The sequence below is a fragment of the Hordeum vulgare genome, chromosome 6H (genome assembly GCF_904849725.1).
Source record: "Hordeum vulgare subsp. vulgare chromosome 6H, MorexV3_pseudomolecules_assembly, whole genome shotgun sequence".
NCBI classification, from domain to species: Eukaryota; Viridiplantae; Streptophyta; class Magnoliopsida; order Poales; family Poaceae; genus Hordeum; species Hordeum vulgare.
Window position 1 is genome coordinate 555,690,565 of NC_058523.1, and position 66,758 is coordinate 555,757,322.

Sequence of the window (66,758 nt, forward strand, 5' to 3'; positions counted from 1 at the left end):
GCCTTCCTTTGCTACTTGGGGCCTCCCAATCTGCACGCGAGTACATGAGTTGGTCACTACCTCCTCCTTTGCCTTTCCGACAACCACGAGCATTCTCTTCCCATGTCCGCAATCGTCCGATCACCTCCGTTATGGTCATGTCGTCGATGTCGTAAAGCTGCTCGAGCGTGCCGATGATGTACGTGAATTTATCAGTAACTGAACTGAAAAACTTCTCCACGATCTCGGTCTTATCGAGCTTTGCACCAAGCGCGCGGATCTCTCCCACCAAAGTAGTAAGACGCATGGCGTAGTCATTCACCGATTCAGTTTCCTCCATCTGCAACTTGTGAAATTGGCGCTTCAGCACTTGTGCCCTTGCCTTGGTGACGCGATCTTCTCCGATCCTCATCTCCTTGAGTGCGTTCCACGCCTCTCTTGCCGTCTCGAACTCCGCCAATGTCATCAGCACGGAATCCGGCACAGACTGGGCTATGGCGGCCATGGCACCTTCGTCGGACTCGTCATCGACATCGTCGTCCGTGATTGCCTGCCACACTCGAAGGGTTCGGAGAATAATCTTCATCTTCACCGCCCACATGCCGTAGTTGGCGTCGGTGAGCATCGGGTACTGGATGGGGATGTTGTGATGCGCCTGGACGTTGGCGCCGCTCGTTCCTCCACCACTCGTTGCTGACTTGCCGCCCTTCTTCACCTTGTCGCCGTTCTTGTTCGCCTTCGGACCGCCTTTGCCGGACTTGACCGACTCAGCGTCGCTGTCCGTCATCATAGATCGTAGATCGTCGAGGCTCTAGATAACTAGCGACACGAATAAAACTGATCGATGGATTTGATGGCTAAAGGCCCGTGTCGAGCCTTTGCTTTGTATTGCTTTTCGTTTTTCTGGTGTTACAATCAACACCCCTAGGATGTCTTTTATACACGTCCACAAGGGACTATGAAAATAGACTAGGACTAGGAATCCTAATACTACTAGGACTCGATTTGGCTTTCTTTCCTAATCCTACATGAGCAACATGATTAACATTTACAGGGAACGTCCCAACCCCGATAATTACACATGGCCAAAAACCAAAACAAAATAAGAACGACATGTTTGCTCTTGACGTCCTGGTGAGCATAAAATAGATCGACAGTATGGGTGGCATGAAACCAAATATTAGAATAAATACTTTATATGATCAGGTTCTTTTCTCCGATAGATAGTAGGACATGAGAGCAGCTGATCCTGGGTTACTCCAAAGAAGTCCCCACCCCACTGGTTGCCTCCAAGTGAGGGGGTACTGTTATTACTGACAAATAATACTCCGTTTCATGGAACTCCACCTTGCAGACTATTATCAGACAGATCGAGATGGGTGAGATTTTTTTAGCCACCCAACTTTATTGGGATAAAACCCGACAAATTGTTTGCCTGAAGGTTTAGGTGTCGTAGCCATCCAAGATTACCAAAAGAACTTGGAACTTGACCAACTAAATTGTTGGATGTTTTTTTGGAAAAGGAGGAATTGAGCCTTCGGCCTCTGCATCAATCGATGCATGCAGCCATCTCATCAAAATAGGCTCAAAACATAGTCTACAAAGCTCTGAAGCTCATAATCAAAACATAGATGAAGTTCATGAAAAGAAAATTGTCATATCCGACGTAGCTAAAAGCAGACTACGATTCATATACACCTCGCCTATTATTAGCACGCCATCCAAACCGGCTAAAGATAGCCCGTGCGACCATCTTCCATCGGTTGCACTCAATATCCATAAGCTCCTTGGAGTCTGCATAGCTGAGTATCGATCACATACGGATGCAAGACGTCGCTCTGAAGATAACCTGCAAAAAGTTGTTGAAGTTCTTGCCATTAAAAATCATGTCATTCCTGGTATTTCATATAGCCCAAAATAACACAAAGATCCCAATTCTGATAAGTTTCAATATTTTAACGTCCACTCCATCGAGCCACGTTGTAAATAACGAGCTAATATATGTAGGTGGGGTAATATTAAAAGCTATATGAACGGTGCGCCATAGAAGTTTTACAAGAGGGCAGTCTAGAAAGAGGTGTCTTATTGTTTCATTCTGCTCACAATAACAACAATTCAACCTGCCTCTCCATCTTCGTTTTATTAAGTTATCTTTGGTTAATACCACACCTTTGTGTATAAACCACATAAAATTTTCAATCCTGAGAGGCACTTTGATATTTCAAATATGTAATGATCTGGGGCATGGTCCAGTGTTTACCAGATCCGTGTACATGGACTTTACTCAGAATACACCATTCGCAGCTAAAGTCCACCGAACACTATCTGTCTGGTCAGATAATTGTACCTGCATAAGTCTTCTGACCAGATGTAATCATGCATTCCAGCGTGCTCCCACTAAAGCTCGCCTGAACTGCATATTAAGAGGTACCGATTGTAGTACCGTGGACACATAGTCCTCTTTACATTGTGCAATATTATAAAACATAGGACATTGAAGTGCTAAAGGAGTGTCCACAAGCCAAGTATCTTCACAAAATCTTGTTGAGGCAACATCACCAACCACACATCTGACTCTAAAAAAAGTCACCTTTATCTTCATTAACCCTTTCCATAAAGGTGAGTCACTTGATCTAGATGTAACCTATGCTAAAGTCTTGGAATGTAAGTATTTATTCCTCAATATTTGAATCCACACCCCCTCGGTCTCTGTGGATAGCCTGTAAAGCCATTTGCTAAGCAGGCATCGGTTCTTTACTTCCAAATTTTCAATGCCCAAACCCTCCTGGTCTTTTGGTCTACATATAATATCCCAATGTGTCAACCTGTATTTCTTCTTAGCATCATCACTTTGTCAGAAGAAACGCGATCTGTAAAAATCTAGTCTTTTTCGTACCCCTACTGGTACTTCAAAGAAAGACAAGAGGAACATGGACAGGCTTGTTAACACTGAGTTTATTAGTACTAGCCTCCCTTCATATGACATAAGATTGCCCTTTTAGCAACTTAGTTTTTTCTCAAATCTATCTTCAATACATTTCCATTCCTTATTCGTCAGTCGTCTATGATGAATAGGAATCCCTAGATAGCTAAATAGTAGTGATCCCATTTCACATCCAAATAGCTACCTGTAAGCATTTTGCTCCTCTTTTGCCTTCCCAAAGCAGAGAAGTTCGCTTTTGTTGAAATTAATTTTCAGCCCCGAAAGCTCTTCAAATAAGCACAAAAGTAGTTTCATATTCCTCGCTTTAGCCATATCGTGTTCCATGGAAATTATCGTATCATCCGCATATTGCAGTATAGATACGCCCCCTCTACCAGATGTGCAATAAGGCCTCGCACTTGGCCCTTTTCTTTGACCCGAGCAATGAGTATTGTCAACATGTCTGCTACAATGTTGAACAACACTAGGGACATGGAATCATCCTGCCTTAATCCCTTGTGTGTTTGAAAAAAATGACCAATGTCATCATTAACTTTAACCCCCACACTGCCTTTCTGAATGAAAGTATCAACCTGATCTCTCCATCTTTCATTGAATCCTTTCATACGTAAGGCCTGTTGAAGAAATGACCATTTGACTTTATCATATGCTTTCTCAAAATCCATTTTAAAGATAACCCCATCTAGTTTCTTTGTATGAATTTCGTGCAGCGTTTCATGCAAGACAATAACACCCTCTAAGATGTGTCTCCCAGACATAAACGCCGTCTGTGTTGGTTGGACTACGGAATGAGCTATCTTCGTCAACCTATTCGTGCCAACCTTTCTAAAAAATTTGAAGCTGACATTGAGGAAACGTATTAGTCTGAACTGCTCGATGCGTACAGCCTCCGCCTTCTTTGGCAACAACGTGATTGTTCCAAAGTTAAGGTGAAATAGCTGTAACTGGCCATTAAATAAATCCTGGAACATAAGCAACAAATCCCCTTTAATGACATGCCAACATTTTTTATAAAATTCCGCTGGAAAACCCGTCCGACCCCGGAGCCTTATTTTGTTTCATTTGTGCTATTGAGTGGTACACCTCCTTCTCGGTAAATGGGGCTTATACCACCTCATTCTCATCTGAATTGAGTTGAGGTATATCATGATTTGTGCTTTCATCCAAAGAGACCCAAGTCTCCTCTAGTGCACCAAATAATTCCTTGTGATATTCAGAGATATATAGTTTTAAATTCTCGTGACCTACTATTGTTCCTTCATCTTGCGCAAGTTGGGTTATTTTTTTTTCTTTCGATGTTTGCCATTTGCAATCATGTGAAAGAATTGTGTTATCGTCCCCATGAACCAACTTTGTCACCTTAGCTCAAAGTGCCCATTTCATCTCCTCTTCTCTCAATAATTTTTACAAATTCTTCTCCACTTCAATCTTGTTATTCCTATCAGTCAGATTGAGCTGAGCAGACTCAGCTTTCACATCTAATTCATCAATCAGACAAAAAATTTGGATGACAAGTCTTGTTAGACACTCTTGTAGCATCATGTGTAGCATAAGAATAGAATCTAGGGTAGACCCACGTCGGCCACTTCAGCCACATGTATAGGACGTGGGGTTCCCTCCTATATATAGCTTGTACATGTAATCTCGATCATCAAGGAAGTTTCACATTCCAACTTGGTATCAGTTTTCCCAGGACCCCATTGCCGATCCCGACGCCGCATCCTCCTCCTCTTCCCCTGCTCCCAGCTCCCGCTCTATGATACGTCTCCAACGTATCTATAATTTTTGATGGTTTCATGCTATTATCATGTCAACTTTGGATGTTTTGTATGCATGAATATGCTATTATCATATCGGCATGCATCTCTTTCTTGCGTGGTTCTTGGATGGTTTCATGGACGTCTGCTTGGATCATTCCACTCGGAAGGAGGAATACCTCGTAGTGCAGCGACACGGCTGGGTCGAAGACGAGGAACATGCCCTCGTAAAACGGCTCAAGCTTCTTCGACAGTGGTGGCAGGCGAGGTAGGAAATATTATCAATTGGATGGCTGTTTACAATTACTTTCTTATCACCTCCTGCCTGCCATAACTGTTATAAGGTTTACTGACATGGTGAGTGGAGTCTCGAAGCAATAGATATTCATAAATCTTTCCTTCTCCTGCTCATCCCTTGCTTGTGGGAAGTGCCATATGAATTTGCATGCAACCTATCGTCGCCGGGTTGCAGACATAATACTCATATTTTGAATCATCCTCAAGTAGAAGGAGGCCGTTGCAATAGTGGAGCAGGGAGGCCCTGTCGTGCCGGAAGAGCGGACGCCGAAAGATGGGGCTGTCCCGAGCCGTCCATGGCGGCTCCGAGCGCGGCGCCGGCGCCGCATAGAAGGAGGACTCATCGTGAATCCCAAGGATGCTGGTGAATATGCCAGGGAAGTGCCGCGAGGGAAAGAAGTACGGGAGGAGTAACTTATGGGCGTCGACAAGGACACGCCAGGAACGGTAGACGCCCCGGAACCTGGTAAGTGCACGACAGGGGAGGCGGCGGAGAATGTCTAGGAGCACGTCGTAGGGGAAACAGATGCCATTGCCATTGCCATCGCCATGGCCATCCATCATGCTGGCCGGCAAGGGTGTAGATCGACCATCGGACAAGGCGCCGAACGAGGGGTAGACGGAGGGCAAGGAAGAGTACATCATAGGTGGTGATCGACCGATCGGATCTGTATTCTGTATAAACAGTGCTGCCAGCTAGGTAGATTGTCTGTCCATCCGTGGTGGAGTCTATCTATATAGAATCTTTCCTTAGTACCGTACGTCATTAAAATTGTCCCGAAGTCGTCATAAATTTCATAAATTACCCACCAATTCCATTTGTAAGTCAAAAAAGATTCAGTTTTTGGATTTCAAAAATCATCGCTTCGTTTTATGTTCTCAACAGATTGATATATTGAATGACCATCAACATGGGACTAGCGCGTTGGCCAAAGCCTCAACCCTCACACTAGAGGACAGGGCACCCCTGTTTAGTATTTTTTTCACTTTCTTATTCCTGTTTTGCTTTTTTCCTTCTCTAAATTAATTCCAGATTTCAAAAGAACAAAAAAGTTAAAAGTTGCCAGTTTCAAAAAAGTAGGAAAATGGTAAACAGTTTGTGTATTTAAAAAAGATTCGAAAAGTCATAAAATGTTCTATGAGTTCAAAAATTACTCACATATTATAAAACAAATCATGATTTCAAATAAATTGTCATGAAATAAAAAATGTTCATGATTTTTTAAAATGATCCGATATTCAAAGTATATTCAGGAATTTGAAAAACATGTTATCAACGTTTAGAAAATGTTCGTAAAAATTAAAACACATCTGTAAATAATGAACAAAACTAACTGTCGCTTACATAAAGGTTTTATTAAAAAATCACTAGAGGTCGTTTTATGATTTTATTTAGTCCCTCGGCGTCAGGTACAAAAAGGTGTCCGTGTTTTGCAGTTTGCTCAGCCACAACTTTTTTTATTGTGACGCCTTGACAAATCAAGTCTAGATGAGCATTGTATTTTCAGTTTTTGAAATTACATTTTAAAAATGCCTTATCTCATCATGCAATCACTCAGATATACTTTGTGAAATAACATTTCAAAAGTCCTTATGTCATATTTGCATTGGATTCATATTTCTTTATATCTATCACACCTGCATAACCTGATAGGTTTTCTTCCGTTGCAGCGCATTGACATTTTTGCTAGTTGTAATGAATTAACTCTGAGCCGGAGCCGTACGTACGTGTCAAGTCAAAATAATCTTCTAGGCTCGTTTTCAGGCTGTACGTACGTACATGCATGGAAGGTATAATATCCTAGTGCATGTGACCATGGCACTTGACTTGAGCAGTTCAGTTACGTTCTACAACACCTTGAGAATTATGAGTTTCTTCCTCTGGGTTGAACCATTTGCTCATTGCTCCTACAAAGTGTTTAGGCAGTACTGCAGTTTGTACAATATATAATGTTTCCATTAGGTTTACGAGACTGCTCTACACCGACGCGTCGGTCAAAACTTTCGGCCGGCCGCACACGGGCTGTCCGATCCACCAGATTAGATCTGGTTTGACTGTCAGATCTGTACCAAATGATGGATGTCACACACACCGCCATGGTCTGGCCGTCGTAAGCAACTAGTTGGCGGGCGCTTCTTTGGGAGCCTCCCAACGACCACTCCCATGTGTTGTCACTTGGCGCGTTCTCATCCGTCGCCACGTGTTATGCTCTTCTTTGATTTTCTTTATTTTTCCGCATGCGTTTTCAACTTTTTAGATCAGTTTTGTTCCGACTCTTTTCGGTGTTCCGATTTTCCACCTATCTTTCTTAGCTTTTAGATGATTTTTTTCTAAAAAAGAATTTGCATGAAAAAACACATTTTTACTTTCTGGAAAAGCATGATTGTTCTTTCATGAGAGACACGTATTTGCTTCCACGAGAGGCACAGTTGTGTCTCCCGGAAATAAAAAAAATGCATTTTTTATAAGAGACACGGTTTTGCTTCTGCGAGAAGCACATGTTTGCTTCCGCAAAAGACATGACCGTGCCGTTTGAAAATGAAAAGAAAAAACGTGTTCTTTTTTCCTTCAGCGAGAGGCATTGGTTTTTCCGTCCTTTTTTTAGAAAGAAAGTTCGTCAAACCTATTAATATTGATAAGATCTTGTTTTGAAGATCTCATCGCGAGGGATCCAACGACGAAAATGGTTGAGGATTTGGACGTAAGGTTCAAGAGATAAAACATTTTGAATATATGTACCAACTAAAAAAAAAAGAAAAAACTCCCAGTTTACGACAAGTGACACACATGCAGTGTCTCACGTGTCGCAACCTCGGGAGTGGGAGCGATCTTTAAAATGTGTACTTCTCAATTAATGATTTCGTTGGCCGCCTCTTTCTTTCGCGTTTCCTATTCAGCGTGTAGGCCGCGCGTGTACCCCGGTTTATGGTTGGCGTACATGTGGGCTAACCCAACTCAGGCATGTCCGGTTTTGGAAAGGTTCTACTTTATTTTTCTTTTTCTTTCCAAATATTGAGAACATTTTCTGAAATCCGGATTTTTGTTCAAATCAGTAAACAATTTTAGAAATTTGCGTTTTGTTTTTTCAAATTGGGTTGAACTTTCTTTAATTCAAATTTGTTCATTAAATTCAATAAATATTCATATTTTGTATAATTGCAAGCAAATTTAAATTTTATGAACTGTTTGAAGAATTGTGTATATTTACGTATTTATGAACATTTTAAAAAATCGTGAGCATTTTTTGAACCCTTGTAAATATTTTCAAATCTTGAACATTTTTTCAAATTATGTACTTTGAAAAATATGTAATATTCTTTAGAAATTTGTGAACATTGTTTCAAACCGTGCACATTTTACCGAATTTCATGAATATTTGTTTAATATTCTGAATTTGTTTTTGACCGGCTACTGTAGGGAATCATCCCATAGCCTTTTCTTTTATTTCCATAAAAAGAGGTTGTATGTACAAGAGAGGAAAAGAATGTACGAAAGAATACATATGTTCATGAACATTTTTTTGAAAAATTGTGAACATTATTTTTGAATCTGTGATCATTTATCATTTCTAGAACACTTTTTCAGATCATGATTTTTTTTTTAATAATTATTAACTTTTTTGAAATCCTGAATTGTTGACATGAGGGCTCGTGCGGGAGCCCGGGGTACGCGCTGGGACGATACCCAGCGGCAGCGCTCTGGTCGCCATCTCTTCCCCCACGTACTCCCAGTCCCACCTCTCCGCCGCCGTCAAACTCCACGCCTCCCTGCCTCGCCGCCGCGAACCGGGAGGGAGGTCGCGGGTGGTGGGGCGCACGCGCACCTCGACGACGACCCGGACCGAAGAGTACTCCTCCGTTGACTCCTGCTTCGACGCTGGCCAGGTCCCCTCTGATCGTATTATGAATTATGATTGACTGGTTCAAGAGAGAAATTACGGAGCAGTTTTTGCATGCCCGTGTGCATCATTTTTCCAAGAAAATGATGCTGGTGCGAGTGCTGAAGAACTGCCAATTCTATTTATCTTCACCCTTTAAGGAATAATGGAAATTTCCGATTTTTCTTTTAATATTTTGTTGACATGACACATGATGGTGTCTGATTGCTTTCGCCCGAGTGTCCAAACTAGCCCACTCCTTGTCTTCAAAGCAGAATTGAAAAGTCTCTGGTCCAAGCTAATAATGGCCGAATCTTGGATAGAAATTCCAACCCCAGCCTGTCATTGTTGACTGTTCCAATCAACAAATTGTAGCTACAACTTGAGTACAGGAAAATCATGCATGGCAAGACGATACTCTCCTATATTGCAGTTGGGGAGTGCGCTTGTAGTGGAACTGGAATAAAAGACAAGTTGCTCTGTTTCAGTTCCATCTACCATTTCCGGCCAACATGATTAAGCTTGCATTCCTCGTCCGAGAAGCTGCACTACTGCTTTGTCTATTGATCTCCCAAGCAACATCCACTTCCCATGGCCAAGCGAGTGTGTCAGGAGCCTGCATCAGCAGCGAGCGAGACGCACTTCTGTCCTTCAAGGCAAGCCTCCTGGACCCTGCTGGCATTCTCTCGTCATGGCAGGGTGAGGATTGTTGCCAATGGAAGGGAGTCCGCTGCAGCAGCAGAACGGGCCATCTCATCAAGCTCAACCTCCGCAACGTCGACATGGTCCACTACATGGACTACTACATGTACGACTACAGCTACCCGAACATGAGCAGATCATTGAGCTTGTCGGCGGGGGAGATGAGCTCTTCTTTGGCCACTTTACAACACCTGAGGTATCTTGATCTGAGCTGGAATGACTTCAACGGCACAAGCATCCCTGTCTTCCTGGCTTCTCTAAAGAACCTAAGGTATCTCGACCTCTCCTCGGCAGGATTCGGTGGCAGAATACCTTCCCAACTTGGCAATCTCTCAAAGTTGCAATATCTTGATCTCTACTACTACAGGAAACGGTGTTGCGAGGAAGGCGGGGATGTCTAGCGGGGCGACTCGCCGGGCTCCCTCCCCGGCGCCTAGAGGGGTGATCGGACTACCGGCGCCTCGCCTCCAGGGATCTGAGTCCGACGTTGAGATCCAGGAGATCTCCCCTCGGGCGCTTACTGCAGGGGGTGGGGTGGACCTCTGCTCTGCCGGCGGCGAGTATGGCCAGTTCTGTGGTGGGTCTCGGAAAGCGGATCCCCATCGCCGGTGGGAGGTCCTCTTCCGGGATTCGGCCGCGAATTCGCAGGAAGACAGGCCAGGGTTTATGTTTCTTCACTTACAATCTATGTGGGCTACCATTAGAGATGAAGAAGGTGACATTCTGGTGGGGAGATATCTCCAAAAGGATGAATTCCCCAAGGCGGGACAGATCCTGCTCATAGATGGTTATCGTTTGATAGTGCTGGAGCAGTCGACGTTAGGGACCCAGAACAAGGCTCCGGTAAGTGTTCCTTCGCGTCCTAGTCGTTTCGGTGGTAGGTTTTGGGTTCTTGCTAATCAGGAAGAAGAGACGGATGAGGAGCTGGGGAAGATGACATGCTGGTGGAGGTGTTCCCGTGCACTCCGACCACGGTGGAGCCGGTGTCCCCGTGTACTCCTTCTCCGAACACGGCGATGCTGCAGGAGTGCAAGGTCCGGCGAGATCCTATTCTTGCGAGGAAAAAGATGGAGGCGTCTTCTCGGAAACCATGGAGTGGACCGATTCCAAAGGTAAACCGACGGCCTATCTCTCTTCTTGATTTTTTCAAGCCAGACTGGATCAAAGGATCGAAGAACAAATCGACGGCGCCTTCCGTTCTTGAGCCGGCAAGGTCGCCAGAGATTGCGGAGGGCACTAGGAATTCCAGGGAGTTGGTTTCGGTGTCCCTGCGGGGTTCCAGGGACAATTTTTTGAATGCTGCGATCACGGCCGTTGGGCATGAAGTGCTAGCGAGTTCCGTGGGCTTTCCTATGCCTAAGACTGGGTATAAGGCCCAGGATCTATTACGGGTACAGCCGCAATCCGACCTGGACTGCATATCTCTTGGGTATATGGCCCAGGAAATGCCAGTACGGTTTGATGGTTCTTCGCCTGCAGCCACGTCTGTTGTCGGTCCAGCGTTGCATCCTCAATCGACAGGAGCGAGTCCACAACAACTTAGGGTTTCTCCTAATCGCGGCTCCCCAAGGCTAGGCGCGGGGAGGGCGGCCAGGGTACCACCTCTTACTGCTGCGGCGTCGCTAGCTATGGCAGGGCGTGGCTCCAAGCAGCCTGCTAATAGCCGACCGCTAGGGCAGGTCTCGGGCCAGGGGAACCCCCCTGTCGCTAAGAGCTCGACACCTGTGCAGGCCGGGTCCTCCCAGGCTCCTGCACATGCTGGTAAGTCTACCAGTGGTGCATCCGGGCAGGCTAAGGATTCCACCCAGGCGAACCGCTCTCATCGTGGACGCTGGGGTGATGAAGGTGGTAACGGATATAGTGACGACCACTTTCGTGGGGGTTCATCCTCGGGTGGTGGTCGAGGGTTTCCTTGGCATAACAATGGTTTTAATGCACCTCCGGGTCAGTTTGTCCCGGGGCCTTCCGGACCTGCATATCCGAAGAGAGGAGGTTTTAGACAAAATTGGATTGGAAGAGGAGGCGGGAGGAAGCCTAGACCTCCTGTCCCTACCCCTGACCAGCCTGCTGAGCTCAATGATAATGTCGTCGTGTCTATGGCGGAAACAACTAAGGAGGTAGCTGCTCCGCCTCCGGCTGATCAGACATTGGCGAGTGCCAAGGGAGACGGTGTCGAGAGGCCTTCCAAGTGGGCTCGAAAGAAAGAGAAAATGACGTGTTTTCGGTGTAGTGAGACTGGGCATTTTGTCTCTGAGTGTAAGGCTGAGCTTTGCGTCTATTGCTTCAAACCTACACATGGTGCTGATAAGTGTCCACTTACGATTGGGCCTATGCCAGTCATGACTATCTATGGTGTTTCTAGCCAAGATTTGATTTTTTTGAGTCACCACCCGCTAAGGCTAATGTTCATGCTCCTGAGGCTGGACTCACGGGCACAGTGACGGTGACTCGGGGGGTGTTGACTGTGGAGCAGATAGTGCAGCAACTTAAGGAGTTGGTCTCCTCTACCTTCAGATGGGAACCTGTTTCGATAGTTGATAATGTTTTCAAGGTCATTTTCCCTACCAAAGAGGATCTAGCTAGATTGCTTAAGTTCGGGATGTGCAGGGTTGCTAGCACGAGTATTGTCCTTGGGTTCGATGCCTGGAAGTGTGAAGAGCCTAAGGGGAGGCCTCTACCCCAGATTTGGGTGCACTTTTCAGGAGCTCCTTCTAGAGCAACTAATGATTTTCACGTTGCATGGAGTTTGGGATCGCTCATTGGTAAAACTGAGGAGGTGGACATGGTCTATACTAGGGCCAAAGGAGTTGCGTGGCTGTTGGTTAGTGTTGTTGATATTGAGCTTGTTCCAGATGAGGTTATTTGGACCTTTGAGGGGTTGCGGTATACTCTTCAGCTGGAAATCGAAAGTCCTACACTGTTTGATGGACCAGATACAGATAAAGATACTCCAATGGCTGATGGTGATGATGCGAGTGGCTCCAAAGATAATGCGGAGGGGTCCAAAGATACAGGTCTAACCGACTCGCCTAATCAGATTACTAGTTCGCAACAAAATCAGTCCAATCATACCTCAGGCAATGGCCCAAACAGTTTGCTCGCGGCTTTGCACCAGGATTTGCGTTTTGGTCTTTTGAACCCGCGTCCGCGCCGGCAAAGTTTGGTTCTCAGTCGGGATGCAATAAGAGTGTAGCTCAGCTTATGATGCCGCGATTTTTGGGAAAGAATCCTCGGTGTTTCAAAGAAAGCATGCAGTCTAGATCGATGTTGCAACCTCTCTCTCTCGGGGAGTTTCTGCCCGGAGCAAGGGCAGCGAACTCTAAGATAGTTTCGGCTGTTGTACCATCAGAGGTACAGCCAGAGTCCAACATTTGCTTGGGAGGAGCATCAGCGCCTGGACTGGGTCTTCGCGAAACTACTGACTCGGTCTTGCAGAATTCGTGTTTGCAGGGGGGTGCTGGCGAGGCCCAGATGCTGTGCATGCAGGCCGCGGCAGATACTAAGGACGACAGTAGTTACGCTAGGGCCGAACCTACCGCGCCAGCTACTGCAAGTCTGCCTGTTTCAGCGGTTGCTGTGGCTGCTTGTGGTGGCGCGCTGGACTTTGCCGCAGATGCCCAGTTGGGATGTATCCCTCGGGCTGTTCAGCCAGTTGAAGCTCGGGTACAGCAAGGCGCCTAACTGACGCAGCCATGCTCGCCATCCAGGAGGCTGCTACAGTTGGGGGTGGTCGCGGTGCTCTCTTGTCTGCTCCAGTGGATGTAGAGGCAGCGAATGTCGGAGCGACAGCCAGCGCAGGAGACGACCAGATGGGTGTTCAACTTTGTGTTGTTCTTCCACATGACAATTCTGAGGTGGTTGCCGTTTCTATGGAGGATCCAGCTGGTTTGGTCATGGCGGGTACGGAATCACCTACTGCTGTTGCACCAGAGTCTGGACTAATCTCGGTTGATGATGTCATAGCATTTGGAGGTGTTCCCAATCCGATGGGTCCGGATAGACGGGCTAGTCAACGGGTACAGTCTCAGCCAGATGTGGATGACCTGCAAATTGGACGGGCGATGCGTATGGCCAAAATGAGGGAGGTTCAGAATTCCACAGGTATGAATTTTAATACTGAACATTCAATTCTTCATTTTACTCCGCAAGAGATTTTAGATAAGGCTACGACAGTGGGGGTGACTTTGGGTGAGACTAGACAACAAGTTTCAAAATCTATCAATGACTTATTAGACTTAGAAGTTGATAGGGCATTGGATATTATTCGTAACGTAGCGGTGGTTCGACCTATGAATGATAAGGACATATCTGATATGGGGGGTTTGAACCTATTGTGTCAAAATTTAGCTCCTGACGACGAGATTAAACACTCACAAGTAGCTTCCGATGCTTCGAACATTGCTACCACTCATCTTAATGATATGGCTAAGGATACTCATGGTTATATGGACCAGGAGTATGCTTTGGAGAAGCCAAAGCGCAATTCGAAATGTAGAGTTTATCCAGTTTCTGCTATTCGAAGGAGTGCTAGATTTAGGACTGCTAAAAAATTCTATGATGAAATATGAAAGGACTTTTTTGGAATAGCCGAGGTCTGGGAGAGTTGGCTAAAATTAGGTTCCTTGCAGAATCAACGTTGCAACATAGTCTTGACTTCATCGCGTTGATGGAGACGGGGCGGGAAAATTTCACACCGCAGTTTCTTAACTCCCTTTCCGGAGGAGTTGATTTTGAATGGCATTGTCTCCCTCCAAGAGGAAGATCCGGAGGGATCTTACTTGGGGTACGCTGCAATACACTTCAAGTGCGAGAAGTAATTTTAGGAGACTTCACGGTAAAATTTAGAATTAGAAACAAGGAAGATGGGTTTCAGTGGGCTCTAGTAGCGGTATATGGTGCCGCTCAACCGGAATACAAACCAGCTTTTTGGCTGATCTGGTTAGAATTTGCGATGAAAATCTACCATTGGTGGTGGGTGGTGATTTCAATATCATGAGGCGAGCTGATGAGAAAAGCAATGATAACTTCGACGGTAGATGGCCCTTTATGTTTAATACGATTATAGAGAGTCTGAATCTACGGGAGATTGAACTCTCCGGTAGGAAATATACTTGGGCCAACTCTCTACATAACCAGACTTTTGAAAAATTGGATAGAGTACTTACTAGTGTTGACTGGGAGCAGAAGTTCCCGTTAGTCACAGTTAGTGCTTTGCAGAGGGCTATATCGGATCATACTCCCTTATTGTTAGATTCTGGCAATGCTACTCACAAAGGAAAAAGAGATGCCTTCTCTTTTGAGGCCAGTTGGTTTAACCGAGAGGGACTTTTAGACATTATTGCTAGAGAATGGAGCAAACATACGGAGGGGAAATCTAGTATAGATATCTGGCAAAGCAAAATCCGACACCTTAGACAATTCTTGAGAGGTTGGGCTAAGAATGTGTCTGGACAGTACAAAGATGAGCAAGACCAACTGCTCCACTTTATAGATACCTTGGATCGTAAGGCCGAGACCACCATGCTAGATGAGCATGAAAGGTCGTCTAAATATGAGGCCGAACAGCGGGTGCGTGTTCTCCTTAGGGAAGAGGAAATGAAATGGGCTGTCAGAGCCAAGGTCAGGGCAATTGTCCAGGGGGACAACAACACAAAGTTTTTCCACTTGATTGCAAATGGCAAACATAGGAAAAAGAAAATCTTACAACTGGAGCAAGATGAGGGTACCATAGTAGGCCATGAGAACCTGAAACTTTATATCACAAATTACTATAAACGGTTGTTTGGTGCTTCAGAACATAGTTTTGTATCTATGGACGAGTATCAGACTGCGGACATTCCTCAAGTTGGACAAGCCGACAATGAGAGTCTATCCGCACCATTTCTAGAGAAAGAGGTGTTACAGGCAATTGAGGGTATGAAAAATGGTAAAGCTCCTGGTCTAGACGGGTTTCCAGCAGAGTTTTATAAACGTTGTTGGCATATCATTAAGGCGGATCTTATGCATATGTTCCATGATCTGTTTTCTAGTCATCTTCAACTCTTTCATCTCAATTTTGGTACAATTACGCTATTACCGAAGAAAGAGGGGGCCTCCAGAATTGAACAATTTCGTCCTATATGTCTGCTCAATGTCAACTTTAAATTTTTCACAAAGGTGGGAACGGATAGGCTAACTAAGATGGCACATTCGGTTGTCCAATCTTCGCAGACAGCTTTTATGCCTGGGAGGACTATTCTTGAAGGGGTGGTCGTTCTACATGAGATCCTTCATGAATTACACTCTAAGAAACTCAATGGAGTTTTATTTAAGGTTGATTTCGAGAAGGCATACGACAAAGTTAAATGGTCTTTCCTGCAACAAACTCTACGTATGAAAGGGTTTGGTGACATTTGGCGAAAACATGTAGATTGTTTTATAAAAAAAGGAAGCGTCGGTGTTAAAGTAAATGATGACGTTGGTCATTTCTTTCAGACGCTTAAGGGACTTAGGCAAGGAGACCCTATGTCACCTATTTTATTTAACATTGTTGCGGATATGTTGGCGCTAATGATCAGAAGGGCTAATGACAAAGCCTTAGTAGGGGGACTAGTACCGCATCTAGTTGATGGGGGTGTCTCCATCCTACAATATACGGACGATACGATCCTTTTCATGGAACATGATCTCAAAAAGGCCAGAAATCTGAAACTCATTTTATGTTTGTTTGAACAGCTATCTGGGTTGAAGATTAATTTTCACAAAAGTGAGCTTTTCTGCTTTGGAGATGCACAAGCTGAACAACTCACGTATTTCCAACTGTTCGGCTGTGAGGGTGGTTCATTGCCGTTCTCATATTTAGGCATCCCCATCCATCACCGCAAGTTGACCATCAAGGAGTGGAGATGTATCGAAGATCGGTTTGAGAAAAAACTAAGTTGCTGGAAGGGCAAGTTATTATCCTATGGAGGAAGATTAGTTCTTGTCAACTCAGTGTTGACAAGTATGCCAATGTTTCTCCTATCCTTTTTCCAAGTGCCTGTTGGGGTGCGGAAAAGGTTGGATTTCTATCGATCTCGATTTTTTTGGCAGAGCGACGAGATCAAGACTAAATATAGGCTTGCTAGATGGGCCATTATTTGTAGAACCAAGGATCAGGGAGGTTTGGGAATTGAAAATCTTGAGGTCAAGAACAAATGTCTACTTAGCAAATGGCTATTCAGACTGTCTGTCGAATCGCAAGGGATGTGGGTACAAATTCTAAAGAACAAGTATCTACAGCATAAAACTTTAGCCCAGGTCACTGTGCGACCGGGGGATTCCCCTTTCTGGAAGGGTCTAATGAGGACAAAGGCCGCTTTTTTTAACAGAACTAGATTCGTCATTGGAAATGGTGAAACTACTAGATTCTGGGAGGATACTTGGTTAGGAGCTCAACCTTTGGCTTTACAGTATCCGCAACTATATAACATTGCACAACGAAAACAGACTTTCGTTGCGACAGTGTTACGGCAGGTTCCTCTTAACATTCAATATCGCAGAGCTTTGTTTGGCAATAGATGGGTTAGTTGGTTACATCTAGTCAGAAGACTGATGAATATTTCACTGTCTGATTGCCCAGACATTATTCGTTGGAGGTTGACCACGAATGGTCTTTTCTCAGTGAAATCGATGTACGACCATGTTATTGATACGACGCCTATTCCAAAGTCCATGCATATTTGGAAGGTCAAGGTTCCCCTTAAGATAAAAATCTTCATGTGGTTTGTTCACAAGGGAGTTGTTTTAACTAAGGATAACCTGGCTAAAAGACACTGGAAAGGAAATAAAAGATGTAGCTTTTGTCAAACGCATGAGACGATTAAACACCTCTTTCTGGATTGTCCTATGGCCAAATTATTATGGCGTTCACTACAAATTTCTTTCAACATTACACCGCCTACTAGCATTCACATGTTATTTGGGACGTGGCTAAACGGGGTTAATGTACTTTACGCCAAACTAATTCGAGTTGGTACTTGTGTCATGTTGTGGGCGATATGGAACTGCAGAAATGATCTAGTCTTTAACAGAATGAATTACATTAACTTTTTGCAGGTCATCTTCAGGGCTACCGCCTTGATCTGCACGTGGTCCTTACTCACTCCTGTGGAAACCAGGAAGCCTTTGGTTACTGGGTGTGTCCGATGGGAGATGGTAGCTCAGGATATCTTCAACCGATATGGATGGCGGCATGCTAATAGGATTGGACCTTAGTCCAGTTTTCTTTTATACTCGGTTCTTGGGTGGCCTGAGCGTCATGTAACTCTTTTTCTTGTTTTTCTGAATGATCGGATCCCTTTATATTTTTACAGACTTGTTAGTTATTAATAAAATGGCTGTATGCATCTCTCGATGCAGAGGCCGGGGCAACGCCTCCTTTTCGAAAAAAAGTAGGAATTATCAATATGGTAGGCCTTACATAGTGGCTCTTGCATGGTTGCCACGTCTCTCGTTGCTGAGTCACCTTGACATGAGTTATGTGGATCTTACTTCTGCAAGGGATTGGTTTCAAATGGTTAACATGCTTCCTTCTCTTAAGGTGCTTCACTTGTCCTTCTGTGGACTTAACAGTACCCTGTCTGGTAGTATACCTCATTCCAACCTCACACGTCTTGAAGTCCTTGATATTTCTGATAACACCTTCCACACTTCACTGAAGCACGCGTGGTTTTGGAATCTCACAGACCTTAAAGAACTTCACCTCTCATATTCCGGCTTGGAAGGGTCCATTCCTAGTGATTTGGCATACATGACGTCCCTCCAAGTCATAGACATTAGTAGGAACAATCTCATGGGTTTGATACCAAACAAATTAGAAAATTTGTGCAATTTGACAAGGATGAGTTTCAATGGTAACAACATAGGTTCAAGCATAGGGGAGTTCATGGGGCGACTGCCAAAGTGCTCATGGAATACACTGCAAGAATTGTCAGTGCAGGGTGCAAATATAATCGGGAACCTGCCCATTTGGATAGGGAACATTACCAATCTTAGTGTTCTTGATGCATCTAGAAACATGTTGACTGGCCCTCTACCTGTAGGAGCTGGAGCACTGCGTAATTTGAAAATGCTGTACCTCAGCCACAATAAGTTCAGCGGTGTGATGTTAAATGCACATTTGGCAAGCTTAGGAAAATTAGAGCGTTTGTACCTCAACTCCAATAATTTGAGTGGCCCCCTGCCTGTAGGAGTTGGAGCACTGAGTAATTTGAAAAGTCTGCACCTCAGCTACAATAACTTCAATGGCGTGCTCTTGAAAGAACAATTTGCAAGCTTAGGCAAATTAGAGATTTTGGACCTCGGCTACAATAACTTCAGCGGTTTGCTATTGAAAGAACAGTTTGTAGGTTTAGACAACTTAAAGGTTTTCGAGCTCAGTTACAACAGCTTCAGCGGTGTGCCCCTCAGAGATTTTTCTGGAGGTTTAGGCAAATTAGAGCTTTTGGACCTCAGCCACGATAACTTCAGTGGTGTGCTCTTGACAGAGCAGTTTGCAAGTTTAGGTAATTTAGAGCTTTTGGACCTCAGCCACAATAACTTCAGTGTTGTGCTCTTGAAAGAGCAGTTTGCCAGTTTAGTAATTTAAAGTATCTGGACCTCAGCCATAATAAATTAAATAGTGTGTTTGTGGAGGAGCATTTTGCAGGCCTATTGAATTTAGAGTATTTAGACTTGTCGTACAACCCTATGAGATCAGCTATCAACCAAAATTGGGTTCCTGCATTTAGATTGAAGGTTGCGAAATCCCGATCATGCCAACTCGGGCCCATTTTTCCAGAGTGGCTTAAATGGCAATCAGAAATTGATGTTCTTGTTCTCAGTGATGCAAGTCTGGATGATGTCATTCCTGATTGGTTTTGGGTGACATTTTCCCGAGCTTCAATCTTGCAAGCATCAGGAAACAAATTGCGTGGCTCATTACCAGCGAGTCTACAACACATGTCAGCTGACTATATACATCTCGGGTCCAATAAGTTGACAGGTCAAGTTCCACAGTTGCCTATAAATATAAGCCGGCTGGACCTATCTTCAAACTCCTTGTCTGGGTCATTGCCATCAGAGCTAAATGCTTCTGCACTCGAAGACTTGATGCTTGCAAATAATCAATTCACAGGCACCATCCCGTCGTCTATATGCCAATTGGATATTCTGTATAGGTTGGACCTATCGGGAAACAATTTAGAAGGAGATATTATACAGTGCTGGAAGAAATCTGATGCAAACTCTACAAACCAATTTGGTTTTGGTTCTAAGATGTTCAGCTTAGTCCTAAATAACAACAATCTCACTGGCGAATTTCCTAAATTTCTTCGAAGGTCATCACAATTGTTATTCCTTGACCTTTCGTACAATAGGTTATTTGGAGGATTACCAGAATGGTTGCCAGAAAAAAATCCACAACTGAAAATATTTAGAGTGAGATCGAATATGTTCAGTGGTCATATACCTAAGAGTCTCACTTCCCTTCACCGTCTTCATTATTTGGACATAGCACATAACAACATATCAGGAAGCATACCGTGGTCTTTATCAAACTTGAACGCAATGAAGGCAGTGGTGTCACATGATACGAAAGATTTCTACTATGAAGAGAGCATCCCAGTAATCACAAAGGACCAGAAGCGTGACTACACCTTCCCGATCTACAATCTACTGGTAATTCTTGATTTGTCAAGTAATAGTTTGGCGGGACAGATTCCAGAGGAGATAAGTCTACTCATTGGGCTTACCAATCTGAACTTGTCAAATAATGAACTCACCGGAGCAATCCCAAACCAAATCGGTGATTTGAGGCAGTTGGACTCACTCGACCTATCCTTCAATGAGTTTTCTGTTTCAATACCATCAAGTTTGTCAGCTTTAACTTACTTGAGCCACTTGAACTTGTCATACAACAATCTGTCCGGTGCAATACCATCCGGACAACAGCTACAAGCTCTTGATAATCAGATGTATATATTCATCGGTAACCATGGTCTTTGTGGAGATCCTGTCGGCAGGAACTGCTCAACACATGATGTTGAGCAAAGTGGGCTCAAAGATATAGATCATATGCCATCTGTTTATCTTGCCATGAGCATTGGATTTGTGGTGGGTCTGTGGACGGTTTTCTGCACCATGTTGATGAAGAGAACATGGAGGGCTGCCTTCTTCCAGTTTATTGATATGACATACGACATGGTTTATGTGCAAGTGGCTGTAAGGTGGGCTCGCATGATGGAGAAAATTCAAGATGGTGCACCATGAAGTGCCCAACTCCACAACATGCGAATTGTTTGTATCTAAATATTATTTGTATATTCACACCATATCTCTATTTGTAACTCTAAAGGGGCCTTGGCGGGACGTATGTATTGTACCGATGTACTGGTATTTGTATGTTTGTACTGTAACAAATGAAGTGTATATGTTTGTGGATTATTTAAGCTGAACTCGACCATTGTTCGTTCTTCGCTGTGCACTGCATGGAGAAAGATACAGCCCCACATGGGTACTGTGCCTTTTTCATGTTCTTCAGTTTGCGTTGCACATTTCCAAAGAGTAATAATTCATTGGCATAGCAAAAAAATGACACCAGTTGGTCAATATGTGAACAGCCTTGTTTGTAAGATATATAAGATATATCAAGATTCAAGAGGTAGAAAACTTTGTTCACCATCTGTGCTTGTAGACTTATTCATGCTAATCTGAAGCTGCCATTTGATCCTCGAAGGCCGGCCAGTTCAAGGCCTCGAAGCAGGTGACCCTGGAGCCCTTCGATCACGACCACGCATGCCTCGTTGGGGTTACAGGATGCCCAAGAAGAAAAAGTGAAGAAGAAAAGAAGTGGCTATGCAATTTCTATGGTCTCTTTCATGCCAGAGATGTAATTTGGGGTATATTTGCACTTTGGGAAGGAGCCACCATGAATGTTTGCATGATCCCCTGCCTGTGATAGTTTTTGCTTTGTTATGTGCAAAATCAAGATGCGGGTTTACAGCAGCCAGCAATCTATGGAAAGTACTGATTCGTGTAACACCACCCAAGAACTGAAGCCAGTATAAAAGTTTCTGGTTCTCATGATGGACATGTAAAACAAGGAAAAAAGATGTGAGCAAACAGGTTTTGGAGCAGTAAACAGAGGTAGAAATTTATCTTGTTTTCAGCCTTCACTTTCCAAGTTTGCTCCAGGTGAGGTTGCTTTATTCTTCCCAAGAATTGGGCTTCATAAGCATCTTTAGCTGTGTATTTACCTTTGGAGTTAACAAGCCACTTAATGCTATCATCGCCATTAGAGAGTTGCACTTCTTGGATCTTCTCCCACAGGGAAACAAATTGTTGCACTTGCTCTTCGTAATTTATGCATATAACAGAGGTAGAACTTATTCAGTTTTTGGGGGTGAGTTAAACTGATGAACATGTGACTGATCTTGTGCATTATCTTCTTTTAGTATCATACGTATAAATTTGTGTATTTCAGGTAGTGGCAAGCAAGGATTTGCCAATACCAAAAAGTCCCACGACCTTAATGCTAGAGGCTTGACCTGACACACAATGTGCAGATATTATGGCATCTCCAGATATTATTTGTATTATTGAGGGAATCTTGGACACAAATTACAGCTCCAACTTCTGCCGTGCTGTGCATGGTGGGCTGTCCGAATCAACAAATTCTAGCCACAACGTGATCGAGCGTAGGAAAAGTATGCATGACCAAGACCAAGACGAGGCTTGGAGACCATCCTCCTACGATTGCACTTGTGGTGGAACCGGGATAGAGATAAGCTGCTCTGTTCATTCTCATTTCCACCTGCCATTCCCAGACCAATATGACTAAGCTCATGCTCCTCGTCCGAGGAGCAGCACTACTGCTTTGTCTATTGATCTCCCAAGCAACATCCACTTCCCATGGCCAAGCGAGTGCGTCAGGAGCCTGCATCGCAAGCGAGCGAGATGCGCTTCTGTCCTTCAAGGCAAGCCTCCTGGACCCTGCTGGCCGTCTCTCGTCATGGCAGGGTGAGGATTGTTGCCAATGGAAGGGAGTCCGCTGCAGCAACAGAACGGGCCATCTCATCAAGCTCAACCTCCGCAACATCGACATGCGTGACTACGGGTACGCAACCATCTCATCAAGCCGCCCGAACAGCAGCAGATCAGTGAGCTTGTCGGTAGGTCAGATGAGCTCTTCTTTGGCTACTTTACAACACCTGAGATATCTTGATCTGAGTTGGAATGACTTCAAGGGCACAAGCATCCCTGTCTTTTTGGCTTCTCTCAAGAACCTAAGGTACCTCAACCTATCGTCGGCAGGATTCAGTGGGAGAATTCCTTCCCAACTTGGCAATCTCTCAAAGTTGCAATATCTTGATCTCAGTTGGAATTCTAATTATGTTGATTGGAATTGGAATAGGTTTTACATAGTGGATCTTGCATGGTTGCCACGTCTCTCTTTGTTGAGACATCTTGACATGAGTTATGTGGATCTTGGTTCTGCGAGGGATTGGTTTCGGAGTGTTAATATGCTTCCTTCTCTTAAAGTGCTTGGCTTGTCCAGTTGTGGACTCAACAGTACCATGTCTGGTAGTATACCACATCCCAACCTCACAAATCTCGAAGTCCTTGATATGTCCGAGAACACCTTCCACACTTCACTGAAGCACGCGTGGTTTTGGAATCTCACAGGCCTTAAAGAGCTTCACCTCTCAGATTCCGGCTTGGAAGGGTCCATTCCTAGTGATTTGGCATACATGACGTCCCTTCAAGTCATAGACTTTAGTGGGAATGATCTCGTGGGTTTGATACCAAACAAATTAGAAAATTTGTGCAATTTGACAAGGATGAGGTTCACTGGTATCAACATAGGTTCAAGCATAGGCGAGTTCATGGGGCGATTGCCAAAATGCTCATGGACTACACTGCAAGAATTGTCAGTGGATGGTACAAATATGACCGGGAATCTGCCAATTTGGATTGGGAACATGACCAATCTCAGTGTTCTTCAAGCACGTAGAAACATATTGACTGGCCCTCTGCCTGAAGGAGTTGGAGCACTGGGTAATTTAAAAATGTTGGACATCAGCTATAATAACTTCAGCGGTGTGTTCTCGAAAGAACAATTTGCAAGCTTGGGGAAATTAGAGCTTTTGGACCTCAGCCACAATAAGTTTAACGGTGTGCTCTTGAGAGAACATTTTGCAAGTTTGGGCAATTTAAGGCTTTTGGACCTCAGCTACAACAACTTCTGTGGTGTGCTCTGGAAGGAACACTTTGCAAGTTTAGGCAATTTAGAGAAATTGGACCTCAGCTATAATAACTTTAGTAATTTTCTCTTGAAAGAATACTCCACAAGTTTAGGTAATTTAAGGCATTTGGACTTCAGCCATAATAAGCTAAATGGTGTGCTCACGGAGGAGCATTTTGCTGGCCTATTAAATTTAGAGTATCTTGACTTATCGTATAACTCTTTAAGATTGGCTATCAACCAAAAATGGGTCCCTCCATTCCGATTGAAGGTTGCACGTTTCCAGTCATGCCAATTGGGCCCCAGTTTCCCAAAGTGGCTTAGATGGCAATCTGACATTGATGTTCTTATTCTCAGTGATGCAAATTTGGATGATGTCATTCCTGATTGGTTTTGGGTGACATTTTCTCGATCTACGTCATTGCTAGCATCAGGAAACAAATTGCATGGATCGTTACCGGAGGATCTACGACACATGTCAGCTGACCATATATATCTTGGGTCCAATAAGTTTATAGGTCAAGTTCCACAGTTGCCTGTGAATATATCACGACTAAACCTATCTTCAAACTGTTTATCTGGGTCATTGCCATCAGAGCTAAATGCCCCACTACTGAAAGAGTTTCTGCTTGCAAACAATCAATTTACAGGCATGATCTCATCGTCTATATGCCAGTTGACAGGTCTGAATAGGTTGGACTTATCAGGAAACCATTTTACAGGAGACATTATTCAATGCTGGAAAGAATCTGATGCAAACTCAGCAAACCAATTTGGGTCTGACATGCTCAGTTTAGCCCTAAATAACAACAATTTCACTGGTGAATTCCCCAAATTTCTCCAAAGGTCATCACGATTAATGTTCCTTGATCTATCTTACAATAGGTTATTTGGAAGATTGCCAGAATGGCTGCCAGAAAAAATGCCACAATTGAAAATATTAAGAGTGAGATCGAATATGTTCAGTGGTCAAATTCCTAAGGATATCACTTCCCTTGGCAGTCTTCACTATTTGGACATTGCACACAACAACATATCAGGAAACGTACCATCGTCTTTGTCAAACCTGAAGGCAATGATGACAGTGGTTTCGCAGGACACAGGGGATTACATTTATGAAGAGAGCATCCCAGTAATCACAAAGGACCAAAAGCGTGACTACACCTTTGCAATCTACCAGCTATTGGTAGTTCTTGATTTGTCAAGTAATAGTTTGGCAGGACATGTCCCAGAGGAGATAACTTCACTCATTGGGCTTACCAATCTGAACCTGTCAAAGAATGAACTCACCGGAGCAATCCCAAACCAAATCGGTGATTTAAGGCAGTTGGACTCACTCGACCTATCCTTCAATGAGTTTTCTGGTTCAATACCATCAAGTTTGTCAGCTTTAACTTATTTGAGCCACTTGAACTTGTCATACAACAATCTGTCCGGTGCAATACCATCCGGACAACAGCTACAAACTCTTGATAATCAGATGTATATCTACATCGGTAACCCTGGTCTTTGTGGAGATCCTGTCGGCAGGAACTGCTCAACACATGATGCAGAGCAAAGTGACCTCGAAGATATAGATCATATGCCATCTGTTTATCTTGCCATGAGCATTGGATTTGTGGTGGGTCTGTGGACAGTTTTCTGCACCATGTTGATGAAGAGAACATGGAGGGCTGTCTTCTTCCAGTTTGTTGACATGATGTATGACATGGTTTATGTGCAAGTGGCTGTAAGGTGGGCTCACATGATGGAGAAAACTCAAGACGGTGCACCATGAAGTGCCCAACTCCACGACAAGCGAATTGTTTGTATCTAAATATTATTTGTATCTTCGCACCATATCTCTATTTGGAACTCTAAGGGGCCTTGGCTGGACGCATGTATTATACTGATGTATTGGTATTTGTATGTTTGTACTGTAACAAATGAAGTGTACTCCCTCCGTTCCTAAATATAAGACCTTTTAGAGATTGCATTATGAACTACATACGGATGTACATAGACATATTTTAGAGTATAGATTCACTCGTTTTACTCCGTATGTAGTCTTCTAATGGAATCTCTAAAAGGTCTTATATTTTGGAACGGAGGGAGTATATGTTTGTGGATTATTTAAGCTGAAGTAAGCCATTGTTCGCTCTTCGCTGTGCACTGCATGGAGAAAGATACAGCCCCATATGGGTACTGTGCCTTTTTCATGTTCTTCAGTTTGCGTTGTACATTTCCAAAGAGTAATAATTCATTGGCATAGCAAAAAAATGACACCAGTTGGTCAATATGTGAACAACCTTGTTTGTAAGATATATAAGATATATCAAGAGGTAGAAAACTTTGTTCACCATCTGTGCTTGTAGACTTATTCATGCTAATCTGAAGCTGCCATTTGAGCAGACATTTTTCACTCAACTCAACCATGCGCACCGAGGGTGTGTTTGCCAGCGAAGTGGAGAAGCTCAAGGCCGGCCAGTTCAAGGCCTCGGGGTAGGTAACCCTGGAGTCATTTGATCACGACCACGCATGCCTCGTTGGGGTTACAGGATGCTGTCAGGAAGACAGATGCCCAAGAAGCAAAAGTGAAGTTAAGAAGAAGAAAATAAGTGGCTATGTAATTTCTACGGCCTCTTTCATGCAAGAGATGTAATTTGGGGGTATATTTGCACTTTGAGAAGGAGTCACTATGAATGTTTGCATGATCCCCTGGCTGTGCTAGTTTCTGCTTTTCTTATGTGCAAAATCAAGATGCATCTTTACAGCAGCCAACAGTCTACGGAAAGTACTGATTCGTGTTACAGCACCCTGGAACTGAAGCCAGTATAAATATTTTGGTTCTCATGATTGGCATGTAAAATAAGGAAAGAGCTGTGAGCAAATTGTGTTGTAACAGGGGCACCACTGAATTTCATACTGGCTGTTGCGACGAATTATTTTGTACCATCCCATAGTCAACACATCTCCAGTGAGGTTCGGTCAGTCTGGTGACATTGACATGGCACATGGACAGAAATCAAGAACCACAAGGTGATCCCAAAGTTTATAGGTCAAACGAACACCAACGCATCGAATCCGCTCCTCCGACATCAGTCCCGAATCATCTGAGCAGAGAAATGCTCTGCTTTCACTCGTCATCTAGGAAAGGGGATTCTGAATCAAAAAATTCAGGTTGTTTACCGAATAAGGTTGTTAAATGCAGCCAGTGCCACAAATTCATGCTGTGTCTGTGATGCCAGTCTCATCACAGAACTTAGCTTCTGGTATCACTATCACACATCCAAAATACCTATTACTGGTAGAACAGCAAAATCATAGCGGAAAAAGACCCGCAAAAATAAAAGCTCTCTACAGGTTTCAAACTCACGCGGTTCCACAAACGTACGAGTTCTGCTAACCACTGGAGCTACTTTCGTTTAGTGATTGATAACAACAATAATTAGATAATAACAATGTAACCTCGCTATTTTATTACACATGACTGTACCGATTAATACTTTTTTGAATTATTTGACGAAACAATCGTTAATTTGGGAAAAAATAATTTTCAAGAAAAGCTCATCAATTTTCTGAATTATTTTCCTGGATTTTGAAAAAAGTTCATCAATTTTCATGAAAAGCTCACAAACTTGAAAAAAAGTTCAGCAATTTTCAAACGAAAGTTCATCGATTTTGAAAAAAAAGGTCATCAATTTTTTTTTATGTATTTAAAAAAAATCAATTTTTTTAAAAAGTTCAACAAAATAGGAAAAGGTTCATGGATTTTCAAAAAACATTGAATTTGTAAAATAAGTTCATGGGATTTTGAGAAAAGGTCATCAAATGTTAAAAAAAATCAAAAAGATTGAAGAATAATTATCTGTTTGGAAAAAAGTTTGTTGATTTTGAGAAAAAGTTCATCGATTTACAATCACGCATTAAAAAATAAAAAAATAACAGAAAAAAGAAAGAAAAAGAAACACGAACTGGGGAAAGAACAAAAAGAAGAAAATAAGTTAATATACATAGGTTTTCAATGGCCCTAGTGGTTAGCGCAGTGCGCTGTGAACGTACATGTCTCGAGTTCAATTCGTCGCGAAGACCTAGGAAGTGTTTGGTTTGCATCCTTGTCATAATTTGCCTGGCGTGAAGTTGTCCTAGATATGGTTGTTTTGGTTGTCCCACGCTACCGAACTCGGACGCCTGGGCCAGTGGGGGAGCCAGAAAAGGAATAGAAGGCGTGTACATCTTAATAAAATAAATCAACCTAATTCTTTGGACTAAATTAGTACATACTAAAAAGTAAAATCTATAAAATCTGGATGGGCCAAGGCCCACCGTGCCTATATCCTGGCTCCGCCACTGGCATGGGCATGCGGCCAGGCCAAGGCCCACTGTGCCTATATCCTGGCTCCGCCACTGGCCTGGGCATGCGGCCAGGCTGCTAACAGCTGCATGGATGGGTATTGAATTACTTTCTCTAAACCTAAGAGCCTGTTTGAGACTGCTTCTTAAAATTCAGCTCTCATTCAGAAAAGACAAACCAACCGGGGATAGCTCCACGATGTGCCGCTTCATAAAAAAACTAAAATTTAAAGTTTTTATGAAGCTCCCGAGAGGGTGTTCCAAAAAACTCTAAAAGATGGAGTTGGGTGAAAATTACCCATCAATGCCACCAGTAAGTGGATACCCCTTCATTTCTTTCCCTCAATCAATCAAATAGATTCTTTTCACTAAATTTTCTATTCTTGAAGCTAGAGCTAGATGAAAGCCAAACATTCTCTTGATAGTGCTATAGCTTCTATATGAAACTGTTTCAAAGTGAATTAGATGAAGTAAAATTAATTTTGGTGAACTGAAGCAGTCCTAAACAAGCCATAAATACTTGTTGTTGATGAGAACTAGTCTAGTTTTTTTCAACTACAAATATTTAGGTATAGAAAAGTAAATAATAGATCAATCAAGTGTGTTGATGGGACGTTGATGTTGTACCTTGGCCATGCAGCAACCAAACGCTGTGTCGCTACACATGCTTGGTGCCTGGTGAGACAGAAAAAAATTCAACATCTCATGCCACACCAAGGCCACGCAACACTGAACGTCCAGGCACGGGGGGCTAGGTCATAAACCGAAGTGACCCCTATAACGCGCCCCAAGCACCAAATAGGAACCGCCAATGAAAGTGGCGGTGCGAGGAATGCAGCGGCAGAAGCGGCGTTTTCTGAGCCCATCTCCACCCTCGCGCAGGTTAGCCCATGTTACACCGGCCCAACCCAACAAGCCTTCTAAAATTCACCCTCCTCCCGTGGATCCGATCATGGCAGCGCTCGGATAGGTTTGTGCGCGGCGCAAGTGGTCAAGATTCAGCGCCCTGGTCGCCGGAGGTGAAGAAGATCTTCTGTATGTTTTGCATTTCCTCCTGCCCGTGATAGGTTGCTGTCTCATCAAATGCGGCTACAATTAATGCTTATTCAGTTAAATTCATGTTACGATCATTGCATATTAAGATAAATTGCAAATTTATGGATGCTTGAACTTAAACAATGAATTTTCTGCCAATGCATATTTGATATGTAAACAGAAACTTTTATTGTGACGTTGTGCACAGAGATCGTGTTACTGCATAATTTTGAAGAATCGGTGGGTAGACTGAGCTGTATTTTAACTTCTGATTTCATCCCCATCAAGTGTTTGGTGAATTGATTATGTGGATTATATAGATGAAGATGTGGCAGATTTAGAAATAGCAACAGAGCACCCAAAATTTGGATATATTGACTGTAGATAAACAAATTTTCTTATATATTTGTGTGCTTCGATTCAGCCTTCCCTATATTTCAGAGTGGTCACAGCGTGCGAAAAGCCCAATGAAAGAGGTGACCAGAGGAGATAATGACCCCGAGGCAGAGCATCCTCTATTCCATCGCATCAGGGAATGCCGGCTACGGTGGCTCGGCATCATCGCCTCAAGAACTCACGTAATGCTTCTGCAATGGCTGCCTGCTAGGGCAGAGGCGTTGACAAGGAAAAGGATGAATGTCGGCTTCTGTAAATATATATGTGCTGCTGCCTAATTTTGTAATACTTGAGAGCTTCCTCCCCTTCTGCCATTCCTGATTCCTGCATCCTTTACAACTTTTTTCAATCAAACAAGCAAGCATGAGTATCATAATCTGTGTTCTCTATTTTTGTTCCTACCTCTTTTTTGTATATCCCGATGCAGTATTTTTTTGCAGGATATTCAAAATCAACCAAGGTCTCTCGTGCGCTGGTCGGCTCGTTCTTCCGGTATGAGCGCTACTGGGCCTTCTCCGAGGAATAACGTGCACTAATCTGTAGCGTTCGGGCGAGGCCACAGAACCGGCGAGGACGTGCTGCACAACGGACTGTGACAGGGGGACCCTATGTCGCCCTACCGATTCCTTTTTTTTAAACCGGTCAAACCCCTTTCCATTACTCATCATAACGAACATACAAAGTTCAACAAAAGGAAAATAAGAAAGGGGCGCGAGTTCAAAGCATTTTCTTGATAGTTGCAGACCTTCACCAATTGATTGTCAAGGATGGCTCCGCCGACCTGTTACTGTCCATGTCCTGTTGTTCAGTATGCCGATGATTCCCTTCTATTAGTCCGCGCTAATTAGGGGCAGCTTTATCGGCTACTGTTTATTTTGGATGCATTCTCTGCTGCCACGGGGCTAACTATCAACTTCCACAAAAGCACTTTCGTCTCCATATGCGTTGACCCCGTGCGTGCGACCTTGCTAGCTGCAGAACATGCCTCCCCGTTGTCGATATTCCCCCAGACATATCTTGGCCTGCCACTCTCTGTTGCAAAATTGTCTGCTGGTGCCATGGATTTCTTGCCGATCAAAACTGAACGACGCATACCTGGGTGGCGGACACACACACTTGACCAAGGGTCTCGTTTGACTCTTACTTCTACGGTTCTGAGTGCGATCCCCACTAATGCCATGTCGGTTTTACCCCTCCCAAAAGGCATTGTGGCCAAGATGGTCCGGTCCATAAGAGCATCACCAGTGTATAGAGGCAACCTTGCCTTTAAGGTAGGACCCACATGACTTGTCTCTAACCAAATGAAAAAGCTCACAATGTATAAAGACTTCAACTAGCCTCTAAGGTGGATCCAGTAAAGATTAAAAAAAGGTAAATAACATCACATTTATCCAATCAATCATCCTTTTCTCAGCCTTTCTTTGGATGACAAGTGGGACCAATTGATTTGATGTATTGTTGGAGGCAGCCTCTAAGGTTAGAGACGCCTCTAACTTGTTTTTCGTTAAAGGCAACTGTCATAGTGTATAGAGGCTGCCTCTAAGAGGAGAGAGAGGGCTTAGAGGCAGCAAAAATCACACATTGTGGATGCCCTAAGGGCCATGTTTTGGAAGGGGGCAATCAAGTGCTCCGGGGGAGACTGTCAGGTTGCATGGCATGAGGCTTGTCGGGGGGGGGGGGGGGGGGGGAGGGGGCTTGGCCTGATCGACGTTGAGGTTCAAAACACATGTCTTCTATTGAAGATGGTCCAGAAAATCTTCAATGGCGTCCGTACCCCTTGGACTGTCTGGGTGCGCCATTGGTACTTGGGTGATTGTCCCGCTGCTTCGACCCCCTCGTGGAAGGCGTTCGCCTCCCTCATGCCTCTTTATCGTTCCCTAACATTGGTAAGTGTCGGAGACGGCGTGGGCACATCCATCTGGCACGACAACTGGACCTCGGTTGGGGCCCTGACGGCCGCTCTTCCCGCCACATACTCTCATTGTCTTCACCCCCTCGCGACCATTGGGACTTCACGCGGCTTGGTCCAGATGCAATTCTTGTCATCACCGTCTATCTAGGGCTGCTGTGTTGGAGCTCCGCCTACTTAATTGGTATGCTCTTGACCACGTGCAGTTCTCTACGAGAGGTGACGAGCGGACCCTTTCTTGGGGTGTATGTCTTCAGTTCAGGTAGGTGCGGTGTACCGTATGATCAAAAGCTCTGGTTGCGGGCTCCTTCTTCATGGCTTCAACTGGGACGGGTTCATGCCCCTCAAGGTCAAGGTGTTCGCATGGGTCCTACGGCATGGAAACACCAGTACGAGGGCCTTCATTCATCGAATCGGGTTCCTCGACTATGATGATTCCCCCCTTTGCCCAGGACAGGCGGAAACAATCTAGCACTTCTTCTTGAAGTGCCCCCGCTTGGGTCTGATGTGGGCGCGTATCCTCAGCCATTGTCGCTTGCCTGTTGGTTGCGTGGTGGAAGAGGTTTGGTGATCGTTCTCTGCCCGTCACCCCTCCTGGAGCCATCCTCTCCTCGGCGCGGCAATGTGCTCTGTCCTCTCGGTGGTCTGGAAGTCTAGGAACCAGACGGTGTTCGGTAACATCCATACCTCAGATATTGACTTGTGTCACTCAAGTATGGATCATCAATACTCTTTTATGATTCTTGAGTCCTTAGGGATCCCGCACTATTAAGAGGGGATCACAGGTTTTGCGATGAACTTGCTCAAACTACATCATCACTTTCTGCTCAGACCACATCTCCACTGTTTTGTTGTTATCTGAAAACAGAACCAGTGCCTCGGACATCCGGCTTTCTCCGGACGTCCGAGGACCGGACGACTGACTAGTTCGGAAATCCGGAATCCTATACCAGAGAAATCAGAGCCATATAACTCGGACTTCCGGCTACCTCCGGACGTCCGAGGCCCGGATGTCCGGCCAAGTCCCGGAAATCCGGAAGCCTGCACCAGTAAAAGTGTTGAGTTCTATATCTCGGAAATCCGGCTCCCTCCGGACGGCCGAGTGCCGGACGTCCGACACCCGTCGGAAATCCGGAACCTACCACCAGTAGAAGTTGAGATGTATAACTCGGATTTCCGGTCCTCTCCGGACGTCCTTATGCTGATAAATTCAAATATGTTCAGGCACATCTACAGGCCTCGGACGACCGACCCCTGTCGGACGTCCGGCCGCTGATGAATTCAGAAGAGTTCCAGTCATGCCTAAAGGTCTCGGACGTCCGACCCTGGTCGGACGTCCGGTCCCTCGCGGCGCCCGGACTTCCGACAACTGTCGGACGTCCGGACCCTGTGTGACTTAAAGTGTCCCCAACGGCTCTTTTTCTCTCCACACTATAAATACCCCCCTCCCACTTCGTGAGAGGGTTGCCCAACACAGCCTTATCCTCACAAGAACACATTTCCACCTCACACACATTTGCTCACTCCAAATCTTAGATCCCAAGAGCATTTGTGAGCCCCTTTGAGAGTTGTTCCAATCAAAAGATAGATCTTCTCCCTCTCCTTCTCTCAACCCAAGCTATTTGTGATTTGAGCAAGTTTTGAGCATTCCCCGTGATCTTGTTACTCTTGGAGGTTGGAGACTCCTAGGCGGTAGGAGTTCTTCGGAGAGGAATCAATCCGTGTGATTTCCCCCGGAAAAGTTTGTGAGGGTTTGGAAGCCACCTCAAAGGCTTACCACTAGTGGTTGAGAAACGCCTTCGTGGTGTTATCTCAAAGGGAGAATAGGGTGAGCCTTCGTGGCGTTGGTGTGCCTTCGTGGTAAAATCCACCTCTCTAACGGTGACTAGCTTCCCTCCAAGGAAGTGAACATCGGGATACATCTTCGTCTCAGTGACCTTGGTTATCCTTAACCCTAACTCCTTACTTGTGGTTTACTTGTGTTATTTGAGCATACATACATTGCATATTGCTTGTGCTCATTATATTGTGTTGGCCATTTCTTGTACAAGATTAATCATTCAAGCATACCCTCTATATCCACACGTTCATACTTGCAGCCCTTGATATATCGTGTTGATATAGTGTGATCTAGTATCTTGTGTTGTTCACCTACTTGTCGTGTGATATAGCTCAAGTAAGTTTGTGTAACTTAGTTCTGCTTGTTAGTAACTGTATTGTGTCCATCTTGATAGATCGTGTTGTTGATACACGTTGCAGTGCCTAGTGCATTTAGGATTTGTGCTTGACAAGTACCCTCTTAGTTTATTTCCGCATTAGGTTCAAGCCAAATCTGAAGAAGTTTTTAAATAGCCTATTCACCCCCCTCTAGGCGTCATCGAGGTCTTTTCAATTGGTATCAGAGCCAGGTCTCTCTTTAATTAGGTTTCACGACCTAGAGAGTATCGATGTCGACTATTGGATTAGTGCACAATGGCATCTTTGACTTTGATGGCACAAATTATACCCTATGGAGAATTCGTATGCTTCATCACTTTCGGGTCATGGGCCCAAATACTTTACGAATTGTTCTTGTAGCGATTGCCGACAAAAAGGATGATGCATCTTCATCTACTAATGAAATGTATCTTGATTGTGAGGACTTTCTTGCCATTCATCGAACCATAAGTCCTGAAGTGTTCAAGTCTATCTCGACTTGCAATTCAGCTCATGAAGTTTGGACTAAACTTGAAGATATATATGGTGGGTCCAGTCTTGATGAAGACGGTATTATGATGAAGGAGTTGGTGCATGAGCTCTTCACTCTTTTCGATCTTAAAGAGTCCACCACTACTCCCATATCCGATTGCTTGCACACCTCAGCATCTTCAATCTCACAAGGTAATGACATGGTGAGTGAATAAATATATGTTGATGAAAATGGCATAGCCTCTATGGACACGAGCATATCGAGCACCACACATAGTGTAAATTATTGTGCGGATAGGTCATGCATTTCACCTAAAGATTCCTTGACAAATGTCTGTGGTGATATGCCTGCTTCCTCGTGTCCTCTTGATCAAAATATCTTGTTTCTCCCTAGTTGCTCTATGACTAATCATTTAGGGGATATCAAGAAATATGAAGTACTTTTGACTAATGAAGAATCTGATTCACCAAAAGAATCATCATCAACTCCTCCAGTTCACATGTGCCTCATGGCAAGAGGTAATAATGAGGTATCATCTTTCCTGTGCAATAACGATGATATTTGCGATGATAATGATGATGATGACTTGACTGAAAATATCTATGTGATCAGTAAAATTCTTCATAAAGCTAAAAATAACGCTCTTCAAAGATTCCAAGATGTTCTTGCCTACTTTGAAAATTGTAATGATTCACTTAATCATGAACAAGCTAAAAGTGAACAACTTGAACATAAACTTGAGAAGAGTCATCAAGCATGTAGAGACTTAAGATCTTCAAAAGGAGAGATTGAAGTTGCTCATGATAAACTTAAAAATGATTTTGAGGTCCTTCTCCTTGAATGCAATAATGTCAAGGGGGAGCTCATCAAAACCTCTAAGATCTATGAGGAGCTTCAATCTACTCATGAGAAGTCTCTATTTGCTACTTACTCCTATCATATTGTTGATGATACTTGTACATCTAACTCTACCTCATTTGAAGTATCAACATTGAAGGAGAATGTTGAGCTACGTGCTCAACTTGATTTACTAACTAGCAATTATGGGAAGTTGGAAGAAAACCATGTAATGCTCACAAGCTCTCGTGCCGATCTTCTAACATCCCATAATGTGCAAAAGTTAGCTCATGAGGCTATCATCACCAAGGTAACATCAAGCGAGCCTCATGTGGACAATGGCACTACTTCTAGTCAAAGTACTATATTTCCATGTGCCTAATTCGTCTACTCACAATGTTGCTACCTCGTGTGATGAATTACTTTCCTTGCCTTGCTGCTCTAACATTGAAGCTTACACTTCCTCTAGTACTTGCATTGATACTAACCGTGCAGAGGAAATCGAAGAGCTCAAGGCCCAAGTCACTTCTTTGAAGAAAGACTTGGAACAGTGTCATGACGGGATGTCCACACTCAACAACGTCCTGTGTGAGCAAACATCTCCGAATGACAAAAATGATGTTGGAGTAAACTCAAACAAAAACAAGAGGGGCCTAGAACAAGTCAAGAATTCGGCCAAAATCATTTGCTTCAAGTGCAAAGTTAAAGGGCACCATGTTAGATCTTGCCCTCTGAAGACGAAGTCTCAAAGTCACAAGCAACAAGGGAAGCGGCCACAAACTCAATCACATATTCAACTACAAGTTGAAGGAAGGCCTCTTCCCAATAAGACCCAAACCAACACTCCCCAAGGTGAGAAATCAACTGGGAAGAAAACAAAGGGTAGATGTTGCTACTTATGTCGTGAGAAGGGTCACGCCGCTTCGTCTTGCACGAGAGGTAACTTATCCAACCCAATCACTATTGATGATACCTATTCCCTTGGGAAGTATAAGGGTGGCAATGTGTTTGCCAAGTTTGTTGGTACTCAAAATGGTGTCAAGAAAAGAACCATTTGGGTTGCCAAGCCTATTGTGATTAACCTCTTAGGACCCAACGTAGTTGGGGACCAACAAGCTCAAACTTGATCAATAGGTGACTATGGAGGACATTAGAGACTTGGATACATAATGAAGAATTAAGGGGTCTTCATCATTCATATTATCTCAAGCCAAGTCATTTGGATTATCGAGTTTCTATCTTATATCCAATGTGCCTCCTTACGGTAACTTATACTTAAACTGTTTACATTATTAGGTGTTTGCCCCTTTGCATGTTGTGGTTTTGTACCTTGCATGCGTTTGTATATGTTGTGCTTCCAACTTGCTTATCTTGAGTAATCGAGTATGGATATGTTGGTTTGCATATCATGTACATATGAGTCTTGTATTGAGCCTTTTGTGTCTTGTTTGTATTTTTGTTGGCTCTTGTGAGAGGTTAATGGATTATCCCATTGTGGGGGAGTGATGTGCTTTGCACACCTCTCAATCCTATAAATGTGTATACATGGGAAATACCACTTAGTTTTGATATTTCAAGATTATCTAGTTTCTATGTGGTATGTCTTACTCATGAGAAATTCAAATTCTATATGGTCCATTAATTATCTCTTGTTGGTTTCAATTTTCCACTTGTTAATATTGTTGGTTTATCACATTATGTGGGATTAATATGCTATGTGCATATTACAAACCTAGAAAATGTGTACATTTGAGGTATTGCCACTTAGTGTTGATATTGTAAATTATCCTGTTCCTAGGTGGCATGTTATCTCTACAAGTGTCATATGCTTGTGTTTTATGGGTAAAGATGATCTTGGATATATTTGTGATCTACCAATGAGTATCATTTCAAAAATACTTCTTGTCGTTGACAATTGGTATTCCCATCATGTGATTGGAATTGATAATCATCTTTACATTGGATTTTGTGTTTCGTTTGTCTTTCTTGCCTCTTATGAATCTATTTTTAACATGTCTAGTGTGGTTATAGATATAGAGAAAGTGATGATCCCATCGTGTGCGTTTTGTATTCAAATGCAAATTCTATATAATGCACGTCCCTTGGGGGAGCTATCCTATTCTCTTTAAAACACTCTCTTTATTCACCCATCATAAAATCATTTGATCCCCATCAAGTGTGTGTTGATGGGAGGCAAGTCTTGCTCTTTATGATGCTTTGTGCCATCATGAAAATTTGTAGAGGGCTTTGTTTGTTGGAACCTAGCTCTCTCTTGGAAACTAGATACCTCGTGTTTGTTTTCCTTCAATTGGTTTCTTGTTGCCTTCTAATTGGCATGTGTCAATGGATATCTCATTCCTTGAGGTATCTTTTAATTGATATCCTTCAAGTGATAGTTCTTTTTGTTTTAGGATCTTATTATCACTTGATACCTTGTCTTTTGGTGACTTATCAACTTTGTGTTGAGTTGATTCTTAAGAGTCTTGAGCATGCGTATCATATCTACTATATACAACTTCTTTTGCTTGCTTTCCTTCTTTGACCCAATATATAGGGGAAATTCCACCTTGTCATAAATTGGCTAAAGTGTGCATGAAATTCAAATTCATATCTATATGCACATATGTATGTGGAGTTTGTCCTATGTATTGCTGGTTTTCTAACTCTTTGGTCCCAATGAGTTTGGGCACCATTTTGTTTGTTTTGTTGTTCCAGGAACAACTGGAGATGCATTGGATGCCGGCTCACCTATAAGGAAGATGTTGAGACCATGTGATTATTGGAGCCAAGTTAGGATGATCAAAGAACAACCATCTACTACATCAATACAATGTTGTCTCGGTAACAAGTATCCACTTCATGCATTCTTTTCTTGCAAAGGACCCAACCTGTCTTTTCTTTTCCAGGTTGCATCATGGCATGAATCTCTTGATTCGTTCTTGTAGTACTTGTTTGCTTTCTCAAAGCATCCGAACGATGATGTCTTACTACTAGTTGGGATGTCTTTGATGTTCGTATGTTGGAAGTTCATATTATACAATAAGAAAATATTAGGCCATGTGCTATGCTTCCAAGCAAAAGATCTCATTGATATATTTATGACTTCCTTTTGGATATCTAGTTTGTTCCTTCTTGTAACCATTTTGTGTGTATATCCTTCTTTCTGGACAAATATCATCATGATTGTCTTCTACTTAGAATCTTTTACACATGAGAGAAGTTACATCTCTAATTGATATCCTCTTTTCTTTCACGTCCATCGTTACATTCCCTTTTTCAGTTTTTGGTGGCTTCGTGAAAGGATTTGTTTTGAGTGTGTATCTTATTTTCCTACATCTTCATGCACTCTTTGGCCGTGAAGATTATTTTTCCTCATGCTTGTCTTGATGAGGGTTTTTCCATTTTCAATTAGTATCCCTCCTCTTGACAAGGTTCTTACTTCCTATCTTCACAATGGGTCGTCACAAGCATTGGTTCTTATTTTGTTTATTAGTAAGCTTGTGAACCCATTTTCTAGTATGTGTGGGTGGGAATGATATGTCTTGCACTTTGTATCTCATTTCATCAAGACTATGTTGATGAGTAATGCTAATCCTTATCTTAGTCTTCTCAAGTGCTTTGCCATGACTCCTACACATTACTTTGTTTGAGCCTATTATTAAGTTGCTTCTATTACATGTTGCTCAAACATTTGTTTTGTGCAATTGATATGCTTATTGTCTCATCTATCCTCTTGCACTCGTTGTGTGTTTTATAAATTCTGGGGGAGCAACGATCCTATTTTGTGCACCTGTGTCAAAATACAAAAATCTCATATTAGTGCACAAATCATGGGGAGCTTCTCTAGTTTTTGATAAAGCACTATGTTGCCTTTATCATAATATCTTTTATTCATGTGGTTCGAAGGACCATATGATTGTTTGTTCCATCTGGGATCTTTTTATTGCTTGCCTCTATCTTTGTATGTCTTTGTGGCATACGATTCTTTTTGCAATTTTTGGGTCCTTAATATAGTTTGTTTTTCTCCAACTACTTATCATTGTATTTGTGTATTTTTCTGTGCTCATTTGCTGAGAAGTACACACTTTTTGGAGGACCACCTACTATATTTGCTTTCTAAACTTTTCGTCCATTTTGGCAATCGATGCCAATGGGGGAGAAGTTTAGAGAGTTTACTTTGGATATGTTTAGAGGGTTTTGCTTTTATTGCGTAAGCATTTACATCTTGCTCACATGCACTATTACCTTGTATGTGTGCACTTGGTTATGCTTATTTCCTTATATAAACTCTCTTGAAGTGGTTGTCTTCAATTACCAAAATGGGGGAGATTGTTAGAGCATATATCTCCATATGTGGTTTTGGTAATTGATGACAATTCCTATGGACTAATGGTTGCCTTAAGTTATATTTATAGGATTTGTCCATAGGCACTTCTTGAAGTCCATCTGTTGGGTTCAAGGAGTTTATATGTTGACCAAGATGTTATTCAAGTTATTATCCAAAGAATGGTCATAGAAACACTAGGTTGATCAAGATCTCAGACAAAGAGTAAATCAAGATGATCAACACACAAAGCGTATAAGATGTACCAAGAGGGATAAGTGATCCCATGGTATGGTAAGCATTGTCCATTACGTGTTTGTGTACTAACCCATGGTCTTTGTGAGACTCCTATGTGGGGGTTAGGTGTGTTTCCATTGGGCTTGCGTCAAAAGCAAGATCTCATACAACCCATGAAGGATGACGTCAAGTGGTGATCGTCATCAAGATTGTGGTGTGCAAGTTCAAGTGGATCAGCACGAATATATCATTGAAACTATTGTCAATGATCATGTGCTAACAAGGACAAGATCAAGATAAGCATTCCTGAGCACTACATGCTTGATTCTTGTGGATGTTCGCATGATGGATAGGACAAGATCAAGATAAGAATTCTTGAGCACTACATGCTTGATTCTTGTGGATGTTCACACATGGTGGACAAATGAAGATAAATACATAAGCTAGGCTTTCCGCATTGTGTATGGGAAAGCTACTTGAAGACTTCATCATGTCTTGCTTTCAACTTGAGCCAAGAAGGAACAACAACATCAAGCTCAGCTGAAAGGGCTAACTCAAAGGTATCAGTTCCTTTGACGTTAGTTGTGCGGAGTGATGATCAGCGAATAAAAGTATGCACTCAAGTATGGATCATCAGTACTCTTTTATGATTCTTGAGTCCTTAGGGATCCCGCACTATTAAGAGGGGATCACAGGTTTTGCGATGAACTTGCTCAAACTACAGCATCACTTTATGCTCAGACCACATCTCCACTGTTTTGTTGTTATCTGAAAACAGAACCAGTGCCTCGGACATCCGGCTTTCTCCGGACGTCCGAGGACCGGACGACTGACTAGTTCGGAAATCCGGAATATTATACCAGAGAAATCAGAGCCATATAACTCGGACTTCCGGCTACCTCCGGACGTCCGAGGCCCGGATGTCCGGCCAAGTCCCGGAAATCCGGAAGCCTGCACCAGTAGAAGTTGAGTTCTATATCTCGGAAATCTGGCTCCCTCCGGACGACCGAGTGCCGGACGTCCGACACCCGTCGGAAATCCGGAACCTACCACCAGTAGAAGTTGAGATGTATAACTCGGATTTCCGGTCCTCTCCGGACGTCCGTATGCTGATAAATTCAAATATGTTCAGGCACATCTACAGGCCTCGGACGACCGACCCCTGTCGGACGTCCGGCCGTTGATGAATTCAGAAGAGTTCCAGTCATGCCTAAAGGTCTCGGACGTCCGACCCTGGTCGGACGTCCGTTCCCTCGCGGACGCCCGGACTTCCGACAACTGTCGGACGTACGGACCCTGTGTGACTTAAAGTGTCCCCAACGGCTCTTTTTCTCTCCACACTATAAATACCCCCCTCCCACTTCATGAGAGGGTTGCCCAACACAGCCTTATCCTCACGAGAACACATTTCCACCTCACACACATTTGCTCACTCCAAATCTTAGATTCCAAGAGCATTTGTGAGCCCCTTTGAGAGTTGTTCCAATCAAAAGATAGATCTTCTCCCTCTCCTTCTCTCAACCCAAGCTATTTGTGATTTGAGCAAGTTTTGAGCATTCCCCGTGATCTTGTTGCTCTTGGAGGTTGGAGACTCCTAGGCGGTAGGAGTTCTTCGGAGAGGAATCAATCTGTGTGATTTCTCCCGGAAAAGTTTGTGAGGGTTTGGAAGCCACCTCAAAGGCTTACCACTAGTGGTTGAGAAACGCCTTCATGGTGTTATCTCAAAGGGAGAATAGGGTGAGCCTTCGTGGCGTTGGTGTGCCTTCATGGTAACATCCACCTCTCTAACGGTGACTAGCTTCCCTCCAAGGAAGTGAACATCGGGATACATCTTTGTTTCAGTGACCTTGGTTATCCTTAACCCTAACTCCTTACTTGTGGTTTACTTGTGTTATTTGAGCATACATACATTGCATATTGCTTGTGCTCATTATATTGTGTTGGCCATTTCCTGTACAAGATTAATCATTCAAGCACACCCTCTATATCCACACGTTCATACTTGCAGCCCTTGATATATCGTGTTGATATAGTGTGATCTAGTATCTTGTGTTGTTCACCTACTTGTCGTGTGATATAGCTCAAGTAAGTTTGTGTAACTTACTTGTGCTTGTTAGTAACTGTATTGTGTCCATCTTGGTAGATCGTGTTGTTGATACACGTTGCAGTGCCTAGTGCATTTAGGATTTGTGCTTGACAAGTACCCTCTTAGTTTATTTCCGCATTAGGTTCAAGCCAAATCTGAAGAAGTTTTTAAGTAGCCTATTCACCCCCCTCTAGGCGTCATCGAGGTCTTTTCAGTTGTCACAGAAACTACACGTTGTGCTACCTTCCCAATTTCGTTTAGCCAGGTTGTCCTTTGTTAGAATCACCTTCTTGTGTACAAATCACATGAAGACCTTGATCTTTAAGGGCACCTTTACTTTCCAAATATTTCTAGATTTTGGGATAACACTCGTATCAGTAAGATCAAGATACACGGACTTAACTGTGAATACTCCACTATTTGTTAACTTCCAACGCACCCTATCAGGTTCGTTAGAAAGCTGTATGTCCATGAGTCTTCTAACTAGGTGAAGCCAATCATCCCATCGATGTCCTATTAATGCTCTTCGGTAAAATCTAGTCAACAATTTGACTTATCGTGGTGCGAGATAAGTCGACAAGAGACAGATCGTCAACGTTTTAAAACCGGAGAAGCACATAAGACAAGAGTCAAGATTAGAAAGAGATTGTCAGTAGATATCTTGAGGAGTCTATGTAGATGCATGCGTGTATGTGTTGTGGTTGCACGTGCGTATTAGGTTAGTCTCTCCCTAATAATAAAGAAAATAAGGTTTTTGGTCGTCCGTCGTGGCATTTTTACGAAAAAGTCCCTCCGTTTTCAGTTAATCAACCCGCAGTCCTTTCTTAAGTGGAAAAAAAGTTTCGTTTTTCAAAACAGCCCCTATCCTCCACCGGTCCAGGGATGGGGTGGATCTGCGCCCCCGCCCGGCGCCTCCTCCGCCACGACGTCGGAGACCGTCGCCCCCTGCTGCCGCTGCTCCGTTTGCTGATGCGCCTGCGACGCCGGCAGGGGCGGATCTGGCGAGCGCGGCCTCCAGCGCGCGCACGGACCTAGCCAAGACCTCCTCCAGCCACGCTAGCTGGACCGCGTGTCGCTCCAGCATCCCCGCCTCCCCCGTCTCTGGCCGACGACGAGCCCGCCCCCTCCTCTCCTGACGCGGCGACGACGACGAGCAGGAAGAGGAGGAGGAGCAGCGGGGTGGGAGTGCGGTGGGCCATGGCTGTCGGCGTCGGAGACCGTCGCCCCTGCTGCCGCTGCTCCGTCTGCTGATGCGCCTGCGACGCCGGCGGGGGCGGATCTGGCGAGCGCGGCCTCCAGCGTGCGGCGACGGCGACGAGCATGAAGAGGAGGAGGAGCAGCGGGGTGGGAGTGCGGTGGGCCATGGCTGTCGGCGTCGGAGACCGTCGCCCCTGCTGTCGCTGCTCCGTCTGCTGATGCGCCCGCGACGCCGGCGGGGGCGGATCTGGCGAGCGCGGCCTCCAGCGCGCGCACGGACCTGGCCATCGACTCCGCGACCTCCTCCAGCCACGCTAGCTGGACCGCGTGTCGCTCCAGCATCCCCGCCTCCCCTGTCTCTGGCCGACGACGAGCCCGCCCCCTCCTCTCCCGACGCGGCGACGGCGACGAGCAGGAAGAGGAGGAGGAGCAGCGGGGTGGGAGTGGGGTGGGCCATGGCTGTCAGCGGCTGCGGGGAGGAAGGTTTTGGGTGCGCGTAGCATAGGGAGGGAGGTTGGGATTAGCTCGAGGGGAGCGGAAGCCGATCTGCTCTCGGGGAAGTGGCAGTGGCACGGGAGGGCCATCCCTTGCCGGGCCCGCAGGTCAGCCGGTGTGCGACGGTTGTGGGGCCCGGTGGTCAGGTGGTGGCCATTGGCCGTGGGCCCCGCGGGTCAGCCGGTGGTCACACATCTTTTATTTTGGTTTGTTTGCGCTACGGCGACCCTGCCCTACTAGGACGCCGACGGGCTCACTAAGTACTTCGCCGTCGGCGACTCCCTCGTGAATTTTTTTCTTCGGGAATTTTGTTCTACTTTAAATAATTTGGGGCTTCACAAAAATTCCGAAAATTTAAGAAAGTGGGAATTTTGAAATAGAATGTTTAATAAATTATAAAATGTTTGTGGATTCAAAAATACCCGCGATTTTGCAGAAAATGTTTGAAATTTTGAAAACAAATATTCGAGAAATCAAACAATGTTCATGACTTTTTAAAAGTTCATGAAGTACTTTTTATAATGAAATTGTGCAAAATTTTGTCAATTCTAAAAATGAGCATGAATGAAAAAATATTCTAAAAGTTCAAAAAAACAATGATTTGTGACTTATAAAATACTTTTTCATTTATAAAATGTTTGCTGATTAAAAAATTATCATGCATTTTTTTGTCCCGTCGCAACGTACAGACCCTTTTGCTATTAGGTTTAAACAGCGATCAACGTAGCCGGAGATTAGGTGGGTAATAGTTCAGGTGGTTTTCCGAGTACTAGATGTCCTAGGTCACGTATGTGTACCAGGCTGTATTTTTGTCCGTCTACAAGTCGAGTTAGGCCTGTGTGCTGGTATGAAAGTCCGTCGCAGTGTCCTCCTCGACATAGTCGGCCGCCTCCAAGTAGAAGAGGCGCGGGCATACGTGGCCTGACACGTAAGGCTCATCGCAGTTATAGCAAAGCCACTGACGACGGCGCTCGAGCTTCTCGGCCGGGGCGAGCCGGCGGAAAGGCCGCGTCTTAGCCGGAGCGTTGCCCGCTGGAGAGGCCGTGGGCGGGTGCCCCGGTGCTGGTGGTGTCGGGGGTGGCATGCCTGGCTGCCGGGCACCCCGAGCCGGCGACGCCTGCTGCAAGGCCTGCGCGCGACGCTCGAAGGCACAGACGTAGTACATGGCCGTCTGGAGGTCCCGAGGTCCCCGCAGCTCCACATCCACGCGGATATGATCCGGTAGACCGCCCACGAAGAGCTCGACGCGTTGGCGAGCCGTCACGCCGGGCGCGTGACACGCCAGGGCCTGGAATCGGTCGGGCGAAGTCCTGCACCATGGAGGTGAAGGGTAGACGGCCAAGCTCCGCCAGCGGGCTCCCTTGGATCGGAGGTCAAAGCGTAGGAGGCAGAGCTCACGGAAACGCTCCCACGGGGGCATGCCACCCTCGTCCTGCATGCTCTAGAGCGTAATACCACGTCTGTGCGGCGCCTCGGAGGTGATATGAAGCTATCCAGGTGCGGTCCGGCCCTAGCGTCCGTTGCCCCCGGAAAAACTAGCCGCATTGGTTGAGCCAGTTCAGGGGATCCTCGGTACCGTCGTAGGTTGCGAAGTCCACTTGGCGAAGCATGGCGGCGGGTGTGTATGGCCGCCGTGGTGGTACAACTTGTCGGCACGGAGAAGTGGGGTCGGCGCCGGGTAACCGTTGGAGACGACGTAAGGGCCACCGAAGCTGGAGGGCACGCCCTACGACGGGGATGGTGCCGGGGGTGCTTGGATGTGAGGCGGTGCCGAGGCCGTAGTGTAGACCGTCTGTGACGTCTCGGTGACCTAGGACAGTAGCGGCGACGACGAAGGGGGAAAACAGAGCTGGTGAATCGGGACCCCCCTGGCACCGTGGTGGGGGCCGGACCAGAGGTGGCGGTGGCAGCTGCAGCGGCCTGGCGGAGGGTGGCGGGGGCGACAGCAGCAGCGGAGGCTGCACGGCGAGCGCGACTGCGGCCGCCAGGTGCGGCAGCGCGCTGGGCGGCGACGGCCCGTAGGGGCCGACCAGGTAGAGGCGGATCACCTGCACGGTGGTGGCAAGGTCGCGGATCGCGCCGGCGGGTGGCGGCGCGGCTGGGTGGGCCGGCGTTGGCAGGGGCAGTGCCGGTCGTGGTGGCCAGCGGCGCGGTGGCGGTGGTCGGCAGTTGTAAGACATCCTTAGGAGAGGGCGGTGGTGACGACATGATGTCTTACAACTGTTTATATAATCTTATTGCTTAATTTTAGAGGGTGTCTTACAACTGTTTATATAACCTCAAAGCTAATAGAAATAAGATAACTTAGGTTAAGCTCCTAACTAAATGGGCCCATTGGGCCTCTTCCGGCTATAAGTGGCGCCGGTTATAACATCTTCATTGAACTCAAAAGCTACATACAGATCAGACCATGCATCAGGTAATCTAAGAAAAAACTATATTAGGGGACGATGGAGTTCACATTCTTTCCTTCTCCTGGTTCCTTTTCTTTTCCCTTTACAGTGAGAAAGACTTGAGATTCTTTTCTTGACCCTTGCCTGCTGGTAAAGCTAAAGCTAACGTGTGCTGTGCTGTGTGCATTATCACAATTAAGCAAGGTAGATGATCCCTTTCCATCTCGGTGGAGCATGGGGTCATACATATAACCTATGACCATGCATGAGTTGGTATGCGTCCACCATCTCCTCCAATTGGCATACTAGCTACAACTTGAGAGAGAGAAGGTACGGTGAAGACGAACAACATGGCGCATGTAGCCGGGTTGCTCGCCTCGGCTGTGGTCTCAGCAGTGGGCAATAAGCTAGGTTCCGCCATTGGGGATGAGGTCACGATGCTGTGGAGCTTCAAGGACGACCTCAAGGACATGAAGGACACGTTGGAGTCCATGGAGGCGGTGCTCAAGGATGCTGAGAGGCGGTCTGTCAAGGAGGAGTTGGTGCGGTTGTGGCTCAACCGGCTCAAGCACGCTGCCTATGACATCTCTTATATGCTTGATGAGTTCCAAGCTAACAGTGAACCAGCCTCCAGAAAGGTATACATATGCCGCCCTTGCCTTACCTCAATCGGTTTTCATTAATTAATATTCCTAGTTAGTACAGAGTTTGTTGCTTTCGTCAAATAATTTGATTATTAATTATATTATTATCCAAAAAACCATGCTTGATCAGTGGTGGAGGCAGGATTAGTGAAATTACGGTCTTGGGGAGGGCCAGTTAGAGAAAGGGGAGTACTAGGCGCCGGCGCGCCGGCGCGAGCGGTAGCGCCGGTCGCAGGCTGACCGCCCGATCTGCACGGGGGACCGTCAGATTTTTTCATGCAACATTTTTTATCTCCATGCAACTAATCTCGACGCTATGCATCATTTTTCGCAACGGTTGCAACAAAAAAATTAATTATAGCAAAAAATATATCCACATGATCGTAGCAAAAAAACGAAGAAGATGATGCGTGGTAGCAAAAGTTAAACGACGGTTGTAGCAAAAATCTACGTGACGTGTATGCAACTTTTTCAGTGAACGGTTGCAGCAAAAAATGATGTCGGTTGTAGCAAAAAATAACACGGTTGTAGCAAAAGTCAAAACGTCGGTTGTAGCAAAAATTCAACGAACTCGAGTTGCAACCAAATGTATATGCAACTTTTTTACTGTACAAATCTAGTAAATAAAAAACTCTTGTAGCAAATATGAACGCTGGTTGCAACAAATTTACACCAGAAAAAAGTTGCATGAAAAAACGTTTGTAACAAAAAAATACACGATTGCAGCAATTTTTACGAAAAAATGCTGCATACACCTATCAGTGAGCGCGACCCGCGCGCGACCGGGCGAACGATTCGGCCGGCGCGCCGGGGGGAAACGTTCCCCTTCGAGAAATCTGTTGTTCATGTAGTCATTAGGAACAAATCCATGGTATTAGGGGTGCCAGGCACCTGCTGGTCCCCGTGGCTCCGCCACTGTGCTTGATCATCTGAACGTACTTTCCGATGCAAGCAACTGGTGCACTAGTTAATTGCAACGTTTAAAGCTTGAAATTTGTTGACACCCTTCTAAAAATTAAAGCCATGGGTGTACAAGAGGAATTTATAGCCTACTTAAATCTGGTGTACAGATCCCGGCCATGAAACTAGGTATATAAGAATAAAAATGTTATGATCCATACTACGTGCCAAAGGAGGAGACCCTATAGAAAGGATTAGTTATGGACTTAGCCTAAGTTATATTAGTTTTTTAGTTTCCAAGTTATCTTAGTCAGCCGTGAGATTATATAAACCGATGTAAACAGCTCTTTTGAAATTAAGCAATATAGACATATCTCTATTGCCGGCTCCTAGAGGAGCCAGAACCCTAACCGCGCCGCCGTCTCACACCTCCGCCGCTTCCCTCTCGTACGCGGAGGCGCCCCGCCGTCGGCAGCTGTGTTCCAGCCCTCGCCTCCCTCACTTCATCCCCTACAACCTCTGCCCTAGAACCGGTAGAACCCTAGCGGTTCCTACCAATTTGGTATATAGAGACTCCATGCCGATCATGTCCTCTTCGTCGGCCGCCACCACCCTTCCGCCCGCCACCACCTTTCCCCTCGTCACCACCGCCCCGCTGCAGGTCATCTACAATGCGCCGCTGGGCACGGCGGCTGGCGCTGAGCCGGTTTCCCATGCCGCCCCGGCCCTTGTCATCTATACCCCTCAGGAGGTCACGGGGGCCTGTGCGACCTCGCCACTGCGGTCCAGGGGATCCGCCAGTATCTGGCCGGCCCCTACGGACCGCCTCAGGCGGCGCTGCCGACCCCCGACGCCGCCGGCCTGCACCTGCTTCCCTGGCAGCAGCCACCAGCGCCGGGCTCCGCGATCGCTGGGCCACTTGAGCTGCCGCCACCACCCCGCCTTGGTCGGCCTGGCCGCATCAGGCGCTTGCGGCCCTGGCCGCCTTGACCGCCCTCTTCCAGCAGACACTGCCGCTGGTCGGACCGCCCTCCACGACACCAGCGGGCGTCCCGATCCAGCAGGTCCGGTTCCCGTCCTCGCCGTCCCCGCTCCCGGCCTGGATGGCCCAGTCTGTTCCGCCACCGGTCTACACAATGGCGTCGGCGCAGCCGACGGCCGCCATGCAGTACGGGAGGGCTCCAACTCCCCGGGCCCCTATGTCAGCCGCGACGAGCCTCCGTTCCATGGGGGACCCCCGGGGGCCACCGACTCGACACCGTTCCCCTCGCTGCTCTACACTGCCGATCCATACGGACATGGGGGTCCTTCTCAAATGACGCCCCGCTTCGCCAAGATTGACTTCGCCACCTACGATGGTACCAAGGACCCTCTCAATTGGCTCAATCAGTGTGAGCAGTTCTTCCGGGGACAATGCACCCTCGCGTCGGACCGCACTTGGCTCGCCCCATATCACCTTTGTGGTGCCTCCCATACGCGGTATTACGCCCTCGAGCAGGATGAGGGCGACATGCCCTCTTGGGAACGCTTCCGCGAGCTCTGCCTCCTTCGGTTTGCCACCCTGATACAAGGGAGCCGGCTGGCGGAGCTCGGCCGACTGCCCTTCACCTCCACGGTCCAGGATTTCGCTGACCGGTTCCAGGCTTTGGCGTGACACGCCCCCGACGTGACAGCCCAACAGCGGGTCGAGCTCTTCGTGGGAGGTCTGCCGGATCACATCCACGTAGACGTGGAACTTCGGGGGGCCCTGGACCTCCAGACGGCCATGTACTACGGTCGCGCCTTCGAGCATTGCGCACAAGCCTTGCAGCAGGTGACGCCGGCTCGGAGTGGCCGGCAGCCGGCCCGGGTCCCCCAGACTCCGGCCGTGTCGGGCCGCCCCCCACGGTCCCCCCTGCGACTACCACGCCAGCCTCGACGTGGCCCTTCCGCCGGCTCTCCACGACCAAGCAGCTCGAGCGTCGTCGCCAGGGGCTGTGCTTTAACAGCGACGAGCCCTACGTGCCGGGCCACGTTTGCCCGCGCCTCTTCTAATTGGAGGCAGTCGACTACGTCGAGGAGGACACGGCCATCGCCGAACGGGGCGACTTGGCCGACCCAGCTGTTGTGGAGGACGCACCGGCTCCGGCGACAGCACTCGTGTTCTCCTTCCACGCCCTCGCGGGTATACGAGCGGAGAAGACTATGCTCCTGCCAGTGACGATCCACGGCGAGCATCTCCTAGCCCTTCTAGATACGGTCTACACACACAACTTCCTGCCCGAGTTGACCATGCGCCGCTTGGGCTTTCAGCCGTCGGGCGGGGAGCAGCTGCAGGTCACCGTGGCTAACGGCGACCGTCTCCGCTGTCATGGGATTGCACGGGACATCCCCATCACCATCGGCGATGAAAAATTCTCCATCACATGTGCTGGGATTGATTTGGGCTGCTTCGAGTTCATCCTCGGCATCGACTTCTGGCAGACTGTGGGTCCCATTCTCTGCGATTTGACGCCCTGTCGATGACCTTCTGGCGACTGGGTCGTCGCGTCCGGTGGGAGGGCGCGGCTGGCACTTCACCAGTGACGCCACAGTCGCAGCTGGCCGCGACTGCGGCCAAGTCCGCGCACTCTCTGTTGGATCACCTCCTACAGCAGCACAACGACCTCTTTGACGAGCCTCCGGGTCTCCTGCCGGCCCGGGCATATGACCACCGCATCCACCTCATGCCAGGCATGACGCCGGTGGTGGTGCGCCCCTACCGCTATCCCCAGGTGCAAAAGGACGAGCTGGAGCGGAAGTGCGCACTCATGCTAGCCTGGGCATCATCCGGATCTCCACTTCACAATATTCGGCGCCGGTTCTCCTCGTCCACAAGTTGGACGACTCTTGGCGCATCTGCATCGACTACCGTGCTCTTAACGCCCTGACACTCAAGGACAAATTTCTCATTCCAATCGTGGACGAGCTCCTGGACGAACTACATGGGGTGTGCTTCTTCACCAAGCTCGACCTTCGTTCGGGCTACCACCAGGTGCGGATGCACCCAGATGATGTCGCGAAGACAACCTTTCGTACTCATCACGGCCAATTCGAGTTCTTAGTGATGCCTTTTGGTCTCTCCAACGCCCCGGTGACCTTTCAGGCCTTGATGAACGACGTCCTCTGACCCTACTTACGTCGGTTTGTGCTCTTTTTTCTTCGATGACATTCTTATCTACAGCATGACCTGGGCGGAACATCTTCAACACGTCGCCATCGTCTTCAACGAGCTTTGAGCGCACCACCTTCATCTTAAGTGCTCGAAGTGCTCGTTCGGGACGACTTCAGTTGCCTACCTCGGCCACGTCATCTCGACTGAGGGTGTTGCTATGGACGCCGACAAGGTGGCAGCCGTTGCGGCCTGGCCGACGCCGCACTCCCCGCAGACTCTCCGCGGCTTCCTGGGCCTCGCCGGCTACTACCGGAAATTTATTCAAGAGTTCAGCCTCATCGCATCCCCGCTCACACGCTTGCTCCGACGCGACGCCTTCACACCCTCTGCATCAGGTCCGGGCCCTCGTTCGCCCTCTTCGACGACATCCGCCGGGCCACCACGGATGCGCCCAACGCGCAGCTCCTTCGGCAGCGCCTTGCTGCCGGTGACTTGGAGGAGCCATGTGGTTTGGCGGCGGGTCTACTCCTGCATGGGCGACGGATCTTCGTGCCGGACCACGGTGACCTCCGTCATCAGGTGCTGCTGCTCGCCCACTCAGCGGGCCACGAGGGTGTGCAGAAGACCCTCCACCGTCTCTGCACCGACTTCTACATTCCCGGTGATCGGGCCCTGGTTCGGGACTGGGTGCGGTCTTGTGCGACATGCCAACATAACAAGACGGAGACATAGCGATCGGCAGGGCTGCTACAGCCCTTGGAGGTGCCTTCTTAGGCCTGGGCTGATATCTCCATGGACTTCATCGACGGCCTCCCCAAGGTGGGCGGCAAGTTCGTCATCCTCACGGTGGTCGATCGTTTCTCCAAATACACCCACTTCATCGCACTTGGCCATCCTTACACCGCCACCTCTGTTGCCCGGGCCTTCTTCGACGACATCGTTCGCCTGCACGGGTTTCCCTCTTCGATCGTTAGCGACCGGGACCCGGTGTTCACACGACATGTATGGCGCGATCTCTTCAGGATGCTGGGCGTAAAGCTTCGCTTGAGCACGACGTTCCATCCTCAGACGGACGGCCAATCTGAGGTGGTCAACAAAGTGATTGCCATGTATTTGTGTTGTGTTACAGGTGATCGTCCTCATGCTTGGGTGGACTGGCTTGCGTGGGCGGAGTACTGCTACAACAACTCATATCACTCCGCCCTACGCACCACGCCCTTCGAGGTGGTCTATGGCCGATCGCCCCCGCCCATCCCGCCGGTTGATCCGGAGACGGCTAGGACAGAGGCGGCAGGTGATCTTCTTCGCACCTGCAACGAAATGCTTGCCGAGGTGCGCCAATGCCTCGTTCAGGCCCAACAGTTGGCCAAGCACTACTATGACAGCCACCACCGTGAGGCAGAGTTCGCGGTAGGCAACTGGGTGTGGATGCGTCTCCTTCACCGTTCTACACAGTCCCTTGACACGCGCGCAAAGCGCAAGCTGGGACCGCGCTACGCTGGGCCATTTTCCGTGCTGGAGCGCATCGGAAAGGTGGCCTACCGCCTTCAGCTTCCGGCGGGTACTCGCATCCACGACGTCTTCCATGTGGGGCTCCTGAAGCCTTTCCGTGGGGAGCCACCGGCGGTAACGCCGGCGCTACACCCTACCTCCGACGGGCGCCTCCTTCCCGGGCCAGCAAAGGTGTTGCGGGCTCAATTACGGCGCGGAGTGTGGTACCTGTTAATCCAGTGGGAAGGCCTTCCAGAGGAGGATGCGACTTGGGAGCAGCGTGACGAATTCAGTTAGCACTATCCAGACTTTCAGCTCGAGGACGAGCTGTTTGCGCAGGCGGGGAAATATGTTATGATCGGTACTACGTACCAAAGGATTATGGGCTTAACCCAAGTTATATTAGTTTTCTTAGTTTCCAAGTTATCTTAGTCAGCCGTGAGATTATATAAATCGATGTAAACAGCTCTTTTAGAATTAAGCAATATAGACATATCTCTATTGTCGGCTCCCAGAGGTGCCGGAACCCTAGCCGCGCCGCCGTCTCACACCTCCGCCTATTCCCTCTCGTGTGCTATGGTGCCCCGCCATCGGCAGCTGCGTTCTAGCCCTCGCCTCCCTCACTTCATCGCCTACAACCTCCGCCCTAGAACCGGTAGAACCTTAGCGGTTCCTACCAAAAAAATAGTACTACAAGGGGAGCTATGTGTTACATCCGTCGAAAAGATTTACGTTGGATTTCTACCATGCAGCATGTTGCTACCGGGTAGCTAGAGGGACCATAAATACTACATCTTAGAGCATCTCCAACAGCCGCGCTTCGCGCCCAGCCTAAAAAATGTGTTTGCCGCGCGCGCTCCGGCTGGTTTAGCGCGGGGATAGGCGCTGGCTCCAACAGCCGCGCTATAATGCAGCACGCGCGCGCCGCTCCAGCAGCGCCCAAAAATGCAGCGCGCGCAACACGCACAAACCACATGTACATTTCAAAAAATAGGAGCAAAAATGATCAAACAAACAAAATAAATCAACAATAAATAGTCATTACAACTGATCAAACAAATAGTTTATCATTCAGTACAACAAATAATGTAATAAACACAACCAATAGTTCATGAACAATACAATACAAATATGCAATAAACACAACCAAATCATGATCTTTGTCGTCCATGCCATGCCCACCACTCTTCAATCAGATCCTTCTGAAGATCATTGTGCGTTGCGGGAGGACGAATGTCATGATAGGAGGCAACAAAATGGGCTACCCTTTCAGCCCTCCGTCGCACTCGCACGGGATGTCCCAAGAGCTCATACTGTGAGTAATCTAAATCTTGGCCACGCTCATTCTCGATGATCATGTTGTGCATGATCACACAAGCATGCATGATGTACCAAAGCATTTTTTGATCCCAAAATCTAGCCGATCCTCTCACAATAACAAATTGGGCTTGCAAAATCCCAAATGCTCTCTCCACATCTTTTCTAGCAGCAGCCTGAGCATTGTGGAAATCAAGATTTTTCTTACCTTTCGGCTTTTTCAACGGCTTCACAAAGGTTTGCCACTTTGGATAGATGCCATCCGCTAGATAATAGCCATAGTTGTACGTACGGTCATTTGTTACAAACTGCACCGGTGGCAACTCACCATCTGCAATCTTATTCATCAGTGGTGACCGGTTGACAACATTGATATCATTCAAAGATCCAGGCATTCCAAAGAATGCATGCCAAATCCAAGTCTCCTGATCGGCCACCGCTTCAAGGATTATAGTGGAACCCTTTTTTGGCCGTGGAATTGCCCATGCCATGCCTTTGGACAATTCTTCCAACTCTAATGCATGCAATCTATTGAGCCAAGCATGCCAGGAAAGCCGCGAGCCTTGTTCATCGCCAATAGCCTTGCGACGTCTTCAGCAGTGGGAGATCTCAAATACTCCTCGCCAAACACTTGCACAATTCCCACTGCAAAGCGCTTGACACACATGATGGCTTGACTCTCACCCATAGCCAAGTGATCATCAATTAAATCAGCCGGGATACCGTATGCCAACATACGCAATGCGGCTGTCACCTTCAAAAAGGTGCTATGTCCGAGCTCTCCGGCGGCATTCCTCCTTTGCTGGAAAAACCGGTCATGGCTCGCTAGTTTCTCTGCAATGCGCTTGAACAAGTCTGTGCTCATCCTAAACCGGCGACGAAAATATGACTCCGGGTATGTGGGATTCTCCACGAAATAGTTCTTCATCAATCTGTTATGGGCATCAATCATATCTCTCCAAATTTTCTCCCGACCCATAACCGAACCACCGTGCTTCGGTTTTTTATTGATATGCATAGCTATTATCATTGCAAGATCCTCCTCCTATTCCATATCAAATTCTTCTTCGGAAGAATCATACGACAAACTCATCTACAATGTTCAATACTATACTATAAAAACTACAATTCAAAACATGCACCAAATTCATAAGTTTGGAGCAATACATACCTTGTAGGCGTTTTGTCGAACACCTTGCAAGCGCGGCGCGGCAGCGAGCGCTCGGGCGCTGTTCCTCGGACGTCGGAGGCACCCGAGGGCCGGCGGGACTAGGAGGGGGTCGGGCGGAAGCGCGGCGGCGCGGGGAGGCCGGGGAAGCGCCTAAACGGTCGCCGGGTGGCGCGGGCGGCGGCCGCAACGGAGACAGGCCGGGGAAGCGCCTGAGTGGTCGCCGGCGGGCGCGGGCGGCGACAGCGGCGCGGGGATAGGCCGGGGAGCGCCTGAACGGTCGCCGGGGGCGCGAGCGCCGGCGGCGGCGCGGCCAGAAGGGGGTGGCACTGGGGAGCAAGCGCGCGAGAGTGGAGGAGCGAGCGCGGGAGAGTCGCGCGCGCGGGAGCTGGCGCAACAAATAAGGGGCGCGCGAATGCGTTTCGGCCAGCGCGCTAAACTGAAAATGCCGCACGCGCTGGAGCTGCCCGCCGCGTTGCGCGCGCGCTAAAAATGCCATTTTTGCCGTGGAGCTCCAGCGCGCGCGCTAAAAATGCCTTTTTTACGACGCGGCGCTAGTATAGCGGCTGTTGGAGATGCACTTATTAGGGCCGGGTGTAGTTGCTTCCAGGTTTTATGTTATATCATAATCACTTGTTGAACTTCCTTGTAGATGATTGGGAAGCTGGACTGTTTTGCTATCGCACCCAAGATTACCATGGCTTATAAGACGAATAAGATGAGATGTCAGCTGAGGAAGATCAAAGAGGATCACGAGAGTTTCAAATTCACACATGATAACTCCAGCCTAATTAGTGCGCACCAGTTTCCTGATCCACGGGAAACAACATCAGATGTGATTGAATCCCTCATCATAGGGAGAGACAAAGACATGATGAATGTTCTTTCTTTGTTATCCACAAGCAGCAACAAAGAAGATATCACAATACTTCCTATCTGTGGGCTTGGAGGCATAGGAAAGACAACTTTGGCACAACTGGTCTTCAATGAATGTTTGACTTGAAAAAAATAGGGAACTCCATAATTACTCAAGTAGAAAAGGGAAGCCATAATCTAGATACAAGGCAGTTAATAAACCAACATCTTAAACATTTACTTCAAGATAAGAAGACACTAATTGTTTTAGATGACCTATGGGAGACAGATACCTCCCAACTGAATCAACTCAAGCTTATGTTGAATGGAAGCTCCAAGATGAGAGTCTTAGTCACAACACGCAGCATAGACATAGCAAGAAAAATTTGTACTGTTGAACCATACATGTTAGATCTCTTGGACAATGACATGTGCTGGAGATTAATCAGGCAAAATAGTGGCTTTGAATCTAGAGCTGATAAAGCGCAAGTTGAACCAATTGGACAGACGATTGCAAAGAAATGTGGAGGTTTGCCATTAGCAGCTCAAGCACTTGGATTCTTGCTATCTGGAATGAATCTTACTGACTGGGAAGCAATGCGCAATAGTGATATTTGGGATGAACCATTTTCTGATAATACAGTGTTACCATCCTTGAAGTTAAGTCACAATACTCTGACACCATATCTGAGGTTATGCTTTGCCTATTGCGGTATCTTCCATAAAGGTCACAATATAAGTGAAGATGACCTGATCTATCAATGGATCACTCTTGGTTTCATCGAGCCATCTAATACCTTTTCAGCCATGCAACTCGGCGAGAAGTATGTTAGGCAATTCCTGGGGATGTCTTTCCTACAGCATTCAAAATTGCACAAGGTGCGTTACTACGACATACTACATGTACAATATAGAATAAAGAATATTCCTTTTTACTCAATTATCAAATGACATGCAACAGTTACTGTGCAGAAGCATACATACATCTTATATATTTTGACAGTTTGGTACATTAATCCATGTATATGTTTTGCCTTTAGTGGCAAATAAAGCACTCAAGATATTGGTGCACCAGATTACACTCCCACACTTTCCTCTAAAAATTGCCCAAGTGTGGGGGAGCATATATGTACCTGCCTCGAGTAAAAAGAGAAGTAACACCTTCATCCATCCTGTTGTAGTTTACCCTTGTCAAAAGCCAGCCCATTTGGATCACTGCTCATACAGTTAATGCATAGTATTGTATTTTGTTTGGCTTATCAAATCCAGTCTGTATTTGGCTGGACAACAATTTTCCATAAAAATATGTAACATGTACAAGATGGAATTAATTAATTAAGAGTCTTGAATATGTGTCACTAAAGTGCCCTGGTGCACCTAAAGTTATGTCATTCCGTTAGTAAATCCCTTCCCCCTGCTCTCCCAGAGATTTTGTATTTCAGTTCCCGGTTCTCTAAACACGTTTGCATTTGCACCACTGCCGCTTTCTCCACTTACGGCTGCTGAGTTGAGCGTATTATTTTTTCTAAAATGATAATGTCACATCATTTGTATAACCAGTACCATTCTCTTGACAATTTTTCTGGAGGATTTAAGCTATTTTTTGTTTCAGTCATTTGCCGAAAGAATCTTCACCATGCACGATCTGGTGCATGATCTCGCAAGATCGGTCATTACTGAAGAGTTGGTTGTCTTTGATGCTGAATTAGAAAGCAATGCTAGAAGAAAAGAATACTGCCACTATGCGTCTCTTACAAATTGCAATATTTCAGATTACATCAAGGCAAGGAAGATGTCAACTATTTTCCCACCTAAGTTAAGGGCGATGCATTTTTCGGATTGTCAATTCCATGGTGGTGCATTTTCATTTCCAAAGTGCTTGCATGTCTTGGATCTATCTGGATGCTCCATCAAAGAGTTTCCAAGCGCTCTAGGGCAACTGAAGCAATTGGAGTTTCTTATTGCTCCGAAGCTGCAAGATCGACAGTTTCCCGAGAGTATCACTCGTCTCTCAAAATTACGTTACCTGAATCTCAATGGATCACGGGAAATTTCAAGAATACCAAGCTCGATTGGCAAACTTGGGAGTCTAGCACATCTTGACTTATCTAATTGTACTAGTATCAAAGTCATACCAGAGATTCTTGGAAGCCTGAAAAACCTGCAAACACTGTACCTCAAAGGGTGTGGAGAACTTAAGTCTCTTCCAGAGAACCTTGGAAACCTCAAAAACCTTCAAACACTCAACCTCTCACGCTGCGCTAAACTAAAGTCCCTTTCAGAGAGCCTTGGAAGCCTGGAAAACCTTCAAAAACTAGACCTCTCAAGCTGCTATAGACTAGAGTCCCTTCCAGGGAGCCTTAGAAGCCTCAAAAACCTTCAAACACTCAACCTCTCAAACTGCGCTGGACTAAAGTCCATTTCAGGAAGCCTTGGAAGCCTCAAAAACCTTCAAACACTCAACCTCTCACACTGCACTAAACTAAAGTCCCTTCCAGAGAGCCTTGGAAGCCTGGAAAACCTTCAAAAACTAGACCTCTCAGTCTGCTATGACCTAGAGTCCCTTCCAGGGAGCCTTGGAAGCCTCAAAAACCTTCAAACACTCAACCTTTCAGGCTGCGCTGGACTAAAGTCCCTTTCAGGGAGCCTTGGAAGTCTCAAAAACCTTCAAACACTCAACCCCTCACACTGCACTGGACTAAAGTCCCTTCGAGAGAGCCTTGGAAGCCTGGAAAACCTTCAAAACCTAGACCTCTCAAGCTGCTATAGACTAGAGTCCCTTCCAGGGAGCCTTGGAAGCCACAAAAACCTTAAAACACTCAACCTCTCACACTGTACAAACCTAGAGTCCCTTCCGGATAGCCTTGGAAGCCTAGAAAACCTTCAAAACCTAGACCTCTCACACTGTAGAAACTTAAAGTCCCTTCCAAAGAGCCTTGGAAGCCTCAAAAACCTTAAAACACTCAACCTCTCATGGTGCTATAAACTAGAGTCCCTTCCGGAGAGCCTTGGAAGCCTCAAAATGCTTCAAACACTCAACCTCTCACATGGCCCTAAACTAAAGTCCCTTCCGGAGAGCCTTGGAAACTTGATTGAAAACCTGAAAATCATTGGTAAGTTAAATCATTGATAAGGTTTGTTAATGTATATACATTAGTATGTAATCCTTATAATTATATTTGACAGATTAGCTAGGATAGTTTCTTTGTAAGTTTGATCTTGTAATCTCTTGTACCTGGCAATCAAGATTGCCATATTATTAATACTAGTATGCAAATCCGTCGCTACCAGGCACGGCAAAAACCATTCCATTTATTTTGACATGGTTATCAGAGCGTGATCCAACCTTCACGCCATGACTGGCACTACAGTTGTGGTGGAACCGGGATAGAGATAAGTTGCTCTGTCCAATCTCATTTCCACCTGCCATTCCCCGACCAATATGACTAAGCTCGTGCTTCTCATTGAGGAACTGCACTACTGCTTTGTCTGTTGATCTTGCAAGCAGCATCCACGTGACCAAGTCCCATGGTCAAGTGAGTGTATCAGGGTCCCATGGTCAAGTGAGTGTATCAGGGGCCTGCATCAACAGCGAGCGAGAGATGCGCTTTTGTCCTTCAAGGCAAGCCTGCTTGACCTTGCTGGGCATCTCTCGTCATGCCAGGGTTGTTACCAATGGAAGGGAGTCTGGTGCAGCAACATAACATGCCATCTCATCAAGCTCAACCCCCGCAACAGACACATCGTTTACGCCGACCGGTCCGACTACAGGGAATACCCGGACAACAACATGTACTTCATGGATGACTACATCTACGTGGACACGAGAAACTCGTTGAGGTTGTCGACAAGAGAGATGAGCTCCTCTTTGGCTACTTTACAACACCTGAGGTATCTTGATCTGAGCTTGAATGACTTCAACGGCACAAGCATCCCTATGTTCTTGGCTTCTCGCAAAAAAACAGCAGCTTATTGACTCGTTATTATCTTTAAGATAACTCTAAGCTAAACAAAGTTTATTTTTTTTGCGATAACTCCATTATTAGAACAGTCAGCATGACAAGACCAAGACGTGGACTATATTTTTTTGTACACCATACAATGGGAGTGGTCGGTGTTAGACAATTGTATAGGATACGACGGTAGTTTAAACCGTTTCTATCTCTTTTCTGATCTTCCTTATCTCCTGTAACCTCTTGATAAGATCTTGCCTTGTACTCCAAGATATTGTGATATAAATACATTGCGGCCCGAGACAAAGGGTTCTACGCTTCATCATATGGTCATCAGAGCCCTTCCTCTCGACGCCTAGCTACCGAGAAGAGAAACCGCTCCATCGATCGTAGAGAGAGTCGACGATGACAGGCCCCGCGCTTCCCACCATTGCATCCACCCAGATTACATCCGCCGCGCCCACATCCTCCTCCAATACCTCGCTCTCTCTCGGTCCACCTCCATCAGAGAAGCTCACCAGGACGAACTTCCTCCTTTGGAAGGCCGTCATGCTACCCCAGATCAAGGAAGCACAGATGGAACACTTCCTCGACGCCGCAAGCCCGGCGCCTCCTCCCACCATCGCCATCACCAAGGATGGGAAGGAAGAGCAGGTCTTCAACTACGCCAGATCAATCTGGTACGCACAGCAACAGCAAGTACAAGGATACCTCATGGGATCTCTCTCTCGAGAGGTTCTCGTGCAAGTGGCGATGCCACAGACGCCGGCCGAGGTATGGACTTCCATCCATGCCATGTTTGCTGCACAAACACAAGCCCAAAAGATCAACACAAGGATGGCCCTCACCAATGTGCAAAAAGGTAATCTAACCATGGCAGAATACCTTGGAAAGATCAAAACCCTTACAGATGAAGTTGCCTGCGCCGGTGCACCGCTCGGAGATGCCGAGATCATCTCTCACGTCATAGCCGGCCTCGACATCGACTACAATCCCGTGATCTCGGCCTTGGCCGCGCGGGTCGAACCGGTCACGGTTCAGGAGCTCTACAACCAGCTTCTAAGCTTCGACGCCCGTCTCAGTATGCTGCAAGGAACCAATCTGCGCCAATCCTCTGTCAACGCCGCCTCCCGCGGATGTGGCCGTGGGCGTGGACAGGAAGGGCGCGGATGCGGAAACGGTGGTGGAGGACGCGCCGGAAACCAGGGCCAGGCTCGCCCTGGTGGTGGTGGTGACCGCGGCGGCGGTGATCGCGGCGGTGGCTACAACAACGGCTACAACGGCGGCGGCTACAACAACAATCGCCGACTGAGATGCCAGCTTTGCAAGAAGCCGGGCCACGAAGTCATTGACTGCTGGCACCGGTATGATGAGGACTACACGCCCGAAACACGGCAAGCTGCTGCCGCCACACGGGAACACGGTGGAGCCGATGGTGAGACGGTTTGGTACGCCGACTCCGACGCCACAGATCATGTCATGAATGAGCTAGAGAAGCTGGCCCTCCGGGAGAGGTACCACGACAATGACCAGATTCACACCGCAAGTGGTGGAGGTATGGATATTCTTCACATTGGTCAATCCTCTATTAATTCCCCTAGCCTTAAACGTGATCTTGTTCTTAAACATGTTCTTTATGTTCCACAAGCCGATAAGAATCTAGCTTCCATGTCCCGTTTGACATCCGACAACAATTTTCTTTGAAACTCATCCTACCTATTTTTTCATTAAGGATCGGGCAACGAGGGAACTCATCCACCGCGGTAGATGCATTGGAGGACTATACCCCCATCACATCAAGAGTCTTTAATCGAAAGCATCGTCGCCAAGTTTACTCTGCCACCAAGCCGTCGCTAGCCAGATGGCACCAGAGATTAGGGCATCCTTCTTCAAATATAGTTAAGCAAGTAGTCAATAAAGGCAATCTTGCATTGTCAAGTAGTTCCAATACAGAGTCTGTTTGTGAAGCTTGTCAATGTGCCAAGAGTCACCAACTTCCCTATCCTTTGTCAAATAGTGTGTCTCATGTTCCTTTAGAGCTTATTTTCAGTGATGTATGGAGTCATGCAACAGATTCTTTTAGTAGAAAGAAATATTTTGTCAGTTTCATCGATGATTATAGCAAGTTCACATGGATCTATTTGCTTAAAAAAAATCTGAAGTTTTTTCTGTCTTTCAAGAATTCCAAACACTTGTTGAGAGACAATTTGACAAAAAGATCCTTACAGTCCAAAGTGACTGGGGAGGAGAGTATGAGAAACTTAACTCCTTTCGTTGCATTAGCATTATTCACCATGTTTCTTGTCCCCATGCTCATCAACAAAATGGTTCGGCCGAACGAAAACACCGCCATATTGTTGAAGTTGGCCTATCCCTCCTAGTTCACGCATCCATGCCACTCAAGTATTGGGATGAGGCCTTTATCACGGCCACATACCTTATAAATCGTTTGCCTAGTCAAGTCACTGGCAACACTACTCCATTGGAACGTTTGTTTGATCAAAAACCAGACTACAGTTCTCTCAAAATCTTTGGGTGTGCATGTTACCCAAACCTTCGTCCCTATAATCATCATAAACTCGAGTTTCGGTCCACACAATGTGTGTTCCTTGGTTATAGTAATCTCCATAAAGGCTACAAGTGTCTACACATCTCATCCGGTCGTATCTATATTTCCCGTGATGTTATTTTTGATGAAACCATGTTTCCCTTTGCTAAACTCCATACTAATGCGGGAGCTCTTTTGCGTGCAAAAATCTCCCTTCTTTCCGAGCCTTTTTCATCTTCTAATCACGGGGGTGAATTAATTAGGACTAATCATGTGAAAAATATCATGGAATCTGTTGAAACTGATGTTGAAAATGCAGCTACAGGGCATTATTTCATGTACCCAGATGCAGCCAAGACTCGCGCGGAAATCCAAGCTGATCCGCTGGCTACTGCAGCTCCTGCAGGCGTGCGATCCGAGGTTTGACACCCGGCGCAGTCTGCCCGACGCGGAATCCCAGGAGGATTCTCCCGCGCCAACCGCCAGCAACCGCGTGGCCGACAACACCCCACGTGCGGGGCTCACCCGCGTTGGCGGATCCCACGCGCCAATCGCCAGCTTGGCCCCAGGCGCCCGCGTGGCCGACAGCGGCCCCGTGCGGAGCCCACCCGCGTCGGCGAATCCCAGGAGGATCCTCCCGCGCCAACTGACAGCGCCCCACGTGCGGCGTCCACCCACGTCAGTGCCGCCTTCGATGGGATCCCAGGCGCGGCGCCCATTGGCTCCACCAACAGTGGGCCGCCTTCTGGCACTGTTGGCGAGGGGGCCAGCCCGACCGACTCGACTGGATCCTCTGCCGCTGACTCTTCTGTGGACAGACCTGCAACAACTCCAACTCCTCCTCCTCCTCGTCATACACGGTCTCGGTCAGGTGTTGTCAAGGATAAGAAATATACAGACGGTACAGTCAGGTATGACACACATAAACGTGCTTTCCTCACAAGTACTCGTGAACAAATAACTTTGCATGATGCCATTGCTCACAAGGATTGGAAGAAAGCCATGGATGTTGAGTATGATGCACTGATTCAAAATAAAACGTGGCGGTTAGTCTTACCAAAGAAGGGTGCAAATGTGATAGATTGCAAATGGGTATATAAAATCAAAAAAAGAGCTGATGGTAGTATAGACAGATACAAAGCTAGACTGGTTGCAAAAGGGTTTAAACAAAGGTTTGGTATTGATTATGAGGATACTTTTAGCCCTGTTATTAAGTCAGCCACTATTCGACTTGTACTGTCTATTGCTATTTCCAGAGGTTGGAGCCTACGACAGCTAGACGTCCAGAACGCGTTCCTTCATGGTGTTCTTGAGGAAGAAGTGTTCATGCGGCAACCACCAGGGTTTGAAAACAAGAACACACCACATCATGTCTGCAAATTGGATAAGCCTTTGTATGGGTTGAAACAGGCCCCAAGAGCCTGGTATTCAAGGTTAAGTACACAGTTACAAAAACTTGGGTTCACACCATCAAAGGCAGATACCTCCTTATTCTTCTACAGTAAGAACAATGTTACTATATTTGTTCTTGTTTATGTTGATGATATAATTGTTGCCAGCTCAAGTTCAAATGCTACAACTTGTCTGCTTAAAGATTTAAAACTAGAGTTTTCTCTTAAAGATCTAGGAGATCTTCACTACTTTCTTGGAATTGAGGTAAAGAAGGTAAAAGATGGTATACTTCTTACACAAGAAAGGTATACTGCTGATATTCTTAAAAGAATAGGTATGGAAAAATGTAAGCCAGTTAGTACACCTATCTCTACTTCAGAAAAACTCACTGTTGAGAGTGGAGAAGCACTTGGGCCAGATGATGCAACAAACTATAGGAGTATTGTAGGTGCATTGCAGTATTTGATTCTCACACGACCTGATATTTCATATTTTGTCAACAAAGTATGTCAATACTTACATGCTCCTACTACTTCTCATTGGACAGCAGTAAAAAGAATTTTGAGGTATCTTAAGTTTAAAGAAGGACTTGGTCTTCAAATTGTAAAATCTCCATCTATGCTTGTGTCAGCCTACTCTGATGCAGACTCGGCAGGGTATGCTAATGACAGAAGGTCAACAGGTAGCTTTGCTGTATTTCTGGAAACAAATCTTGTGTCATGGAGTGCAAGGAAGCAGGCAACAGTCTCAAGGTCTAGTACTGAGGTTGAATATAAGGCTTTAGCAAATGCAACAGCTGAGGTAATGTGGATTCAGACTTTGTTACATGAACTTGGAATCAAGGTGCCTCAGGCTGGCAGATTATGGTGTGACAATCTTGGTGCAACCTATCTTTCAGCTAATCCTGTTTTTCATGCAAGAACAAAACATATTGAGGTTGATTTTCACTTTGTCAGAGAAAGAGTAACACGCAAATTACTTGATATAAGATTCATTCCAACAGGTGATCAACTTGCTGATGGGTTCACCAAACCTCTCACAATGAGGAGGCTAGATGATTTTAAGTACAATCTCAACCTTGCTAAATAGGCTTTAGATTGAGGGGGAGTGTTAGACAATTGTATAGGATACGACGGTAGTTTAAACCGTTTCTATCTATTCTCTGATCTCCCTTATCTCCTGTAACCTTTTGATAAGATCTTGCCTTATACTTCAAGATATTGTGATATAAATACATTGCGGCCCGAGACAAAGGGTTCTACGCTTCGTCATAGTCGGTAACTAGCTAATGGCTAGCATGACAAATCCTGAAGATTTTTACTGAAACTATCCTTTTGATCTGTGTTGCTGATTGCTGAGCACTGAGAGTCACGATCTCACCGAATCATTTATTGCCAAAGAGAAGGTTGGGAAGGTCCCAACCCGGATAATTACACATGGCCAAAAAACAAAACAAAACAAGAATGACAGGCTTGCTCTTGACATCCTGCTGAGCATAAAAAAGATCAACAGTATGGGTGGCATGAAACCAAATATTAGAATGATTCGGTGAGATAGTAGGAAATGATGTGTATCTTTTGTCCGAGACATAGTGGTTGGTATTTGATCTAAGGCCCAACGGGCTGCACAGAAAAGAAAGGAAGAAAAATAAAATAAAGAATAAACAGAAAGTAACGTGAAAAGAGGGGGCCACGTTCCAACGAACGTTTCCCTCGTCACAACAGAAGCACCCTGATCGGGAGCACCCTAACCAACGTGGTTTTGGTCCCTTGTCGCCGGCGCACATAAAAGGGTGGGGAGGAGCCGGCACCTGCGTGTGAGATCAATTTCACGTATGGTCTACTACTGCTCCCTACATCCCTAAAACCCTAACCGATCTGGAGGAGCGCTGCACGACGAGAAGATCATCTCCAAGCTCTGCCCTTGTACCAGGGCAGTGTCGATGGCTCCCAGAGGGACGCCGCTACCCGCTGCGACCATCTGCACCGAGCCTGCATCACACCTGCATCGAGCAGGCAAGGGACTTCGCATCGACTACACCAATGACCTCTTCCATTGGTGGTAAGAACCCTAATCTCTCACTCTGGTTGTTCTGTTAGGTGATCTAATCTCTAGGCATTAGATCCAGTTCCTTAATCCTGCGGGATTAAGTCTAACAATGGTATCTCGAGCCGTTTTAAGTCTAGATTAGATCCATAATGATGGTCTGGTCATGTTAATGTCATTTTTTCAAGTCCAGATCATCATTGTTAAAGGCTGATGATTAGTGCTACTATTGATTATTCCACGTTTCTGCGTTATGTTTTGATGATTAGGTTCTATCTTCGGTTCCTGTTAAATCATATAGAAGGAAGGGATTCGAATGTCTCACGAAATCATGAAATTACCCCGAAATAGGCAGGATCCGAAACCCTCGAATATTCCCCAAAGATTTTCAAATGCAAATCCAAAGCAGAACCAGATGTACGAATTTTGGGATAGATGGTTTGGGGCTCACCTTGACGACGCCGGCTCTTGGGTCCGCACGGCCGCCGCCGTGCGTGCGCCATGACCGGAATGCCGCCGTCTCCCGGAGGACGTGCGGGAAGATGCAGCTCCTTTTCCCTACTCCGCTCACGGACGCGCGTGCATCGCTTGGCCTCTCCGCCTCGCACGACGCCGTCATCTCCATGGTGCTAGAAAGTGCGTCACCATAGCCACGCTCGACGGAGGAGCGCGTGGGACGAAGTCCCCTGCACGCTGCTCCGGCCAGCGCAGCCGCCGCGTCGCCATGACCGGCGTGCTCGCCGTCGTTGCCACGCGGGCGCGACCTTGCCAGCGTTGCTTCACGGGCGCGGCCAGCCGTCGCCCTTAGACGAGCTCGCTCGGGACTGATGCACTCGATCGGGGAAATGGGATTTGGGGGCTAGGGTTCCCCCTGTCCCGGTTTTCCGTCTGCTGGGAGCAATCCGAGCCGCTGGCTCGATCGCACGGTCCAGCCGAAGCGGTGCCCAGACATGCTTTCGGTCGACTAACGGGCCGATTTCACGACCGGGCTTCGGCCCAAGTTGTCTTAGCCCACAGACAAAAAAAATCTGTTTATTTTTTCCTTTTACGTTTTGTTTGTTGGGCTAGAAGTTATAATGGGCCACAATAAGATTCTTCACACTTTCTGCATTTTCTGAAGTTGTTCTAAAAATGTTTTGCACTGTTATAAATAAAAAATTAACAAAAAATAATGTTGAAAAATCATGTCTTGGTTTTCTGAATAAAATGGAACCAACTAGAAATTTTATTTGGAAAACTTTTATGAAAATAATGTTTGTGTCATTTATGGCATATTAATGTGATGTTTTTCGTAATACAACCAACGTTTATTATTAATTCCTTGTTATTTTCTGCCCGACGGTGATATAATTTGGAATTAAATTTTACATGAAAATTGATCAACCAAACGTAGGTTAATTTTTCCTGCAATTTTATTTTAATCATGATGCTCTTTTCCTAGACTTATGATATTTTAAAATAATGACAGCTTCCGGCCCTCGTGGTTTCGAAAATATGGAGCCACCATTAGTGGGGACAGGGCCTTTAGTCCCGGCCCATAAGGGGCTTTAGTCCCGATTCACCAACCGGGACTAAAGGGGCG

The 66,758-nt window shown here is 46.2% G+C and overlaps 4 protein-coding genes and 1 non-coding gene across 5 annotated transcripts; 4 read left to right on the forward strand and 1 right to left on the reverse strand.

Moving 5' to 3' along the window:
- The first annotated feature begins 20,123 nt into the window (after nucleotides 1-20,123).
- Nucleotides 20,124-20,919, forward strand: LOC123405884 (receptor-like protein EIX2). Its single transcript, XM_045099407.1, has one exon. It carries the CDS (start codon nucleotides 20,124-20,126, stop codon nucleotides 20,823-20,825), a length of 702 nt encoding a protein of 233 aa, XP_044955342.1. The 3' UTR covers nucleotides 20,826-20,919.
- Nucleotides 20,920-22,332: 1,413 nt separating this feature from the next.
- LOC123406081 (receptor-like protein EIX2) lies at nucleotides 22,333-25,781 on the forward strand. Its single transcript, XM_045099572.1, has one exon. It carries the CDS (start codon nucleotides 22,388-22,390, stop codon nucleotides 25,574-25,576), a length of 3,189 nt encoding a protein of 1,062 aa, XP_044955507.1. The 5' UTR covers nucleotides 22,333-22,387; the 3' UTR covers nucleotides 25,577-25,781.
- Nucleotides 25,782-46,023: 20,242 nt separating this feature from the next.
- Nucleotides 46,024-55,385, forward strand: LOC123405886 (putative disease resistance protein RGA1). Its single transcript, XM_045099408.1, has 2 exons — nucleotides 46,024-46,367; nucleotides 55,035-55,385. The coding sequence occupies exons 1-2, from the start codon at nucleotides 46,080-46,082 to the stop codon at nucleotides 55,383-55,385; spliced, it is 639 nt and encodes a 212-aa protein (XP_044955343.1). The 5' UTR covers nucleotides 46,024-46,079.
- Nucleotides 55,386-55,455: 70 nt separating this feature from the next.
- Nucleotides 55,456-66,024, reverse strand: LOC123403848. The gene is made up of 2 exons (XM_045097769.1): nucleotides 65,628-66,024; nucleotides 55,456-56,092 (listed from the first exon to the last, which is right to left on the reverse strand). The coding sequence occupies exons 1-2, from the start codon at nucleotides 65,799-65,801 to the stop codon at nucleotides 56,039-56,041; spliced, it is 228 nt and encodes a 75-aa protein (XP_044953704.1). The 5' UTR covers nucleotides 65,802-66,024; the 3' UTR covers nucleotides 55,456-56,038.
- On the forward strand, nucleotides 60,124-60,262 carry LOC123406616. The gene has a single exon (XR_006612280.1). It is a non-coding gene; the product is annotated as a small nucleolar RNA Z247 (small nucleolar RNA).
- Nucleotides 66,025-66,758: the final 734 nt, after the last annotated feature.

What these genes read in the sequence shown, in the direction of transcription:
- LOC123405884 (XM_045099407.1), top strand. Translation starts at nt 20,124, where the DNA reads ATGAAGGCAGTGGTGTCACATGATACGAAAGATTTCTACTATGAAGAG.
- LOC123406081 (XM_045099572.1), top strand. Translation starts at nt 22,388, where the DNA reads ATGACTAAGCTCATGCTCCTCGTCCGAGGAGCAGCACTACTGCTTTGT.
- LOC123405886 (XM_045099408.1), top strand. Translation starts at nt 46,080, where the DNA reads ATGGCGCATGTAGCCGGGTTGCTCGCCTCGGCTGTGGTCTCAGCAGTG. An exon ending in GTGAACCAGCCTCCAGAAAG is followed by an intron (nt 46,368 to 55,034) that starts GTATACATATGC and finishes ACTTCCTTGTAG; the next exon opens with ATGATTGGGAAGCTGGACTG.
- LOC123403848 (XM_045097769.1), bottom strand. Translation starts at nt 65,801, where the DNA reads ATGGAGATGACGGCGTCGTGCGAGGCGGAGAGGCCAAGCGATGCACGC. An exon ending in CAAGAGCCGGCGTCGTCAAG is followed by an intron (nt 56,093 to 65,627) that starts GTGAGCCCCAAA and finishes TGAATGCTGTAG; the next exon opens with GAAAGACATCCCCAGGAATT.